The following is a 61,630-nucleotide window of genomic DNA, read 5'->3' as shown; positions in this document are numbered from 1 at the left end:
GCTAGCCTTGACAACAGGAGTTGAGGCGACCTCTAGGGTCTTGACAACAGGAGCGGAGGCGACCTCTGGGGTCTTGACAATAGGAGCGGAGGCAACTTCTGGGGTCTTGACAACAGGAGCTAAGGTGACCTCTGGGGTCTTGATAACAAGAGCGGAGGCGACCTCTGGGTCTTGACACTAGGAGCTGTGGCGACCTCTGGGGTCTTGATAACAGGAGCCGAGGAGACCTCTGGGGTCTTGACAATAGGAGTGGAAGCGACCTCTGGGGTCTTGTCAACAGGAGTTGGGGCGACCTCTGGGATCTTGACAACATGAGCTGAAGCGGTGACGCTATGTAGCATTTATACTCAGTTGGGTGTCGTGACCCGAGTGAGTCTGTGGGCATCCTGATTTGGAGATCGCCATCAATAGCTAGCCCCAGTTTATTTTTGAAGTTTTAATTGACCTGTACAAAATGCGAACTAACACCAAAGAGTTAGTACGAACTAACAGTAGTAATTCTGGAGATGTATAGAGCATAATAACTGAATTGAGCCTATTGAGATGGCAATGACTAGCCCCAGTTCGGAGATGGCTGTGGCTATCCCCTAGTTTGGAGCTTGATGAACCTATACAAAATGCAAGCTAGCACCAAAGAGTTAGTACGAACTAACAGTAGTAATTCTGGAGCTTGATTAACTGCGCTTTGATCGATTCGTTGCGACAGCTCGTTAATTTGCTGATTAATTTCATGGATACTGTCCTCTGTTATTGCACTAGTTTGGTTTTGCATGACCACTTGTGCTCGTAATGCAACATTCTCCTGCCTGAGCAAGGTGATGTGCTCGTTCATAGTACCTAACTGACCTACCAAACTCTGGATTTGAGCTTCAAGGCTTGCCATGCTTCGTGGATTTGAGGATTTTGTTTTTGGTTTTAGGATTTGTGAAATGGTTTCTCAAGAAATCGAGACCACAGACGGCGCTAATTTAAAGGTGCGTTTTAGTTATCCCTTACAAATAAGAAGAAGGAGGAGAAGGGGTTTAGAAATGGGAAAGACCGAGTTCGTTGTTGAGCGAACTACCTACGTATCTATCTCTCGATTCTGGGGGGAGAGAAGAATAAGGTCTGGTGTAGTTCATAGGGGAGGTATTTATAGCTGGTGAAAGTGGAGATCCCTCTGACACGTGTGCTGATTTACACAAATGTGGCTGAGATTGAGAAGGAGTGTTGGAATGGTGTTGGTAGGAAGTTTGTAATGATGGGGAGCAGTTATAGTGGTTCATAACTTGCGGTAAGTGATTGAGTAAGTAAGGCTTTGGTAATGATTGCTTCTAGAAGATAGGCTGAGTCATGAGGTAGAACGTTCTATATGAAGATGTGCGAGTCGATCTGTTATAGAACAATGTAGCAGCTCGTGGATGTAACTTGATGATGTAGGTCGTTCCAGACGTAGTTCGGGGAACTAGGCCAGAGGTCGGTGTGATATTACTGCTATGCTGAACACGTGCTTGATATTCATCAGATGTGAATATTACTCCCTCACACGGACGAATTATGTCACCCTAGAGCGAGCTCGTAGGACGAACATTTTAGATCGGGCGATGGTGTCATTGCTTGTAGTATGAGCTGAAGTAGATCACCTATATGAAGCGAGTTCGGATGACGAAGACATGAGGTCGGTAGGATATTTCTGTTTATGATGGACACGCGCCTGATATTCATTAGATGTGAATATTACTGCCTCACAGATCTTACCTCAAATAAATTTTTTTGAAGATGGATCATCCTTTCTAAATGGGATGGTGTATTTCTTTGGGGATTGGGGAAGTAACAACAGTTCATGTACGTGAGTGTTTCATTCCCCGGTTTCTTTATATAAGTGGTTACATCTAGGGTTGTTCACCCAAAACCCAAAACCGACAAACCGGGCCAAACTGGCTAACTTTTTTTTTTTTTTTTCTGTTTTTACAACTTTCGGTTCGGTTCATGGTTCTTAAATTTCAAAACCGGTACCATTGGTTTGGGTTTGGGTTTTAGGCTCCGGTTAACCGATAACAACCAAACCGAATCGTTTTATTAATATTATATATATTTAAAACTGTTAGAATCAAATAGACTTAGAGAGAACACCACACTAACTTAAGTAGATTGAATCACGGAGAGAAATCTTATTCATTGAGGTAAGTCTGAATGGGAGGAGGTTACATTTATATATAACTAGGTAACCTCCTTTCCAAGATACAAGGATTACCAAGATAAACACCAAGATAGAAGATTACCAGGATAAACACCAAGATAAAGGATTACCAGGATAAACACATATGAGGAGGTGTCCCATATGGGCTCAATAGTAGGCATCTATATAGGCCCACGGATTTCATAACACTCCCCCTTGGATGTCCACCACTCTTGTGGAAATTCTGGTGGATGCATCTTTTGTAGTATTTTTTTGGATGTTCTATACTATCCAATGACAGTTGCCTCATTAAAACCTTGCTAAGAAAAAACCAATGGGAAAAACCAAAGTGAAGGAAAAAGAGTATAACGACATTACTCAGAATCATTGTGAATTGCTTAATACTGCCTCATTAAAACCTTTACTAGGAAAACCCAGTAGGATAAAACCTAGAGAAGGGAAAATAGTACAGTGAATATGTCATGGGACACATTCTTTAGGATGCTTCCCCTATTATATTACTCCCCCTGATAAAGACAAGTCTTTATATGGCTTGGTGGTGAACTCTGCGCATGCCGATCCCATACACAAGCTTTTGAAATTTATGCTTCGGTAGTGATTTAGTGAAGAGATCAGCAAGGTTGTCACTAGAGCGAACTTGCTAGATTTTAATCTGCTTCTTCTTCTGAAGCTGGAGAGTGTAAAAGAATTTTGGCGCAATGTGTTTTATCATGTCTCCTTTTATAAATCCTTCTTGAATTTATGCTATACAAGATGCATTATCCCCATAAATAATGCTAAGAACACCTGTTATAGAAGGTAATTGACACAAACCATGAATATGCCCAATTAATAACCTTAGCCATACACATTCATGACTAGCTTCATGAAGAGCTAAAATTTCAGAGTGGTTAGAAGAAGTTTCCACTAAAGTTTGTTTAGTGGAACACGCCAACAAATGGCAACATTATCACTAAGAAATACATAACCTATTTGGGAGTGAGCAACACTTGTGAGGATTTGACAGAAATCCTGAATCTGCATATCCCACAAACTTGGAACCTTTAGAATCATTAAAACATGTTTTACGCCATTCCAGTGTCTTTTAGTAGGCGCTGAGCTGTACCTGGCTAACAAATTTACAGAAAAAGAAATGTCTGGTCTAGTACATTGTGCTAGATATATTAATGTACCAATTGCACTCAAGTATGGTACTTCAGGACCTAATACTTCTTCATTTTCTTCTTTGGGGTGATATTCACTAAGACGATTGTACCACAATCTTCCGGATTCTTTCAAACCTTACAGTGAACATCTTAGTTTAATTGAGTACGTACTCCTTGATTTTGCTTCAGGCAAACCAAATCCTTCAGGGATTTTCATGTAAATATCTTTGTCTAGCGATGTCCCTATACAAATAGGCAGTCACTACATCCATGAGTATCATATCTAAGCTTTCGGAAACTGCTAAACTTATTAGATATATGAAAGTTGTAGTATCCATAACAGGAGAGTATGTCTCTTCATAATCAATCCCAGGTTTCTGCATAAAACCTTGTGCCACAAGACGTGCCTTATATCGAGAAATTTCATTTTTCTCGTTTCGTTTTCGAACAAACACCCATTTGTAACCTACAAGGTTAATACCTACTAGGGTTTGCACTATAAGTCCAAATACACCACGTTTATTGAGAGACTCTAATTCTTCCTTGATGGCAGCTTCCCATTTTTAGGCAATCAGATCTTTGTCGACATTCTTTAATACTATGTGGTTCAGTTTCGTCCTTGCCCTTGGATATTTCAATAGCTACCGTATATTCAAATACATCATCGATGGTCATATCCTTTCTATCCCACACTTCTCCATAATAAGCATAGAATATTGAGATCTTATCATTTTTTGGTACTGGTTTCTCTTCAGGGGTTTCCATAGTTAATTCGTTCATAACCTCTACCGGGGTTTAAGAGGAAATGGGTGTTCCGTGCATAACCTCTTCTTGAGTGTTTTGCACAACTTCTTCTAGAGTATTATTGGGGCATAATTTTTTAGTGGACCTCCTTTTCCGGGGAGTCGAGTCTTTGAAGCCTATAGGTATGGCACGCTTCTGGCGTGCAACAGATTCATTTGCAGCTATATTCAAATTTTGTTCAACGGGGACATTAATCTTAGCAGGTGTATTCATAGCTGGAACATGTGACCTAGTCACTTTTTCTGCACCATTGAATGCATCAGGCAATTTATTTGCAATTTCTCGTAGATGCAAAATTCTCCCAACCTCATATTCACACTGAGGAGTTCTGGGATCTAAATGAGACAAAGTGGGAGTATTCCACTTCAATTCTCGTCGTTAAGTTCTTCAGGAACGGGCTGGGTTGTCCTGCTAGGACAAGACATTCTTTAAGAACTTTCTTATCTCCCCCCTAATGGCGAGAATACTGTTCTCATCAAAATACGATCCATATATTTTTAGAAAAAAACATAGAAAAATAAATTAATGTAACCTAGACAATCACAGAATAATAACTAATTCATTCTAATTCCAAATTCAAAATAATATCGAAAAAACAATATTTATTATCACCTAATGAGGAAAAATCAAACTTAAGAACAAAAAAATAACTAAATTGTCTACCAATCAGTCAAGTAATAGTAAAATTTAGATATTCTGGATCTAGTTTGGTAATGGTTCAAATATAGTATCAAATGCTTCATTACTGAGAGGTAAGCCATCAGCATCCTCGAAGAAATCATTACAATACAAAGGTGTAATAATGTCCAATGGTATTCTAAGCTAGTATCAAATCCTTCCACCACATTTGTCTCCGTCTCCATGGCATTAATAGAGGCCCTGTATCTTTCTACCAGATGTGCCGATGTACGACAAGTACGTGACCAATGCCCAAGTTCTCCACATCTATAGCAGGTGCTCTCTGAATTTTGATTTTGATCTTTCTTAGTAGGGGGTGCAAACCACCTCTTTTGCTTTTTGAATTTCGTACTATTATTTAGGTGTATATAACTATCTCTTCTGGAGTAGTTATTATATCCACCTCTGTTAGATTTTCCTCTTCTGGAGAATTTGTCTTGCCCACGTCCTATTTTTCCTCTGTCTTGACCAAGGTTGGCATTTGCTTCAGGAATTGCCATCACTCCAGTTGGTCTAGAGTTATGGTTCTTGATTAAAATGTTACTATTTTGCTCTGCAACAAGGAGACATGTTATAAGATCATAATATTTGGAGAATCGTCTCTCTCGATACTGCTGCTGCAGGAGCACATTCGAGGCATGAAAGGTAGAAAGAGTTTTCTCAAACATCTGCTCATCAGTTACATTTTCCCCACACAATTTCAACCGAGAAACTATATTAAACAAAGAAGAGTTGTATTCAGAAACTGTCTTATAGTCTTGGAACGTTAGGTTGAGCCATTCACTTTGAGCATTTGGTAGTATAACCATCTACTGGTGATCATACCTATCATTCAGGGATTTCCAAAGACCAACTGGGTCTTCCTCTGTTAGGTACTTATTCTTTAAGTCGTCATGAATATGATGACGTAGGAATATGAGAGTTGTGGCCTTTTCCTCTGGACTCATTTTGTTTCCTTCTTTAATAGCATCACCAAGCTTTTTAGATTGTAAATGGATCTTGGCATCTAACTGCCATGATAAATAATTGTCGCCTCTAATTGAAAGAGCTTGAAAATCAAGTTTAGTAAGGTTTGACATTCTTTCAAGTAACTGTAACAGATTAAACATACATGGAGTTAAAAAAATGTATTAAAAAAAATTGATGACACCAAATATTCACGTTCATCTACCATTTCATAGCAGTATGTTACTAGACTACCAGATTTTGTACATTAAATTACCAATCCAAGTTATGTAGATGGAATACTTCCGTTTAGTTAATAGAAGACATCATGAAGTGTAGTGAGTTGTGATAGTGATGCCACATCGTCATGTCCATTTTCCTTGCACAAATCAGTGCGCAAACGTATCTCTGACCAAGTTATACCGAATGTAAGCCGGTGGTATGGCGGTGCCCTATGGCTAAACATGATTCATTCTTCTATGTTGGGTTATTCATCGATTTCAAAACCTTAATTAATAGACTTCCCACATGTCACCTTTTAGATGTTAAGTTATAATCATTATTGAAATAATAATATCATGCATGAACCTATATTTGTCATTTTATTTTTTAAATTTTCTTATTCGAGTGATTAACAGTACATACAATCTTTACAAGATGTCAAGAACTGATTATAGTACTATATATGTTATAGTAAATAGAGAAAATGAACCTGTCCTTCTTTCCAAACACCTTGTATTGACAACTTGCGATGATGAGCAGAAGAATATGGTACTGAGAAGTTGATAGCTCATAGAGTCTTCGTGCTAATAATGTGTTAGAATCAAATAGACTTAGAGAGAACACCACACTAACTTAAGTAGATTAAATCATGGAGAGAAATCTTATTCATTGAGGTAAGTCTGAATGGGAGGAGGTTACATTTATATATAACTAGGTAACCTCCTTTCAAAGATACAAGGATTAATTACCAAGATATATAAGCACATATGAGGAGGTGTTCCATATGGGCTCAATGGTGGGCACCCATATAGGCCCACAGATTTCATAACAAAAACTTTATTATTTGTTATTTACTTGTTAAAGAAATAGCTAATTAATTTATGTGATACAACTTGAAATGGACGGGTCCACATGGTAAAACCCAACCACTTAAGTACTAGCCTAGATCACTTGTGAACTCCTTTATATAATAAGAGTTCACCAAGTGTTGTTCTCATTTTAGTGGATGTGGGACTAAATGATCAGCTTCCAAATGTGTGTGTTTTATTACATTTACATTACTGCATTACAACCATTCTTATACATAATAAACAGACAACTCATAGTTTTTACTGTCTTTTGTAGGTTACAGGCCATTTCAGACCACTTATCATAAAAGATGCATTTTAGCGCCAAAATGAGCTTTATTAACGCTTCTTATGAAGACTCAAGCTTCTATGAAAAAGTGCTGAAAAAGTCAAAGTCAAATGTCAAGGACTCAAACCCAGAAAACTTAAATTTATGTCCTTAACTCAGAAGACTGGAGATGGATGACCTTGTCTCAAAAGTAGCCTTGCTCAAAAAGAAAGAGAAAAAGGAAAAGCATAAAAGAAAAAGGAAAATTAAAAAGCAAATGTGTGAGGTCTCTCAATTGTAGAGGGAGAGGGCAAATCAGTTATTATAAAAGTAGAAATATAAAAGCAAAAAGTAGGGAGAGAAAACATTATCCAATTTTTAGTTTGACAATCCAAAAATTGAGATCAATTTTATAATGCGTTATTAGGTAGATTTACATTGTTGCAATTTATATATTTTTTTGTCTTGTTATTTCTTTATTTCAATCTATTTGTTTTTCTTGTTTTCATATTTTTCATTGCATTCAATACTTGCTTTCAAATACTTGTTTTCAATACTTGTTATTTCATCTTGTCATACCAATCAACTTAGTTCTAAACTTCCTTGTCATTTAATCTCAATAGCACTAGTTACACTCATTTGAAGACATCGAATGAGTGTGACTTGGTGATAAAATTATCTCCTTTCCTCTCATTTTCTTTCATGTTTTAATTCTACACAACTTCATTGTTTTCAATGTTTTCTCTCTCTTAACAAGTAGCCTTTTAATACTCTTTTAGATCTAAGAAAAGTGAATTAGAAAATATGACAAGTTTTTGTTTCCATTCATCCCATCTTAAGAGTTAGGATGAACTTCAAACTCTTTACCCCTACCACTCACCACTATCTAATTTAACTAGTCAAATGGCATCGTCGTCATGGATCTAAGCTTCGAAAGAAGATGAACACAAACAACCATTTCTAAACTCTTCTTCGATCTATATTCTTTTTCATTTCATTTCAAGTTTTATGTTTTAGCATTTACTTATTAGTGTTTTTTTTTGTTTTACTACAGGTTCAATCAAACAGAACCCACAATTGGGACATGGCGGAGATCCGGGAGAAGTTGTCAAAAGCTCGGAACAAAAGGTGAACAAGGACCTGCGACCGCGCCCCACTTTGAACGGAACAAGATTCCGTAGGTACAAGTTCTTTTTCGTGTTTATTAGATTAATTTCGTAGGGTTTGTTTAATCAAATTGTTAGCCATTTGAAACTAGTTAGATTTTGAATGTTTAATGTTTTGAAAAACTAGAAAAATATATTTAAAAATACAAAAAAAAATTATTTTCAGTGTTAGATAAATAATAGTTTTAGGATAATATCATAATTTTACTTTACCATTATTAATTTTCAAAAATATATAAAAAAAAAAATAGTATAATATCAACTAGGATAAGGTTTAGGATAATACCAACCTTTGTCCTAAAGTGAAAAGTTACTTGTCTTTTAGTTGAAGTTAATAACTTACAAGTGTTAGAAGTTTGATCAAGATGGACCATTTGGATGCGTGAGGCGAGTAGTGCAACAATACGCTCACGCATCTCAAATCAACTTGAAGATTAATTTTCTAATCATTGACATTGTCCTTTTCATTAATCTTGTTAAGTAGTTATATAGTTAAATAGCTATATAGTTAAGTAGTTAGTCTTTTATTTACATTGTTCAAGTTAAGAGCCCATGAAGGCAAAGTTGTAAATTAATGGTTGTGCCACATTTTCAACCCGACTTGTGGGTTTAGTTAGTCAAAATTTGTAACCAAACAAAACGCTCAAACGGTTGGGTTTGATTATCAGATCACGTGTCAACTAACGTCAACTACGCCTCAAGCAGCGTGTACAGTAAGCACAACTTGAGAGGTAAAACTCTTAACTTCCTCACAACTCCCAGTCAGAGGATACTTGGTGTTTACAAAAGCATGCTTGTGTGACTTCGTGTTTAACTTCCGCACTGTATTTACTTTAATGTAGATAAGGCTAAACCCAAACCAAATAACAACCATTGGGAAGTCATTACCCAATGTAGATAAACCGGACGATGTTTGTTACTTGAGACCCAACCAAACAATAATTAAAATCAATCAACTAAAGCCAAAAGCAATGTTCTAAAAAATGATAGGCGGTAGTCGGGCGGTGGGAGAGCGCCTAGGCCTTCTAGGCAACGCCTAAACGGGCTAGGCACTAGGCGGTTTATTTTTCAAATATATCTTATAATATATATATTAATACACACCTATATTCACTACTAAAAAAAGGCCTTTTTATGACAATTTTTAGCTGTCATGAAATACATATCATGACAATTTCTGATTGAAAAACTAGCCGTCATTACTGAGGGTGTCATAAAAAGTCAACCAAAACCGTCATTAAATTTATGACGGTTCATAGAAGGACGTCTTAAAAGGTCCTCCCATTATGACATATATTAGTCTTTAAAACGTCATAGTAGGTATATTTTATTATGACACCTCATATGTAACCGTTAATAAATTAACAATACCCATTGACTATTGTGGAACCGACATGAAATACCCATTGACTACTGTAGAACCGTCATTTTATGGGGAAAAAAATACGTCAACAAATAGTTTACACTGTGACAGTTCTTCTAAAACCGTCATCCTTTTTTTTTTTTTTGTTTATATTATATATATTATTATTATATTTTTCCAGTAAAAAAATACTCCATGATAACCTGTATTTCAATTCCTAACCTATAAACTTATTTCACCAATAAAACAGCTATAAAATTCTCAAAAATAAAATTAGAACATCTACTGTAACTTCAACCCATATATTTTCAAACCATTCGAAAATACTTATTCCTTACATCAATTTATCATTTATCCAACATCACTGAAAAATGCTAAATAATACATTTATTTGATAGCACATTTAACCAAACTAAAAATCATTCTAATCAACTCCATCATCAACAAATTAAGCATTATCCATCGATCGATCGAATGTTGTCAAACCTAAGAAACAAATAAAGTAAAGAAACATTATTAGTATATTTGCTACCAAAAGCTCAAGCCACTGACCAAAAACATATTATTTTATATAGGCATGAAGATAACAATGCGATGGGACCTAGTTCTCACAACGGAAGAAAAAATAAATAAAAATACCTACAATGCAAATGGGCTGTGGTTCAAGATATACACTACTACATTTAAAGTCATCCCATATCTCAAAGCAGCAAACAAAATAAAAACAAAATACTATTATTGCAATACATACACATACCTTTGACTTGGCGAGATAAATCGTTCGATGAAGTCAATAAACTTCATACGAATTTCAATAAGCTCAGCAGTGGTATAGGTGATAGTGTTAGCCAACTCCATTAGCTACACGAGTACGTAAAGTCAACACAGAATTTAGTATATATGATATGATATACGTTTACAAGAAATAATTACATAGATATTTTAGAATAAATTAACAAGAAAGATTTGCTAACCTTTGTCTTAATTGATTGACTAGGATCCATCATAAAATGTCTCATGAAATGCAAGACATAATATCCACACTCAGTATCCTCCCCGGGTTGAATTGGGCACTACACTAAAACATAAACAAATTGTCAAAACACATTCAATACACTAAGTAAATCTTTCACATTCAAGTACTGTATATTTACCTTGACATAGTCCCACTCTGGTTCCACTCTTTTTCCTTCACTTAATGCTAATGTTTTCATCCCACTAAAAAAACGAACTTTACAATTAAGTTACAAGTTGTTTGCATATATGACATACAAAATAAAAATAAGATTCATCAACTCACGTGTTCACCATGCATCTTAGCTTTATATCGGGGACACCTCGGTTGAATCAAAGAAAATATACTTTTTTTGCACTTACGTCAATAATTACCAAAACCCAATGAATCCTATACAACCATATATAGGAGTTAAGAAAGTACAAAAAATAAAAATAAAATGAGAATGCATATATGTTAAAGAACATGACCAACAAGCATACCCCGAATTGTACGGAAGAAAAATAACTTGGTCTCTTTGTCTTGCCATTAATCTATTTGAGACCAGACGATTCATCTCTTTTTTGTCTGCATATAAGTTGAAATCACCAGGATAACAGAATCCAAACCTCTGTCGAGAACTTTTCATTATTTCTCATACAAATATCTAAAAGAAAATCATACTACCATTAGTACGACATGTACGCATAAATTAAACAACTCATCTCTTAAAAAATAAATCCAAGATTCCACTCACCTGATATATACTACAATGCAATTGGCATTTAACATTTGCTTATGACAAATATCCATTATTTCATCTTTTGCAATATAAAAGTGTAGTTCACGCTAAAAAATCCTCGTGTCCATTTCACTTATATGATTTCCCTTCATTATATTGCCCACAAAAACCGCAAATTCTTCAAATATAATTTCGTCATGCTCATCACATTGAACCTCATTTTTCTATAAAATAAAAATAAATAAACAATGAATAATAAATACAAATAGGTGCTAATTTATATAAATATTGGTAGAAAAATATAATAGAATACATTTTACCTTATTATCAAGTATGACAAAGTCACGAGGCCAAGCCACGTGGTAACCGACTGCACCACCTACCCTGGTAATGTCATCATCAGGAATTGGTCTTGGTAGAAGGGCAATCGCTGAAATTGCACGTATTATTTGTACACGCACATAGCCTTCACCCATTCTATCATTATGGATCTTGTCATCCGGTCCAAACCCCTCAATTATACAAGCATCAGCAACAACATTGCTTTTGGACCCCAAAACAAGTTTACACTTTAAAACAACCACAAACATTAAAATAATTGTAAATTTAAAATTTTAGTGAGTACCATGATTAATTATTTTAGAAATTAGAGATTTTACCTTCTCATTTCCTGATTTAGGTTTAGAGATTGGCATAACACTTTTGGCTTTATTATTACCATTATCATTGCCTTTTGATCCGGCTTTAGCACCATTATCATTGTCTTTTGATCCTACAGCCTAACAAACATTATAAGGACACTTTCAATAGATATTTGTAAACTATAACTATTACTTTTAGTTAATATCAAAATGACAAATACCTGCTTGTTTCCTAACATAGGTTTTGAGATAGCCAAATTGTCAAATACCACAAAGCCACTTGGCCAAGCCACGTGGTAGCCAACTGCACCTCCTACGGTGGTAATATCATCATCTGGAATCGGTCTTGGCAGAAGAGAATTTGCCAAAATTGCACGTATGATTTGTACACGTACATAGCCTTCTCCCATTTTAACATTATGGACATTGTCATCCGGTCCCAACCCCTCAATTAGAATAGCATCCACAACAATATTGCTTTTGGACCCCAAAGCCAGCTTACACTTTTGAAACAACAGAACAATTGAGCATAACATTATTGGTAGGTTTAAAAGTTTCAAAAATTAAAAAACATTTACCTTCTTATTTCCTGATGGCGGAATAGATATTGGCATATCACTTTTGAGTTTATCACCGTTGTAAAAACATTTACCTTCCTATGCCTCTCTAACTCATTAGTAAAAAAAAACTATTACCTGCTTGCTGCCCGACTTATGTTGAAAGGCTGCCACTTTGCTATTAAGCTTAGCAACACTACTGTTCTTCAAGCCTACATCCTAAGAGACATAACAGTGAATTTAAAATCAGCAATCTTTTAAGTAACATTTAAAGATTGCACGTTAAATAACATATACATGCTCATTTCCTAATTTTAGTTTAGAGACTGCCTCGTCGCTTTAGGATTTAGCACCACTAATTGCCTACACACATATTGAACAAGTTAATTCAAAACTGAAAAAGTATTTACATTCTGTAGCCATTTATTTAAAGTAATACCTTTCTCGACTTCTTTCTCGAATTCACACCCAATGCTCTCTCAAGACATTTATTAATTGTCTTGTTGTTAGTGCCGTAAGATAATATATCATCATTTGGACTTTCCATTCTTTTTTACTATTATTCTTAGAACCATTGGAGGCAACTTTTCTATGTGTTTGAGCTAATCACTCCTTGTAAGGTCTCCAACTCTCTCACTCTTTCATTTAATGCCCGGTTTTCTTCCTCTTTCTTACGGATCGTGGACTCCATCTCGCTCTATGTGCTTTTGATCCCCGTTTTAGGAGATTAAAGTAAGTAGTTGGAGTGACATATTTCCCTCCTGCTCTAACCCCGCCACAATGTTTCGGAGTCCCCAATGCCTTCGTAGAAGAACATCATCGCTTCCTTGGGTTACTAACTTCCCTTGACCTCTTCTTTTTTAGTTGGTCCGCGAAAACATTCTCTCTTCTTAAGCAAGATAGATCATACTTTTACTGAGAAAGAAAATATCAACCCATCATTCTCAACGTGTGTTTTCTTAGTGAGTGTAGCTAACTGGTGAACTGCCATGCCTAATTGGGACTGTTGACGGCTTGTCACGGGCTGACTGGTGGACTGCCAGTGCTTTTTGGACCTGTCAAGTATTGCGGGTGGACATGAATGGTATGGACATGGTCTGTTTAAGTTTGATATTGATTTGTAAAGGACTGAACAGGGTCTGACATGGGCTGGAACAGGCCTGTGGGGTGCTGAACATAGCCTGAAAGTGCCTGAAATTGGCATAGAGAGGGAAATAAAGAACACTTATTATTGAGCAGATAGAGGTAATTTCAGTAACGGGATTTTAATCTAGTTGCACAATATCATGAACACTGGATAATGTCATTAACAAGTTTATCTTAACATTGTCTTTCTTTTTCCCCATTCATCTGAAAAGGATAATAAAGAAGTAGTTGCAATGTTGACAAAGGTTTACAAATAAAAGTGAAGAACCAAAAGAAAGAAGTAATGAACCAGCACAAAAAGGACTTGCGTAAAAGTAAAATGAGAGAAAATTAGACTATAATAGTGCACCCTATGTTGTTAATTCTCATCAGAATATGTTGTCGCTAGTATTCTTTAAGAAATAAAGGATCTTTAATTTTGAAAGGAATAGCATTAGATTATACGTAGCAGTAATGGTAGTTAAAGGCTTTTTAAAGTTGGAACCTAAGCAACAAAACTGAATTAGTTCTTCCTTTAGTTCAGGTCTTCAATGATTCAAGTTGCATAGATTAGCAAGCAGCAGGAAGGTTTCAATGGTTCAAATGCACCAAGGACTACATCTGACTGGAATCACGGAAGTTCTCAATTTCATAGTTTATCCTATGAATTGATATATAAGAATTTACGCCTGACATTGTAAGAGCAAGTGATAAACTAGGCATATAACCATTACAAAAGAAAATTACCCGATAACAAAAGCAACACGAAAAACTTATCTGATGATAGTCACCTTTCTATTTTCTTTATCAAAAGGTCCCACTATCATTCACTACCACCCCACCAACCCCATCACCACCATCAATTAACACAATCAAATTTATTGAGGGACTGAGGGTATTATAAAGCAAGATTTCAATCAGACACATGAGAGTAGTAGTTTTCGTCTTTATCGATTGAAACCAACAACACACAGCCATTACTTTTTATGATTGAAAACCCTTTAAGCTTCTAAATTGTGATGATGGAGAGATTTCCGAGACAGACTCTTCGGTTTTCTCATTCTCTTTTTCTTTTTCCATTTTATTCTTTGAACTAAAGGTTAACCAATCCATACATATTGTCTTTCAGGGAATGGGCACCGAACCCATCAAAGAGGCGGGCTCAATAACATGTGGTTACAAAATCTTTCCATACAAAGCATCAAGAGTCATCTATGGAATCTCTATAAATGAAGACAATGAACCACACCCTGACTTGATTTTGGTCCGCTTTCGGACTTCGGTTAAGTAGGCAATTCCTTCCAAGAAGTGCAGCCAATTCTTTCTCAAACTCACATCTAGTTCATATAAAGGGATATGAATCGACTCACACCTCTATAATGGATAACATAATTGAAACTCTTTTAAAGTTCATTTCTACAACATACAATGATTGAAACCTCCAAAATCCCTACATAGCACCAACTGTTTGTACCTCCATAATGATCACAAGAATTGGTAAGTTCAATGCTCTGATCATAAACACAAGGATCTGTTCCTCTAGACATGCTCTAATTCGTCTAAACTTGATAACTAAACTAGGGGTTTGCCTGTTTCATCAAGCTCGATTAACCATTTCTCGTTAGGCCATTTTCAATCAAACAACCTAATGAAAAGGAGCTGTTTAAGGAGATTATACTAATCACCAATCCAAACACAATACATGCTATCTCCAAATCTCACCTAACACGCTTATGCAACCTACACACTAACGACTTGTACTCAGGCGACCTACTGTCCTACACACTAAGGACTTGTTGTTAAGGGACCTAGAAGACGTCCAAAGACACTAGCAATAAATGTAATATTGAATTAAAGCAAAGCTCATAACATTCGAGCATTCCAATATATAGCCAACATGGTCTTCATTATCCCTACAGTTGCACTATCCAATTGATATGGAATAGTACCTTGTCCTACATCAGGAGATGACCTACAACTGACATAATACAAATTGAACAAGGTCTGACATGGCCTGAAATTGGCTTGTGGGATGCTAAACACAGAGCTGGTGATATTTAGACTTCAGGTGGACTGTAACATTAGTACTTTACTCTATTAACCGTGCTAGCATAGCTCAAAACTTACAATTTTTTCTGCCACCTTCCTTGTATCATCGTTAAAGTATTCGCCATTCTTGTTCTGCCGAGCTAAAAGCCACAAGCTAGCTCTATCATCCTCATCAAACGATTCTCCCAACTCTTCTTGCTATAATGAGATATACAAAAAAAAAAATCAATTTAGTTATGAAGTATTTGATATGGCTTACTATGTACATTAAGATTTAAAAAGTTGTACAAGTCCTTACCATCTTATCTATCAAGCCAGCATATCCAAGCCTACTAACTCGGTGATTATACTTACCCTTTGCCCTTCGTGCAGATTGTAACTTACTCTTCTCCTAATGGATAAAAAAAAAAAGTTATTAATTTAAATAGAACAATATACCTATTTAAATGTCTCACACATACCTGGAACTCTTCTGTTAATCTCGACTTCACAAATGCATCCCAGTCAGCTTTTTTAATTAGCTTATACTTTGCAGGTGGTTTTGAAAGTGCCTCGGGATCATCTTTAAATGTCATAATATATTTGACAGTCAACATATTCTTGAAGGTCCTCCATCTAACTCCAAACGATTTCAAAACTGAGTTCCTATACCTTATATCTATATCAAATCTTATCTGGGTCAAGAATAAATAAACCGAATCCAAGTTACAAGCAAGATAAGAAACAACAAGAAAATAAAAATTCAACATTCAAAATAAATTACCAGTATGCCAGCCCATAATAGTTTTAAAAGTTCTGGTGGTGCTTTCGTCCACTTTTGAAAAGCACTTAGGGGAATCAGACTCCTCGCAAGAGCACCTTCCCAACCAGAAAGCTTATTACAAACTTTTCAACCTATAGGCCTACCTTTCCCATCAAAGTGAACTTTTATGATGATACCATCCCAATCACCAAAAAAGCAATTGCACATGATTTAGCCTCTCCTTTTTACTTTGGTACTTATAGGTGTTTCATCTTCAGAATGGACAACCTCATCCTCAGAATGAACAACCTCGCTTCAGAATGGACAACCTCATCCTCAGAATGAACAACCTCGTCTTCAGAATGGACAACCTCTTCCGGATCCATGGCTAGTAGGCTAAGCTTAAAAATATAAGCACAGGGCATTAATTAGTATTATATGAGATGAACAAGAATATGCATGTAGGAAAAAAAATAAATATATATATATATATATATATATATATATATATATATATATATATATATATATATATATATATATAAACACCTAGTAATAGCAATTTGTTTGAATAATACCGCATATATGAAGTCTACTCATGAAATAAGTAAAGCTCCAAATGGAAAAATAGAAAAAGTAACTAATAGAAATAACTAAATACAAGATTCACTAAGGCTTAAAAAATCTTGATCAATTGACAACTTATAGAGAATCTTACAATAAAAAATCGCGAGAAACAAAAGAGAAGAAAATAAAACAAAATGACTAGGTTTTAGATGATTCATTCTCAACCCATATTCCCTCACGGTCTTCACGTGTGTAAACTAACCGAGATTCATCAATCAAATCAAAAGAATCAAAGACTTGGAAATACTTCGGGATGAACCTTGTCTCCTATGTCCCCATCAAACACGCCATTACCAATATCGCCAACATTATAACATCTTTTTAGGAGCTACGAGAGCAGCAACCCGACCACTTAGGATCAAGTTGGTCGGGGAACAAAAAGACTTGTTTGGCTTGAGAAGCTAAGATAAACGAATCAGATTTATGCCCAACTCTACCAAGATCAACTAATGTGAAACCCAAATCATCTTTCTTGATACCATTCCTACTATCAACCCAATCACACCTGAACACTGGAACGTGAAAATTAAAATAATCAAGCAGCCATATTTCAACAATAACTCCATAAAAGGACATATTAGAAAAGGCTAGTTTCTTATCCTTCGCACTTGCAACTTGCATTGCTGCGGCCACCAAGCTCACACCACTGTTTTGAGTGACACGTGAAGCATCCCGATTTTTTGTGGAAAACTGATAACCATTGATGATATAGCTCTCATAATTTAATATATGCATCCGAGGCCCTTGAGATATCCACATTAAGGTATCCGAGACTTTGTTATTGGTGATGCATCGCTCTTGTGAAACCTGTGTTCTTTTAAGGGTTAGTAACAATTAAATAGAGTTTACAGAAGAAATGGTACTTTAGAATTGCTTAATTGTACCCTTTCTTTAAGCTAGTCACTAAAGGTACGATTGTGTTCTTCTTGTAACCATGTTGGTTTCTTTGACTGACGGGGGTGGATTTTCTTCAGGTAGTCCATGTGCTCCCTATTTAGCTATCGAAAGCAATCTCACATTTAGCTATAGAAATTCTAAACCAATGGAAGAATGGATATAAAGTATCAACATATTTTACCCTATGTAAGGCTCAACAACTCCTGTGTTGTGCAACACATAAAGATCGCGCTTGCTCCAAGGCGCATTACTATCAACTTCAAGAGTGAGAACCCCTATGGGGGTAACTCCCTCCACCAAAGATATCATCGGGAGTGATTTTACAATTGGGAGGAACTCCAATTGCATCCAAGTCGATAAGAATTCTTTGCAAAATTCAATTGCTTCCTCGCAATATAATTTTCAGCAATGCAACCAGACGGGACGATTGCGGTTTCAGACATAACCCTTCAACACCACCATGTACCTAAGACATTTTAATGGGAAAATGGTACAATGATGCTTACTATGTCATATAAACCAAGGATAAAGGAAAGCTCAGTAAGTTGGTTTACCTCTCAAATGGGTACATCCATCGGAAGAAAATGGACCACAAAGCTTCACCTCTCTAACAAGATGAATCGTGAGATGAACCATGATGTCAAAGAATGACGGGGAAAGTATTTTTCCAGCATACATACGGTGACAACAACATCTCTTTGAATTTGACTTCGATTCGGTTGCTGCACATCTATTACTTTTGCACAAAGTACAATCGAAGAAGAAGCACAACCCGACAATTGCATATCTCACATGCTTTGGCAAGACGGATCGTGATAGCCACAGGGAAGCAATGGCTGCATCAAAACGCGTGGCAATCGTATGCGACTTCAGCCCTTGTAATTTTAGATCATCCATTGAAACACGGGGCTTGAAATTAGAAGAGTATCCTTCGGGAACTTTCAACTCATGCAATGTTTGGCAAACTCTTCTTTTTTCATCCCTAGATAATGTAAAACAAGCTAGGGGTAGGAAAGTTTTACTTTTACCTATCTTTGGTGCCAACTGCGCCCTTCCCATCTCCTCAAGATCAAGACGACCGTTAACAGTATCCTTTGTTTTGAAAGGAATGTTAAGCAATGTACCAATAATGCTGTCACAAATATTCTTCTCAATATGCATGACATCCAAATTGTGTCTAATAGGCAAATACTCCCAATAGTCCAGTTCATAAAATATTGACTACTTTTTCCAACATTTCAAAATATCATCGACTCCAGTATCAACCCTTGTTGATGTGGTTGGCGTCTTTGCCTTTTTCTCTGCACCCTGTCGCTTCCTTTTACCTATTGACTTCTTCAATTTTCGTTTCGTAACTTCTTTCCGCCCTTTCGGTTTTGCTAAATTCTTCGCAATTACATTCTTAACTTTTTTCCCCCAAGAAATATTAAGCAGTTTAACCTTTTCTTTTACTTTCTCACCGGTTAATAGTTCTGGTTGTATCGAAACTCTTGTTTACCATTAAACATCTTCTTCTGCTTTCTGTAAGGGTGGTTCTTTGGGAGGAATCTTCTGGTGGACATGTATACAATCTTCTTAGAATGCTTGGTCCGAGCGAAGGTGTATTCTCACCGCATATTGGACAAGCATAATATCCTTTAATGCAACAGCCAGATAGGTTACCAAGTGTGGGAAAATCATTTATTGTCCACATTAGCACAGCTCTCAATGTAAAGGATTCATGTCAATAAGCATCATAAGCATCGACCCCAGTATTCCATAAAATTTTTAAGTTGTCAATCAAGGGCCTCAAGTACACATCAATATCGTTCCCTGGTTGTCGTGGACCTGATATCAACAATGTAAGCATCATAAACTTTCTCTTCACGCACAACCATGGTGGAAGGTTGTAAGTGATCAACATAACTGGCCAACAACTATACCTACTACTCATAGAACCGTGTGGATTGACACCATCTGCGGAGAGTGCGAGACGCAGATTTCGTGAATCTGTTGCAAACTCTAACCACATGCAATCTACAGTCTTCCATGCTGGGGAATCTGCTGGGTGACGCAATTTGTCATCAACTTCTCTTGCATCAGCATGCCATGTCAAATCCTTTGCTATTTGAACAGACTAAAACATCTTTTTGAACCTTGGGATGGGTACTCATAGAACCGTGTGGATTGACACCATCTGCGGAGAGTGCGAGACGCAGATTTCGTGAATCTGCTGCAAACTCTAGCCACATGCAATCTGATCTTCCATCTTTGGGGAATCTGTTTGGGTGACGAATTTGTCATCAACTTCTCTTGCATCAAAGCATGCCATGTCAAATCCTTTTTGTTTTGCACGCGGACTAAAACATCTTTTTGAACCTTGGGATGGGTGGAAAATACCACAAAACTTTTGCAGGCACACCTTTACTTGTCTCGGTCATATTTTTATTCTCCTTATATCTTGACGCTCCACAAGTAGGACACACGGTAAGATCCTTATACGTGTCACCTCTGTACAGGATGCAGTCGTTAGGACAGGCATGTATCTTTTCATACTTCATTCCATAGACGGACAATATCTTCTTGACCTTATTCAGTGAGGACGGTAGTAAATGACCTTCCGGAAGCACCTCTCCAAACAATTTCAGTAACTCTGAAAAAGTCTTGTCTGACCACCCACCTTCGGCTTTTAGATTGAATAGTTTAACCACCATTGATAACTTGGTAAACTTTGTACACCCTTCATATAATGGTTTCTCAGTATCTTGGAGCAATTGTTAAAACTCTACAGGATCACCGGTGAATTGGTCACGTCCAGCATCTAGCAAGTTTTTTGTACTTGCTACATCTTTTGGAGTTTCCATATTATGATAATCTTGATGGTCTCCATTTCCATCGACACTAGAAGGGGCTGCATTATGACTTTTCTCCCCGTGATATATCCAGCTAGTATAGTGTTGGTCGATACCAGATTCAAAAAGGTGGTTTCTAACCTCCTTTTGAGTAAACTCACAAAGATTCACACAGTGTTTGCATGGACATCTTATGAGAATGGTCTCACTCTCTGTTGGATTTGCAAACAGAAGAAAATTCTTAACCCCTACAATATATTCATCTGTTAGCCTATCCTTGGACATCCACAATTTGTCCATTTCGAATAAAGTATAACACAAAAATCCTGAAAACACCCAAATTTTGCACTCTTTTAGTTAAGAAAATAAAAATAAAAATAATCGCTTCAAGATCATTAAATCTATTAGTGTTTTTTTCTTCTCTATTACTATGTATTCTCATAGGCACCATAAAAGTGCTCTAATTTTTGTATCACTACTACTTTCCAGTAGGCATTTGCAGTGGAGCAAATTAATTTACTTACTAACAATCTCAATTTGATTACTAGTTCCTTTGTAAGTCCAGAATAACAATCGTTCACACTTCTTCTATATATAAAAGGAGACACTGCTCTATGACTCTCTCTCTCTCTCATTTTTCACGCAATGAACGTACTCCACTCTAAATGGATTGTTTGACTGCTAAACAAATTATCATTCCAACATATTATTATAATCATTATCTCTAAATGGCGTTTCAGCTTAATAGACTCTTTGTATTCGGTTCTTTACCCGTCAAGTTTTCTACTTCATCTCGTTTACCAAACATGGTAATAATTATTTCTTCTAACTTTTCACACTCTAATTCTATTCATTTTATTATTATTATTATTATTTACACTTAGAGAATTGCTAGCGTCCTCACCCCTTTAAGGGGTAGGACCATCCTACCTCTATATCTGACAGAACTTACTTGTTGACCATTTCTAGAGGTTCCTCTTTTATTAAAACTAAATGAAGTAAAGACCAAAAATCAAGAAGTGAGTTGACTCACTACCTTCTCCTCCAAACTAAAAACAGACCGACCCTCATTTGAAAGTCCCACGAACCGGGTCTAGTGATGAACATATCATACCCCTGAATTCCGTCATAACGTTCTCTTATATTTTGTACGGGATCTGGTCTGGAGCACTCACTTTCTTTGTTCCATCCCATCATGGTTCCACACTTCCACTATGACCACAATACAAGATATAACTACTTATGTGATTTGTTCAAATTTCAAATGCTTTAGTGGATTGCTTATGTTGTAAAGAACCTTTCTTGGAAGATTTATAAATTTAAAGAGGAACAGATTTGGAAAGCAACTTTGCCACAAGATATGTTGATAATTGTTCATAACTAACCAAGAGAAAATGACTTAATCAATTTGAAGAAGACCAGCTCAAACATCAAAAGAAATTACATCGCCTGTGTCTCTAGAACTCTCTTCTATTTCCCTTTTTCTTGTTTCTTGTTTTTAATTGGACTCAACCCACTTTAAAAGAATGATTTTAAAGAAAGCAGCTCAAAACATTTACTGGTCACCTTTTCTTGTTTTAATTAGAGGTAGGATGGTCCTACCCCTTAAAGGGGTGAGGACGCTAGCAATTCTCTTACACTTATTTGTGGTTTTGCTCGACAGTCACAATGCAGGACACTGCATAATTATTCAGGGAGTTGTTTACAATATTCTCCATTTAGTAATAGTGACGTGTTAACTATAGTAAATGTAGTTCGCACCTTAAGTTTAGAAAAGAAGGGGGCACTTGTATGATCACAACATATACTCGTCTAGATAGTACCGTGAGATTCAATTTTGGTTTGCAAGAATGTATCGGTAGGAGGTTCTTTTCAGTTAAACCGACCAAGTTAAATGATAGTAATGGAGTGAAGAGTGCTACTGCTAACCTGGTTGGTATATTTCGTAAGCCGGCAAAGGCATTTATTGTTCGTAGCAGCAATTTCTAATGGGCACGTTGCAGGGTCTGTCAAAAAAAGTGCTTCAGATGCTACTACCAAATCAGTGCAGAAAAAAATTAATGTGCAAAGCCCAAAGATGGAGAGAAGGAGGCGAACCAGCTAAGGGTAGTGGCAATATAAAAAAGACCCAAGCTTAGGGGAAAAAGAAGCAGGTGGCAAATAAGAATAAACTAAAAGAACTTTCTGGTACTACTGTTCCTTCTGGTGATGCTAAGATTAGTGGTTCTAAACAAGCGAAGAAGCCCAACCTGACCAAACTTGCTACCCCCACAGGTGATGCAAAGGCTAATGGTTCTAAACAAGCTTTTAACTTAGAGAAGGCTAGTGTGACCAAAATTGATGGCCAATCTGTTCAGGCTTTCGTAGTAAGTATGAGTGTTAACAGTGTATTTTTTGACGACACATTTCTTACTACTTGATCTGATATATATATATATATATATATATATATATATATATATATATATATACACACACACACACACACACACACAAATGCGGAAGAATATAAGTTCAAATCAAACTCAATAAGGAGAACTAAGTTCACTTAAAAATATAATGTTAAAACATCCCTCGGAAACTATGGCATGGTTCAGAAGAGTTTTACAAACAAACCAACAGAAAAAAAAACATCAGCAATAAGCATCCAGTTGAGTACCCAAAAAGAATCACTAAAGCAATTCAGATACGTGTTAAACAAGATTGCAGCCAAAACAGGTTATGTATAGATAATACCTTTAAAAAAATTCCAAACACCCTATTTAATGAAATTTTAAATCAAAACAGCATTATAAAACCTTTATAGAATGCTTAACAGATAACAAAAAAACGGAAGTAAAATCTTACTTGCTAATAAGAAATCACTTCCTTGGCAAAAGCAACGCACTCCACTCCAAGTTCGACTCTAAGAGAACACTGCTACGATTTTGAAATGCAAGATGAGTTAAAAGATGCAGACATTTAAATTTATATATAATTGAGATACTATGCTAGGGTTTCCAAAGCAAATCCCTATGAATCAAAGTGAAGGGGAATATTTACCTCTTTCACGCAGCAACCAATCTCCAATCCCAATTTGACAACTTACGATAATAAACTATTAGGGTTTAGGAGAATCCGGGAATTAGATTAGAAAGCGCGTGTTGTATATTTGTTGAGCGGGGAAATTCTTTCTCCATATCGATTTTATTACCTTCGGTATTAGATAGGGATTCACAGTTTTGGTTATTTGGGAAGTTTGCTTATTGAGTTACCAAAAAAATAATAATAAATAAGTTTGGTTATTAAGAATTGGGTATACTCATAGTTCGGAATTTCGGAATTTTCAGAATTCCGACAAATCCAAAATCCGAAATTCATTAAATTTCGACCCCTATCACATTCAAAATTTCGGAATTTCGGATATTTCGACTCTTTATTTGGAATTCCATTTTTTTGAAAAACCGAAATTCCAAGCGGAATTCCGAAGTTTCGTTCGGAATCACGAACTATGGGTATACTATTACTGACCCGAGACTTAACCCAATTATTCATATTCACAGTTCACTCGACCAGTCGGTTACAATGGTTTCGTTTTTAATTGTTCCCAAATGGTTAGACAATTAATTAAACACCGGTTAGTGCCAGAAGGAAAAAGTTAGACAATTTTTTACTTGACGTTTGTGAGAATGAACTCATAAATTAGACACCAAACTTAACACATTAATAAAAAACGTCAAAGATATTTATGACGGCTAGCGTATAACAGTCAACATTAACATCATGCGTCATAAAATGAACGGTAAGTATACAATAATTGTTAGTCACTAACTTGACACATTGATAAAAAAAAACGTCACATATATTTATGACGCATGACCTATAACCATCAACATTTGACATCATGCGTCATAAAATTAATGGTGAGTTAGAAATAATGACGGGTTATACGGAAGTCGTCAAGGTAGAAAAAAAATAGCCGTCATAAAAAGCCTTTTTTTTAGTAGTGATTACAAGAAATGAAGAAAATCATTTACCATAACTCAAAAAATAAACATAAACAAATATATTTATTACAAAAATGCGTAATAGTTTAAGAAAATCAACTCCATATAAAGACATACTCTTTCTTATTATACTGACATATAATTTACATTGAACTTTAGTCTTTTAAACTCATTCAAATCTTAAGCCTACATGGGTCTTTAATTTTTAACATTTAATCAAAAAAAAAACTTGACTAGACCGCCTAGACCTGCCTAATCAGTCCACCGATTTTTTAAACGACTTGGGCCTAGGCGAGTCGGTTGGGGACCGACTAGCGCCTAGAGACCGCCTAGGCGGCCGCATAGACCGATTTTTAGAACAATGGCCAAAAGTATTCACGCTCCTATAGAAAATGACAAAAATATAGCCACGAGGATTCAGAATAATTAATTACCATATTCCAGTTGACCAACTACCTTCCTCACTCCCCTCCCCCAGATTCACTGTAAGTGAGTTTCTTGGTAGCACACCACTTGGTGAAGTGATTGATTACTCTTCTGAGCTGTGTAATAGATCTCACCTAGTTTCGTGCCCAACTGTTCGTTTGAATAGGGCATAATAATCTATAGACCAAACAACATTTTCAAAACTCCAAATTGCAAAAACGAATTTTGATTGTTTGAGCATCCACTATATTGTTTGCGCATTTTTAAGTAGTTTTGATAGTCTTGCTAAAAGTGCATGATACTGTGTTCAGGCACTACAAGGTTTAACGAGCATAAAACTTACTCACATAGGAGAGCACGTCGTCCTAGACAACCTCTTATCTCTCGTCCTCCACCTTCTAAGATGGCTGACGAAGTCGTACAATCTAAAAAGCCTCTCTCCAACATCTACACACCGTTACACGATGGACTTCCATCTTGTATACGACTCACACCGCTCACGAGCGATTTTTGCATTCCACCGAACGTATTCAATCTCTTACCCATCTTCCACGAGTTTGAACACGCGCGAGTTACCGTATGAACATCTATGCCGGATACATGAATTATACAATACTTTCCACCATCCTGGCGTCACCGCTGATCAAGCGAAGCTACGAGTGTTTCCTTTCACTCTAGTTGGTAAAAGTCATACATGACTTCTCGCTCAGAAGCCCGATTCTTTCTATGCATGGGAAAATGTTGTGTTTCCTTTATGAAGAAGTACTTTTTAATTTTTCCTTTATTAGATTCACCACAATCTAACGGTGGTCGTCCCCTATGCGGATATCCCTGGGATAGCCGGGCTCCTAAATCAAATCCCAAAAATATTACCTTGTTTTTTTTCTTATATTGTAAGATGTCTAGTTGAGGTGGAGTTCTTATATTGTAAGATATTACCTATCAACGTTCGAACTTCGGACACACATTATTATATTGTAAGATGTCTAGTTCCCAAAGAAGCAGTAACCTTGTTCTTCATGTTGCTATGTTCCCATTTTTGGCTGCTGGTCACCAAATACCATTCCTACAACTCTCGAACAAGTTAGCACAGAGAGGTCACAGAGTTTCTTTTCTCTTGACCAACAAAACCAAGCTCAAATTTGAACCATATAACCTCTACCCAAATCTCATCACTTTGATTCCCCTTAGTGTTCCTCATATAGATGGAGTTCCACTAGGGACTGAGACTCTAGCTGACGTATCGCGTTCCATGGCTCCTTTGTTTCTTAAAGTGATAGACAAAATGTCAGACCAGGTCGAAGCTGTTTTACGCGACCTTAAGCCTAATATTGTCTTCTACGACTTGTTTCATTGGATTCCATCGTTAGCGCGCCCCGTTGGTGTTAAATCCATTTTCTATTCCATTCTCGATCTATTAGCACTTGCTTACCTTTTTCTTCCAGTACGGGAGCTTCAGCTCCCGAAAGGCAAAAATTTAGATGAGGCTCTTTTATTGCAACCACCACCTGGTTTTCCAGACTCTTCGATATACCTCCATCTTCATGAAGCTCGTTGTTCGTTGGAATATTACAAGGAATTCATAAGCGGCATGACGACTCTTGAGCTTCTAAGGAAGCGTGTGAAAGAGTCTGATGCTTGGTGTTTAAGGACTTGTCGAGAGATTGATGGAGCCTTCTCTGACTGCCTTGAGACCCATTATGAGAAACAAATTGTACTAGCCGGCCCAGTTATAGACTTTCCGCCGGCCTCTTCTACTTTGGAGGAGAGATGGACTAATTGGTTAGATGGTTTCAAGACTGGTTCTGTTGTGTATTGTGCATTCGGAAGTGAATGCGTCTTAGAGAAGGACAAGTTCCAGGAATTGTTGTTGGGTTTTGAGATGACAGGTTTGCCATTCTTGGTGGCTTTGAAACCTCCATTTGGAGCTGAAACTGTAGAGGAAACCCTGCCAGAAGGTTTTCAAGAGAGGGTGGAGGGAAGAGGGGTGGTTTATGGTGGTTGGGTGCAGCAACAACTGATTTTAAGACACCCTTCAGTTGGATGTTTTATTAGCCACTGTGGGTCTTCATCTATATGGGAGGCCTTGGCTAGCGAGTGTCAGCTTGTGCTATTACCACAAGGGTCAGAACTCTTTGTGTGCAAGAAGGATTAGTATATATTTGAAGGCTGGTGTAGAAATAGAGAGGAGGGAAGAGGATGGGTGGTTCAATAGGGAAAGTGTGTTCAAGGCAATTAAGATGGTGATGGATGAAGATAGCAAGGTCGGAACTGAAATAAGAACTAATAAAATCAAGTGGAAGGACTTCTTGTCGCAAGAAAGCTTGGATTCCTCTTGTATTGACAATTTGGTCCTGAAACTGCAAGATCTTGTCGATTAGGCCGGGGTGTTTATAAACTCATCTTTTGTTAGTAGCGCAGTGTGAGTGCTAGACGGAGCATTGGTATTGAATAATGTTCTAATAAAATGAAAACGTACGGTTCAATTATGTGCTTCCTAGAACTCTGTTTGCATGTACGCGTGAGATTTATCCAAAGGGGTGCATCAGCTCTTGATAGTAATGTATAACAAGTTTTTATATGGTGTAGATAAAGCTTTGAATAATGTATGTCTATGCTTATGATATTATGCATTTACTATAAGTTATTTTCATGTGTCATATAGCTTTTGGCGAGTTGATTTTGAGGAGATGAATGCAGGAAACTGCTGCCAATTGAATAACGATCTTACCTCAAATAATTTTTTTTTGAAGATGGATATATAATCTTTTCTAAACGGGTACGCGGTGATGTATTTCCTAGGGGATTGGGGAAGTAACAACAGTTCATGGTACATGAGTGTTTTCTTGTTTTTTTCGATAATCATCTTTTCTGTATATAAGTGGTTACATCTGATAATAGGCGATTTTGCAGAATGCTGCTGTACGTAGATGCTCACTCTTGAATCTTGATTAAAGAAAAAGAGATTGAAAATGTCTACTGCCACACTGCTATATAGTATATATATTAGTTACGCATCAATAGCAAACCAAATAAATGAGATTTGTGACCTCAACTTTTGAAGAAAGAAAAGAGAAATAAGTAAAATACATTTGATAATATGTAAGCCTCATCATCATGCAACAGGAGAAACTGTTCCGTTTGAGGTGAAAGCGCCGATCTATTAAAAATTTAAAATTTTATTTATTGAATAAATAAAGTCCTATTCCTCTACAGCTGAAAACTGTGGTTAACAAAAAAATAACAGCCATGGTCCACACACCGACCACCATCACCTACGCCCTAAAAAAACGTCACCACTCATGGCTCACTAGGCACAATTCACCATGGGCCATAGCCTCAACGGTTGAGCCCTTGGCTTGTCTCCACCCATTCCGATCTCCCACATATGTAACCTGTCCACATTCCATGTATACATATATATGCACATGAAGGTACACTCAGCAAATTTACTATATGACAAAAGATCTAGACCTCGATCTTTCAAGTTTCAACTAAAGTGCTACTGGTTACCAAAAAAACCACTGAAGTGCTACTGTTGACTTTTTCTTTTTCACTTAAGAAATGTATATGATTTTTTTTATTATTATTATTTTTTTGCACTTCAGTACACTGTACAATTAATTTTTTTTTTAGCACTTTGAGATTATAACTTAATTCTAGTGGGTCAATGCTAATGTGGCTACCGAAATACATAACATGTCCAGTTATTTTATTAAACTAGCTATTTGGCTATGGCCGGACTTGCTACATAGATAGCTAATGACTGAAAAACCTAAAGTCCACTTGAATAAATAATATATGTATATTGATAGCTAATAATTTATTAGGCTTACTTTGTTTGAAGGGTTTATATTTTTCTAATTTTTTTTAAAGGGATTGTTAACCAAGCTCTCAAACCTTGGTCTAGTAAATGTAATGCATACAACTTTTTTGGCTGATGCATCAGCAGTAGCGAAAGACAAATCGATATCAATTTCAAATCTAGATGAGAGTTCTACCTTAGCTTTCTTAGCTGTTTGACGAAGCATTTGGACAACTAACTTGCCGATTGTAGCATCAATCCCATGAATGCATTTGATCTCACTCACCAAATACTCCACTACGACATTGTCAAAGTCCTCCCCACTCAAGAAAGGATCATGCTTTCCTACAATATTGAGATAATTACCATCAGAACTTTGTAGTATGGAGACATCAAAGTTCCTACTACCAAGATCATAGATTGCTATTAGACCCTCCTTGTTAATCAACCCATAAGATATTGCAGAAGCAATAGGCTCATTAATAAGTATCAGTAGATCTAGCCCTACCATTAACCCAGCATTCATTATTTCCTTATATTGAACATCAGTAGTCTCTCATGGAAAAACAATGATGGCATTAGATACTGACTTTCCGTAGTACTTCTCCGTAGTCTATTTTATGCCTTTCAGAATCATGGCTGCAGTATTTGTTGGATAATAATGTTTTCCATAGGCAACACACACATCTCCATTAGGAGCCTTGACTATCTTATAGGAAACCATTTCCATTTCTTTCGATCTGGACCAGTGGGTCATCATATTTTCTGCCTAAAAGACGTTGAATCCTAGTAATCGTGTTTGTTGGATCGATCCCGCCAAACTCTTTGCCTGCGGTCCAATAATAAATTAAGTTCCCCTCACAGTTAAAGGCAGCCACTATGGAAAAGTTGGCAATAAACTTAGTGCTTTCTCCTTCCATAATGACTACACGTGTATTGCTAGTTCCAAAATTGATACCGAAATGATCATTGGCCCCTATTGTAGTCTCTGGTTTCATATTTGCTCTATATGACACATATCCGCCAAACGGGTTCTATGAGCTGAATGTTCCTTGTCAATGTGGTAGTGAGACATTTCTGAGATGGGCGCCTCAAGGATTTTGAAAGAATCCCCGAAGTCATCATGACCAATCTGTCCAAGAGAGATTAAAGCATTGTGTTATTTTCTTGTGGCTGTCGAGTAATTTTACATTTTGCACTGCAAGAACTATATACTATTATTGGTGAAATGCTACATATGCACACCAAATAGAATGGGATACACTATAGGAATTAGTTCTTTCGATAATCCTACCCGTTATATGAACTCCACTTATACAAACTCCAAAAAAACTCCACCATAAAAAACAATGAATTAGAATGTGATTTTTGGTGGAGATGTTCTTCTCATAATATAGATCATCCTTAGAAAAAATCAGCACATTTGAAGATGTCTAGAAGTATCAAAATTTATTTACAATGTTATAAATTATCTAACGGTTCAGATTTTTCAAATTTTAAAACAACTTTTAATAAGGTTAAACATTTTCGTTTGGGCTGATTTTTTATAGGAAAATTCTCCATGAGAAGAAGACTATCTTCACAAAAAATCAGCCCTAAATTCATCTTATAAATCTAATTTTGGTGGTGGAGTTCATTTGGAGTTTATATAAGGTGGAGTTCATATAACGGGCTCGTTCAATAATACCAAATAATTTGTCATCTTATTTGCATTTGGCGTGCTATAAAGTAAATCCTTCAATCAAATATACCTGATAAACTTAAAGCTAAGCTACTGGAAAAATGTTATCACCAACAGTATGGCTTTGATTATCTTGACACTTTCAGCCCAGTAGCCAAGTCTGCCACAATCAGACTCATTCTCTCAATTGCCTTAAATAATGATTGATCAATCAAACAATTGGATGTAAGTAATACTTTTCTTCATGACTCTTTAAAATAGCAAGTTTATATGATTCAACCCCCAGGTTTTGTTGATCCTCAAAAACCTTCCTATGTCTGTAAACTACAAAAATTCTTGTATGGCTTAAAACAGGCTCCTCGAGCCTGGTACCAAGAACTTTTCCCTGCATTACTGGAACTTGGATTCATTGCTTCTCAAGCTGACACCTCATTGTTCACAAGGAAGGATTCCAAGAGTACTACTTATGTCCTCATCTATGTAGTTGACATATTAATAACTGGCAGCTCTTCTTTAGTAATCTCTTAAATATATAATTCAACAGTTAAGTTTGAAATTCCCAATGAAAGATCTAGGACAGCTACATTACTTCTTGGGCTTGGAAGTAAATAGAACCTCTCAAGCAATGTTTCTTACTCAGTCAAAGTATATCCTTGACTTGTTGAAGAAAGCAAACATGGAGGGAGCTAAACCATACTCTACACTAGTCTCTGCAGGCCAAAATTAAAGCTCAATATATAATTCTGATGGCGATCCATTACAAAATGTAACTGAATATAGGTCATTAATTGGTCGGTGCTTTTTGTTGGGGAATAATGATACCAATCGATCCCCACTGCACAGATAACTTACACTTTAACCAACTACAATCTCCAGACAAAAAAATATAAACTTTTACTACAACCAACCTAGCATGCCCAACTCTCTAAACAACTATTACAAATAAATAATAATGCAAAGAAAAGTAAAACATACCACAACACAAGATGTAATATGGTTCGACCAATGATGCCTACTTCTATAAGAGCTAATTCTTTTATAAGTGTGGGAAGAAATATTACAATCACTCCTCTCAAGTCTCTCCACCTTACTAGATCACTCCTCTATCTTTATAGGCTTTTCTCTCTGCAAATATTATCTCTTAATTTTGATAGCTCTCAAAATTGGGTTTCAATTCGTGACTTATTGACTTTTTGTGTTGTCTCTCTCTCTTTTTCCAAAACCTTGTTTTTGGTTTTTATCCCAAAAAACTGATTTGCGGTTACTTTAGATAGAAACTGTAAAAATAGACATGAGCGCGGGTGCGTTCTCGGCCAGGCCAATTCGAGCGCGCACGCGCCCTCTTCGAAAATCTCAGGAAAATCCAGTACCGATGTTTCTGAAAAAGTGAGAAAAAAAGTTATATTCTCTCTCTAAGGCTCCCTTGGGCAAGACTATTTCCGAGCTTTCGCTCGCTCAAACTTCTTCACGCAAACACCTCCGAATTCTCTACTTCTTCTTCATGTAAGGGAGAACTCCAACACTCTCCAGTATCTCTGTTGGACAAGACCTGACATCACTTTTTGTGTAAATAAAGTTTGGCAATTTCTTCACAATCCAAGAACTGTTCATCTTGCTGCAGTGAAGAGAATCATAAGATATTTGAAAAGGACTATTGATCATGGTCTCAAATTTACAAAAGGATCTCCTGCTATCGATCACTGCATTATGTGATGCAGACTGGGTAGGCTGGTCTACTAATGGCTTTATCATTTTCTCTGGTGCAAAACCTATCAGTTGGAGTGCTAAAAAGCAAAATACTGTTTCAAGATCTTTTAGTGAGTCAGAGTAGAGAGCCTTAGCTGACACTGCTGCTGAGTTGTATTGACTTTGTAAAATCTTGCAGGATCTTGGTATTCAATTATATACTGCACCTATTCTATGGTGTGATAATATTGGGGCAGTTGCTTTGGCTTCCAATCCTGTGTTCCATGCGCACACAAAACACGTTGAAGTTGACTACCATTACACAAGGGAATTGGTAACTAGTGGCACTCTTCAACTCAAGTACATCTGCACTCAAGACCAAGTGGCAGATGTCTTCACCAACGGTCTTTCCAGTACAAGGTTTAATTTCCTAAAGTCCAAGCTTTCTGTTGGCTACTCAACCAAAAGCTTGAGGGGGTGGAATAGAGTATTAACTCTGTTGGTTTACATATTAAGGTGGCCAGGGTAGTTATGACTGTCAAACTAATAGACAGCTGTCGAAGTATCCTATAAATAATGAGACAGAAGAAACTAATGAAAAATTTTCTATTTCCTCATTTATTGTTTTCATTCTATTAAAGTTTAGAGGTATATATGAAAAGGGTAAAACAATTATTAGCAATTAATACAAAAAATCCAACGAATGTCTAAAATTAGCACATAACAAACTTTAATATTTGGCCCCCCACCTTTAATATTGTCTCTCTCTCTCTCGTCTGAGATCATCAAATTAAAGGGATGGGCATAGGGCTAGTTAGCTCCGTTTTGAGTAAATCAAGTTCCTTATCTACAGCAGATTATGCTAGTGTGGTTTCTATCAACTTATTCGTCACGCTTCTCTGTGCTTGTATTGTCATTGGTCATTTATTGGAGGAGAATCGCTGGATGAATGAGTCTATTACTGCAATTGCTATTGTAAGTTTTATTGTTAATAGTTTTTTTTTGTGAAATAGTTTATTTATGTGTTGATTTGTGGCAGGGTTTGTGTACTGGGACAGTTATTTTACTTACCACTGGAGGAAAGAGTTCGCGTCTTTTAGTTTTCAGTGAAGATCTTTTCTTTATATATATGCTTCCACCGATTATCTTTAATGCCGGGTATCACGATTCCTCCTTTTCTTTATTGTTTTTATGTCTTTCATTGTATTTATGACCAAAGAGTTTGTTCCATTTCCTTGTTCTAGATTCCAAGTGAAAAAGAAGCAGTTTTTTCGCAACTTTGTGACGATTATGGTGTTTGGCGCTGTTGGTACATTGATATCTTTTATCATCATAACATTAGGTATGTGCTTGCTTTTATTCTGCACCTGTCAAAAATGAAATTAAAGATAATAACAAATTGAAATAGAAAGGAAGAAGATGTTGAGACAAAGGAAGACGTCATCATAATTTGCCTACAACATAGTTGTCACATTCTCATTCAGATGTGTGATTTTCACATGTCCATTTTGCCAACAATGCTCCAATACCACATTAGCAACCCTGGTCATGACATCTGCCAACTGTTAATATATTGACATGTATGTTGTCATTAGAAACAGGTTTTCTTGTGGGAAATGCAATTAAATTTGATTTTCTTTCTCTCGTATTATTGAAATGGATTGTCCACGATTTGTTGTGTTACTAGTTATTGTCACAACACGCTGGTTTGCAGCTTAGGCCGTAAGTTGATAACTTAACATTTCACCGTGCTTCACAGCTGGCGCAACTCGTAGATAATTATGCAAGTGATATTTTGAAGGAGTATATAAATGCTTCAGTAGACCAATATCTCCTTCAATATAACTTTATTCTTTCTGGGAATAGAGATGAACTGACTTCAGTAGTGTTGCACAATATAATCAATTTCCGGGTAAAATTTTTATTAGAGATAAACTTCCTAGCATCAAGGCACTGGGTTTGGACCGATCTTTTCTATTCCTAGTTTCAATTGAGGGAGCCTGCTTGGAAACATTGGAAGTATCTTTTCTTACTTCTCAGTTGTGTATATATTTTTCTTTATAGGTTATTTTGTTGTCACTGAGGACCAGTTGCTCTGAAATCCTAAACTTGTAGATGGTGTTGTGTATTTCAAAGGGATCATAGTTCACAAGCGGTAGGCACATACCTAAGCACCTAACCACAGACAAGGGCGTGGCCACACATTTAAATATGCACGTGGTCAACTAGATTGCTGGCCACAAACATGGCGATGACAGACCCAACTACACAAGGGGGAGGGTCACATTTTTGGCTGTTATTTTCTTATATATATTGAAGTGATACAAAGCCGAAAATAATTAAGGCTGTATCCTCTTTTTCTCTCTTTTCTCTCCAAACCTTCTTCCCCATTAACTATAATAAAATTTTACTCATATAGTACACTTTGTTTCCAATTATTAGTAAATTTGGCTCTGCTGGTTAAGAAAAAAAAGAAAGTGAGATGAACCTATTTTTTGTTTTATTTCCTCAAAACTCAAATATCACAATCAGTATCTATGGTGAATGGGTCTTTATTACATCATGTGTTTGTATTACTTGTTCATCAGAAGCTTCAAAAATTTGGGAACTTTGTTTCTGTATAAATTCTTGACTCCCTCCGATCCTTAATACAGGTGCCTCACAGTTGCTACAGAAGATGGGTATAGGTCACCTGGGTATAGGAGATTGCCTCGGTACTCTCACCCTCTTCCCATTTCTTCAGTATTTTGTAATTTTATTCATTGGAATAGTTCGCCTTTTTGGCTTAATTAGTTCATTTTTTCGGCTTAATTAGTTCATTTCCAATTGCAGCTATTGGAGCTATTTTTTCGGCAACAGATTCAGTTTGCACCTTGCAGGTGAGGAAAAGCTATACATTATTGTGCCACTGTTTGATTACAAAGACAACATATGCAGTGGTATTTTAATTCACGGCGGAATCAATTTGAAAAAGACCTAAAGTTATAGATCTATTAGTGGGTGATGTTGCTCCAATACGCAACCAAAGGGTTACTGTGGTACCATAAAATAACGGTTCTAGCTAGGTTCCATTACTAACAATGTTTATTTCCACTGTGGGTAATGTTTTTGAGTTAAAAGTGCTACACACTCACACTTAACTGCGCTAACTGCTGGTATAGGTTCTTGATCAGGATGAGACACCTTTTCTTTACAGCGTGGTCTTTGGCGAAGGCGTTGTTAATGATGCCACATCAGTAGTGCTTTTCAATGCGATCCAGAATTTCGATCTGGCAAACATCAACTACAACACCGTTTTAAAGCTTATTCTGAACTTTTTCTATTTATTTACTGTGAGCACACTGCTGGGAGTATTTGTAAGTCCCTCTCTCTCTCTCTCACACACACACACACACAAACTTTTATCTCTTTCTTCCTGGAGGCTGGCCTACTTAGTGTGCACACAAACACACACATTCTCTAATATTTATCTCTTTCTTCCCTGTAGGCTGGCCTACTTAGTGCATACATTATCAAAACGTTATATTTTGGCAGGTGAGTTGATGATCTCCTATCACTTTCTCTATGTTTGTTTCGGTGTAATACTCTCATATCACTATATAACAAACTACGGTGGAATTATTAGTTGTTACTTGCATTCTCTAAGATAAGCTAGTAAACTTGAACTTATTGTTTAGAACAAAACAGAGGATATACCTTTGATACAAAAGATTGTTTACCAGCCTTAATTTGGCAGATGTGGCGCGTCTGCAGGGGTGTAGAATACGTTTTCGATAATCACTTAGGCGTAAAGCAAGGTGTTTCACGAACCAAAGCCTTCAATATCACATCAAAGCATTAGCATAAGCCTCACAATTCATGAGTGTGTACATTTGTTTGATTACTCCTTTAATGCCTGAGCGGATAAGTAAATGCAAAACTTATATAGACAACAATAACTGTGCAACTCCATTTTCTAAAAATCAATATCTTCATCTTTTAAAATTTTACTTCATATTAAACGCATTTTATTTCTCAACTTTTCATGTTCAGCCTTTTTAACAAGCATGGCTTTTAGATCCTAGATTATTCCCTTCCGAAGTTTGGTTCTTTTTCCGGTGCTATATAGCAAAAGAATAAAACGAATTGAGGAGTATTATCAAGTCATGAAGAGAGGTCATTATTAACCTTCTATTGGTGTAAACCAAGCTGGGATCTGATACAAAGGATTAAGAGGTTAGTTTAGGCATTGTGAATGCTTAAATCTAGTGGATAAGGACATAGAAGTTGAGATTGATGAACAATCACCAAGGTGAAGTAGGGAATGGGAAAGACTGGAGAAGAGGGTAGGGAGGACCGGAGGAGAGAACGTTTAAAAAGCAAAAGAATGAATGGGAAGCTTGATCTGAGTCCTTAGGCCACAAAGTTAACTCTTCATTTATTACCATTGATTGGTAAGGATTTCCAAAAGCCCCTTTAGAGTTTTGTTGTCTGCATTAAGCCATTCTTCTTTTGTGTCTATAGGGGAGGGGGGATATATATTCGTTATTGTTGTATACCCCAACAACACATTGTTAATACCTTGCAGTATGACCCTCCTCCACTTCAGGTCTTCCTGTCCGCACGTGAACTCTACACGGGCGGATCTAGGTGGGAGCCAGGAGGGCATGCCAACTCCACTTGGGTGGATCTCTATTTGGGCCAGGAGGGCCAAGTCCGCCTTGTAAATTGTGTTTGTCTCCATAGCAAAGCCAAGCATCACGAAATCACCTAGTGCTTCCAAATTTGCTATCCTGAAAATTTCTTTTTCAAGTGGTCAACCACATCTTGCCTCTTTTACACATTGATGCAGATACACAACAACTTTATGCGATGATAACTCCATTTATCTCATCGAACATTGAAAATTATTATATTATTTGAGGTGAGAAATGCAATTTCTCCTGTGTTTATATTATTTGTTTATTACTAAAATTTCTGAAAACATTTTCATTGATCGGGTTATCTTTTCTAAAAAAGTAATAGTCATATATTTGGTTTACTGTCCTTTTTCTATTAAAATGGTTGTTCCGTTAAGTTATATAGATAACTTGGCATGGTGCCCCCCCTGGAAGAATCTCCTGGCTCTGCCACTTACTCCACATGCTAGTCATTTTTTTTTTGCTCCACATGCTAGTCTTTTCCTCCTCTACATGGTTAATCCCCAGTCATCCATGTGGAAGATCACAATTATGGCCTGAATAAGGATGCCAACTGAACTCAAGGGTCTGAAGCATGCATGGTCTTTACCAGTTATGCCTGGAGTAAAGTGGTGAGCTGTAGTTGATATCAATGTCATCACACTTGCATTCATTATTTCACAATCCCTTGAGTCAAGTGAGCAACAGCTGGTCTGTCAGTCATTCCCTCCTAAAATGTTATGAATATGTCTGTCCACATGAAGCTTAGCATTTTTTTCCGTCTGGATAGCAGTAATTTGTACGCTAAGCTCATCTTTCAGTTGATCTAATACGCTAGCTCATTTGTCTTTCAAAGTAATGGTACTTGATAATATGTATTAACTAGATCCATTGCTAAATACTTACTTTCTTGTAAATATTTATATAATAACCTCTTTATAATAGAGGCTGATGCTTACAACCCATGCAACTCTAATCTTAGAGTGTTTCCATGAATCGGTCGTATCGCTTTATTCTCCACACAGTACAGACTGTTTTAAAACCCATTCTGTTGGCACTGTTAATTGCTTGCTTTACATTTGGTGTTAGTTCTTTGGTAGACCGTCCTGAGAATACTATGTCCGAGCTCACTGAATGTCAAATTTAATGTCCTGAAAATGATTTTTTGGAAAAGGGTGTTATTTTAATAGAGCATGTTAGGTTAGGTCCTACAGAACTTCTGATGATTATATTATCATTATACTGTAGGCACTCCACTGATCGTGAGGTTGCAGTTATGATACTTATGGCTTACCTTTCCTATATGCTGGCCGAGGTAATGATTCTATTCTAATTGGAACAGTGCCTGAATCTGCCTCGTAAATAATTTTTCATTAACTTAATTTAGAACGCTTTAGATATTGGTGACAGTTAGATACATTAATTCCATTTTTGTCATTAAAAGGAGAAAAAAGAAAGAATAAAATATGGAAAAGAGAGAAAAGAGAATACGACCTTAATTGGTTTCGTCTTTCTCCCACACATTCAAAATTCAGTCAAGAGCAATGCCCTGAACCCCCAATAGACCGTCTGCAAGAAGCAGTGACTTTTGGGTGGGTATCCGGCCTTTGGATGCCCTCGAGGATGTTCCGTAAATAAAAGAACTCTAACAATGGTTTTTTTTCTGCAGTTATTTGATTTAAGCGCTATTCTGACGGTGTTCTTTTGTGGGATTGTCATGTCACATTACACCTGGCATAATGTGACAGAGAGTTCCAGAGTCACTACCAAGTAGGTTGAATATATACATACACTTTGATTCAAACTTAAATTAGTATGAAAATCTCTTAATAAATTTAATTTTCATTTGCAGGCACGTATTTGCGACTATGTCATTTATATCTGAGATATTTATCTTCCTTTATGTCGGTATGGATGCACTGGATATTGAGAAATGGAATGCTGTCAAGTCGACGTAATGTTTAATATCTATATGTATATATTGGCTCATTACGTCAGACGATTTGTTTTTCCTAAATTTTTGGTGATTCATCCCTCATTTTGCAGTCCTGGAAAGTCAGTTGGGGTGAGCTCAATATTGTTAGGCCTGGTTCTAGTCGGGCGAGCAGCCTTTGTTTTCCCCTTGTCCTTTTTATCCAACTTCTTTAAGAAAACTGCAAACGAAAAAATCAACTTGAAACAGCAAGTAAGTGATATGGATGTTGTGATTTTAGGTTTTCCATCCTCCTAAGCCAAATTAAAGTTCTTAATGACAAACAAGTTTGGTCCTGCAGGTTACTATATGGTGGGCTGGTCTCATGCGAGGTGCAGTATCTGTAGCGCTTGCTTATAAGCGGGTAAAGTTCGAACACTCTTTTTACAGGAGTGTGGTCAATTCTTTTTTTTTTCGATAATTAGTGTGGCCAAATCTTAGCAACCTAAAGCGTCAAACAAGTACAATGCGCCCACACGGCCACCCTGCCGCATGTAAATGAGAAGTGTGGCAAAAGCTTTAAGGTTCAATAATAAGGGCGTTATTGACAACTAGGAAAGCGTGTGTCTGAGTATTTAATTTTGGCGGTCATGTGAAAAATAACTCTGTTGTTTCGTACAGAAGCAGCATCTTACCCTAAGCAATAAAATTATAGAATAATAGTTGAATAGCTACTAATTCATGCCTTCCATTATATAGGTTAGACGTTTTTATTCCATCTTATTATATAAAATATTTATGCTATCTTACTATATATAATTTCTTAAAAAGATTGACAGTTAATTTCTTGATGTTATGATTTGTAAATCTTTAATCCCGAACGAAGTGAGTTTTTGGGTGAGGGACGCTTAAACTCACTTTCCATCTGTCCGATTTTTTTTTGTCTTTGTGTTCCAAAAAAAATAAAAATATCAAGCTCAAAACACCCTCCTCCATCCTTCTTCCTCAAGAGTCAAGACCTCAACACTTCTTCCGACTCCGTGCCTTTCAGGTAACCCCTCATCTTCTTCTTCCTTTCTACTTCGTTTGGCCCACCGGATACCGGTATACTAGTACGTGTGTGTGTGTGTGTGCGCGCACTTCTAAGGCGCTTCCAATGTTGAGGACTTTTAAATTAGGCACTTTGTCGCACTCGGTACCACTCTAGCTTTCGTTTGCGCTTTGGGTATTGGGTGCTTAGGGTCAAAATACATGTTCCATATGAATAGTGGTCATTATTTTCATCATCTCAGGAATAAATGAAATTTGGCAAGTGTGGCGATGGAGAAGAAAATGAAATGGACAATATTATTGGATTTTGAAAAGGGAAAGCTTTAAGTTAATGCATCTCCTATATTATGCTTTACTGATCTTATGGCCCTATCTTGTATACCTTAATAAAAAGGTCTGGGTAGAACTTCAAGAAAGATATTTTTTGGTGCTCCTTCATTTTCTCCCTCCATTTGTGCAGATTTTTTCCACTTTGGGTTTTGATTTAAATTGGTCTTTTCAGCTTCAGGGCCTAAGTTTCATGGAGAGTGCACGCCTATTTTGTTATGAGAACATGAATTCATCTAGTTTCTTTTACCGGATTTGACAATTCAAACAATGTAGTGGGAATATCTGTCCGCTTTTGCTCAGCTTATTTTAGATTCTTAAATACTGTATTGTCAATGGAGATACTTGTGATAGATTGTTACTCTATTATGTCTTCCTTGGGTTAATGTACGCCATTTCTCTCTTGCAGTTTACGCTGTCTGGCCATACACAACAGCAGAAGAATGCGATGATGATCACCAGCACCATCACCGTTGTTCTTTTCAGCACAGTGGTAAGATACCGCTAGTCAATTGTACTGATCATTTCCAGTTTCCCACAAACAGTAGCATGCTATTTTCATCTAACATTTATTGATTACATTAATTTCCTTGCTGTTCTATGTTTCAATATCCATTAGAGTATTTGACCACTATCTAATATTATCTTGAAAGACAATATTGATCAACTCCATACCCATAAGTTCCTTCCAAAAAAAAAAAAAAAAACAGACATGGGGAAGTATTCTCAATACAATTTAGTCTGGAAATTAGAAAGTTTTCTTGGTGCCAAATGAAATAAAACCATGTCTGAGTTCAATTTAGAATTGAAATAGTTAGGATCAGAGTGCATATTGCACTTTTGCATACTACATGCAAGCCAAATAAAGAATTGTTATGATTCTGATCTGGAGTAATCTTTCGTCATGTTCTCAAGTCGTATATTTGTCTGTGCGAAATTCTTCCCCATTGTACTTGAGTTGATGATAAAGCTCAGTAGTATTGCCTTTTTTGTACTCAGGTGTTTGGGTTGTTGACAAAGCCCATTGTGAGGCTCATGCTGCCCTCGCAGCACTTAGGTAGAATGTTGTCGTCAGAGTCAACTCCTAAGTCCTTGCAGACCCCACTTCTAGGAAATGGACTGGACTCAGAAGCTGACTTGGGAAGCCCAGATGTTCCTCGACCGACAAGCCTTCGCATGCTTCTGACCAATTCAACTCACACTGTCCATCATTACTGGCGCAAGTTCGATGATGCATTCATGCGACCAGTATTTGGTGGACGAGGTTTTGTACCTTTTGTTCCTGGCTCACCAACTGAAAGGAGTGGCCATCAATGGCATTGAAACAGAATATTTGTATATGTACTTAAAAAAGGATTGGCCACGATTTTGAGGGGATAGTTTTGAGCTTACTGAGATTTGTTAGCTTCTAGTGTGAATAGTAGAGCAAAAATTTGTGTAGCTACTTCCTGCTTAGGATTGTCGTGAAATTGAATACGTTCCTGTACATGAATATCTGGGACATCGGGTTAGTCCAGTCGACCTCAAACATTGTATGTAAAGAAACAGCTCTTATGTATTGGGAGAAAAAAAAGGGGTGGGGGTGGGGTGGTGGTGGTGGGGTGCACTGTATTTATTTTTGTTTTATCACATTGTTTCAATTGTTGTTATTATTGAAGAACTAGAGCTTGATAATAGTTGTGTCATATCATTTCATGCAAGTGTGCTACCATATTTATGTGTATTCTTCATTGATTAAAATTAGCATGTGTGTACTGTGTGCTCGGTGTATGTCTTTCAGTCTTTTAACTGTCCATTTTCGTAAGTCCAGGGTGGTATATAATATGTAGTCCGATGACCACTCAAAAGACATGCAAACTGGCTTTAAGTTTCTTTCAAGCATGGGGTGCCTGAGGACCTGTCTAAATACAAGAAAGACATTTTCCATTCAGCAGACCCCGTTGCAAGAAAGCAACCATCGATGCTGCAAACCAGTTTAAGATTGATGCTTCTGCTTCAAACTGGCAAAATACCCGCAAAAAAGCTTCACAAGTGGTGGGTGGCCATGCCATTCTTCCTCTTGTAACTCGTTACATGCAAAACTTATGCCAGCTTAGTATCTACTAAACGAACAACAAAATATTTAATAGGCACCTAGCTCACCAACACGAATCTCACCAATTCGAATCTCCGGTTAAGCAGAGGATGCAAGTCATCTAAGGCTCCAAGCAACTTCATCCTAAAACCGATCAGAATATGTATTAGATATTTAGATCTCTCATTTTCATCTGCATGAGGATATTCATGTCAATATTGTTATTCAAAATTCTTTTGAGATTTCTCATGAGACCAAGAGTTTGCAGCAAATTATCCAGTGATATTCCAGCCAGTGGGATCCTAAGAGCTTTTTAATCGTCAAATATCATGGTCTTCAGCTTATTCATGTCAATTTCCTTATCATTTAACTTGGCCGAATGCTACTCAAGATCCAGATCTTTCAGAAATTCATTTAATTCTCCTTCAGGTTCAATTTGATTTATTACCCCATCAGCAGACTCAACAAGTACATCTGTGTCACCACCATCGTCCACTTTAAAATCATGTTTTCCCTCATCATTATTTTGCCAATGCACTCCTGCAAATTGATAAATATGATTGCCATGAACAACGAACTGTGAATTTTTCATCGGAACCTAAAGCAATTCCATTCCCTTTGATGGATCAGGAGATCTTTCAGTTTGAAACTTCTTGTAGTAAACCTTTGTCTTCTTATCTTTAAGGCTAAAATGGGTGTTCCAAATAAGCAAGACACAACACAACACAACTCTTCCTTCCCTGTAACAACCAAAATGGATGAAAGATCCCCGAGTACATGATAATCCAAAGCGAGAGCTGGTTTAGATGCCTGGGAGCTTCTCCAGGTCCATGATGGGTTAGAGCAGCAACTGCTTTCTTTGCTTATTACTCCTACTGCTGTAACTGCTGCAGTCTCTTCCTTTTCGGGAACGTCCCTGAATCGAGCTCAGAACTATATAGTGGAAAAGCAGAGGCTTATTCCTAGCTAAATCAAACCAAATACATCCACGAAACACCAATGTAGAGTATCGTCCACAACCGCGACCCTGGTGGAATAGAGGGGAAAGTCGTCGAGAGGACCATACAGAGACAGCTCGATGTACCGCCAGTCTGCCACTGTTCTTTGTTCAAATCATCATATGAACAAAACTGACACCGACTCCAAACAACAATTCTGCCTGTGCCAAAAAAATGCCCGCCCAAGAGTCTCCTAGTAGATACTTTTAATTCTTTCTCTAATTCTTTAGTGTTTCATCTTACATGAATTGTCTTTTCGGTCTCACCAATATCCACCGCAAGAACATAAGCCTGCCTTGAAATGGTGGAAACGAATGCAGTCTCTCACAGTAATATCTCTCCTTTCAAGTTCAGATACCAACTCCATATGACAATCACCACAGATCCTCAAGTTTTTCACAATCCTGACTGGTGATTCAGGTTCTGAACTAATCAGTGCATATGTTAATGCCAACTTCTCACTGACGGTATAAAGCTTGTTCACTCTCCTCTTCATCCATGTTCCTCAGTGAAACACCTGTGTCTGGTTCATATCCCATGTGCTTCATACGCTTAACAAGCTCATCCCAAGCATTGTAGATCACTTCAATACTCGGATGAGACTTGTCCCCTGATGTGAACTCGTGAACAACACCCTCAATTACAACTGAACTACAGCCTGGTGCCTTCTGCACATGTTGTGCTTTCATGCATGCTCTGACCCTTGCAACATCCCTCCACTTTCCTGCAGATGCATAAACGTTTGATAGGAGCACATAATTTCCATCATGTCGTGGATCCAACTCAACAAGCTTGCAAGCAACTATTTCAGCCAGTTCAACATTTTGATAAAAACGACAAGCACTGAGCAATGCCCCCCAAACAGCCCTGTCAGGCTCAATGGGCATATGTTTTACAAACTCATACGCGTCCGTTAATCGTCCAGCACGACTCAGTAGATCAACAACGCAGCCATAATGTTCAATTTTTGGAACAATTGCATATTCACTTTCCATCGCATCAAACAACTTCAAGCCCTCTGCTGTCAAGCCACCATGGTTACACGCACTAAGCAAGCCTATGAAGGTAATATCGTTTGGTGTCACCCCATTCCTTTTCATCTGGAAAAAAATTTCTAGAGCTTCCTTACCTTGTCCATGTATGGACAGTCCTTTGATCATTGCATTCCATGTTGCTAAGTCCCTTCTAGGCATACCTAGGAAGAGATGCCCTGAACGACCCAGATCTCCACATTTAGCATACATGTCAATAAGAGCAGTTACCAAAAATACATCCAACTCAATTCTATTCTTCTCAATGTAAGCATGTAGCCATTCCCCAAGACCCAATGTGCCCAGCTGGGAGCATGCATCAATCAAACTGACCATGGTAATCCCATCCGGTTTGATCCCAATCTTGCACTTGCACTCTGATTGCATATGTTGAAATAATTCAATGGCTTCGGCTGGTCTTTGGTTCTGGGAATACCCCACAATCATAGAATTCCATGTCGCAAGATCTTTCTCTGGAATCTCATCAAAGAGTTTCCTAGCTTGGTCCACTCTCCCGAGCTTTGAGTACATTTTAAGCATAGCTTTTGAAACAGAAACAGACTCCGCTGATTTTGCAAGAATAATGATATGTTCAATAAAACGTTCCTCTTCTAAGCTGGCTGCACTCACGGATGATACAACTGAGAGTATCGTGGCATTGTCAGGTTTGATTCCAGACGTCAACATTTGTGAGAAAACAGATAAGGCCTCATCATACTGTCCATTTTGAGATAATCCAGCAAGCAAAGCATTCCATGAAACTACATTTCTATTTGGCATCTCCTTGAACAATTTTCTAGCATTTTCTATGTCTCCAGATTTCGCATAAGCACTTACCATTGTATTCCAAGAAACAACATCCCTATGTGGCATTTCATTGAAAAGCTTTCCCGCTGCCTCCAAATTGCCAGCACTCAAAAGTCCAGAAACCATTATATTCCAAGAAGTTGAATCTGGTTCCACCATTTGCTGAAAAACAAGCATCGCTGCTTCATCCCGACGGCATTTGAAATACATGTCCAAGAGCGAATTGAGAACAAACACGTTATCAGAAACACCCTTACTTTTCACCAAAGAGGCATGAATCTGCTGTCCAAGGCCGGTGCTGGTTATCGCTGCACAGGCTTTGAGGATACAGGGGAAAGTGAATTGGTCTGGGAAGAAGCCTTTCTGCAACAACTGAGCATACAAAAAGATAGCTTCCTCAAAGAGATTGTTTCTAGTGTAACCCTTAAGCATGGAGTTCCAAAGGATAAGGTCTGGTTCTTGGACATGGTTGAAGAGACGGGATGCACAGTTCATTATACCTGAAGCAGAGCATATTGAGATCATTCTTGTAATGAGAATGTTGTCTTGGTCAATTGATTTGTGGAAAAGCTGAGCTTGGATTTGCTTGAGCTGGTGTAATTTGAGGATAGGAACTCTTTGCAACAAGAGAGACAAGTACCGTTGGTCTTTAGTTCTTGGAACAAATTGGGGAGAATTTCCAATTGGATCTAAACCCAAATTTCTCATTGAATTCATTGATTTTCTTTTATCCACTTTGGAGGGAAAAGAAGTGCCTTCATTTCACTTGTAACAGATAACAGAAAAGAGTATGAAATGCCAAATATGCCCCTATACCTTTTGGGTATCCAAGAAATTCATTATCAATTTGATTATCATTTACAATATGTACAAAGAATGCTTTCCCCAAAGATGATGCTTAAAGAGGATTGTGTGAAAAATATCAGACAGAGAAACAGCCTTGAGATGACCAAAGTTCTCATTTTGAATACAAACAATGGTCAGAGCCATCAACTAGTTACAGATATGAGTTGTTTCTAGCAGGGTTCTTTCTAAGAGCCTAATAATTGGAATCCAAGTTCCAGACTAATGAGGGCCATCACACAAACAAACAGAAAGAGGAAATCCACTTGAATTTCTTTTTGACCAATCTGTGTTTCCAATATTGCCTGCAATGGGAAAGGCAATACGTAATCACAAAGTATTCCATTTCTACTTGCAGAAAAAAATAAAAATTATATAGATAAAACAAAACACCGGATGCAATAGTTTGATATGAAACATTTCAGACTATTCAGTTTAATATCATTTTTTTTTTCCTCCGATAGAAGAGCATAAGGCCATCAATGAACATGGAAAAGCAATCGTACTTCTAACTCATTTCTTATGAATACCATATTCTACGATATTTAGAAGTTGACTTACTGGTTCTGGTATTAACTTCTGACTTTCTGTAGCAGCTATGTGCCTGTCTTCTCTTAGCCTCGTAATTATACTTTCATCCTGCAAATGTAACCCACGTTCAATAGGGACCAATACTCTGCAACAATATGCGCAACACAGCATATATAGAGATAAAATATGGAGGCGGTTTGCCCATTTAACATATTCCTCACCTTTTAGATGAAAAGGTAGGCCTATCAGAAATAGAAAATACCTTGGAGTAATCACTTTCAACAATCAATCAGAACAGAAAAAGGCATTTAAGATAGTGTCGAGATTCCTATAGGTGATATACTTAATGCATATATTGACTGAGATGGTTTCTCATATTGTAACTGCAAATTTTGAGGGATAAATCCACTTTGTTCTTTGAAACAGAATTGCATGCAAATTTCATATTCAACCTCTCCAACCAATTCAGGCCACCCATTAAGTTTGCTTGGAAATGAGATGTTACTGCAGATGACTGACCAACCTCATTTAGCTTCGCCTCCACTTTTCTTAGCTTAAGCTTTAACTCCTCAATATCCCTGGCAAGCTTGGATTCCCCCTCAGCCTTAGCTACTCTCCCATCACCCACATCCTTAGTTATGTTCAACTCTTCGACATCCTGTTTCAACTCCTGCACATCCTTGAGTACTTTCATGTCCATAGCAACCTACCAAAAGGAAAAATACCAACTTCTATACAACGATTTCCTATATGAGATATAAGTACTCTAAAAATATAAATTACAAAATGAACATGACACGGAATATTAGTTATACTGGAGAATGGGATCGACTGAGGAGAACGACTCTCAATTTGCTCTCTTCGATGTATCTTCCATTATCTTTCGTGAACTGTTAAACAAAATGTGAAAACAGTAAGAGCAACGAAACAAACCAAAACCTGAGAACTTTTCATACTCACCAATCTACTGGTGATTTCCTCCTCTTTTGTCCCGGAGAAGACTATTGTGCTTTGGATTAAGAACTTATCTTTGCATTTCATACCTAGTGGAGATACCCACTGAGCTTCCATAATAACTACATTGACCCCAAGTAGCACAGTGTTAGAATTCTATGAAGAGAATAAACATAAGTACTGAGTAAATGTAGAAAAAAAATAGGTGAGCGTTAAAAAATGACACCCACCATCTCCTATAGCTCTAGGATCTTACACGTCCCCAGCGCAGTGAAGGATTCATCATATGAAAAGGCTAACCAAACTATTTAGGACCTAGTATTCTAGTAATTCAACATACTTAACATTTCTCACCTCAAACGTTAGTGGCATCCACATACATGCATCATAGACCATTCCCACCCAAATTTCTTTATGTTTTATCTTCACTGATCCCTCACCTCTAAACTGAATGCCATTCCAACTAGTCTGAAGTCTCCATAAAAAATGCTATGCTTGAAACACTCATTACTTAAAACGCGCTGGAGTTGGAGCATAAAACTCAAAAAATAAAAGGAGGGGTCATAGTCAACATAGAATGTAGTTCCATTTCAAACCACTTCTCTGACAACTGATTCCAGATCTTTTTCTATTCTAGCTACAGCTCATGTATGCTTTTGTATTAGGGAGATATGGCTAAAATATGTTCCATTAATTGTCCCTCTGAGATATATATTTAAGTGCTAAAAGGCTATGAGGGCTAACAGTTAATCTCTGACGAAAAATTCAGTAATTTACCAATGTCAAACCTACACAAGATGATACAATATATACACAAAGGCAACAGTGACCAAGTGCTCAATCTGTTCATTTAGATCATGAAATTAACACTACAAGTTATCGTTTATGACAAGATGAAGTCAGATGCACACTTGTGAGGTCACACGTGGACTTTGGTCGAACAACGCTGACGTTTGGTCGCACATAATATTTGTTTGGAGAAGTAGTTTTAACCTGCCAAAGTGCCAATACGAGGTTCAGTTCAAACTGCTCACTGTTGTACTGAGATTTGTATCTACAAAACAAAAATGAAGCACATTGCTGATGAGCAAAGTATGTTATATGGTAGAGATGTGTCAAAGGTTTTGTATGTGTAGCCTAGAATTGTTGATCTGGCAAATACATGTTTTCTTTAAAGATTGGGATTCTGGAATAGACCAACGCATAAATGCAAAATCAATGTGTCAAAGTAAAAGAAAGTAAAATAGCTTTTATAAGCATATTTTCAGTTGACAAACTTAAGCAATGGTTAATTGCATAGACTGTTTTCAACCATTACAAAATTAGAGAAACTTAATCCATAAGCCAAACACCACTTCCAAGCAATTGGGATGAAGTAATGAGCAACTAAAGCTTGAAGATCATTAACTGAAGGACAGTCACCTTAACTAAATGAATGAAAATTTAAACCAAAATAATAATACCAATAATAAGGAAAACGATAAAAAAAGAGGAAATAAAACATACAAAAAAAAGCTACTGGCCTGGCAACAAAATAAATGTTAATTAGTTGCACCTTGAAAGCGACATACTGATCAGTGTTGTTGACAAGGCTAACTGTAGACAAAATTCGCTTCTTCAGCTCAACTACAATATCATAAGTAATCAATTGTTAGTTCTATGAGCTCTCTAGATTTTGAAAAAGCATAAAACATAAAACAAAGACAAAAAAGCTTAGAATTGTATTCTTATATTTCACATGTCTTGCTATCTGCAAGAACAACACTGTCACTCAAAAGATCGAGATAGGAAAAACAAAAAAAGGTTTTTGTAACCATTAAACAAGTACAACTTAAAAAATCCCCTAAACAGAGAGTGATCAAATGGAAGAGCTAACCGGCTCTAAAACTAACAAGTACAGGCAGATTATAAAGGTCGGCTCTTATTTTGGACTTTGATTATTAGGACTCACTATAGAGCACTTTGCTATATATAACAGGAAATTAATAAGAAAGCAAAAAAGAGCTTATTATTATGTGGATGACCTCTGTTTCACTTGTGTAATCATGTCATGTTTGTATATGTCAATATGTGCACTGTACACTAGAAAAATAGCCATTGTAGATTTGTAGAGATGCAATGGCTATTTAGCTACTTCCTACTAAATTGGGACACAAATGATCAGTGAGAGCTCAACAACCACTAGATGACTAGACCAAGAAGCTAATCTGACTGATTGACCAAATAGATGACCGTAGTAGTTCAGGTGCAAGTAAATGCAAAAGGTGTAGTGGGACCAATCTGATATCTTTATCGGTAGCCAAATAAACTTAATCACATAATATTCTGATCAAACAGTATTTATCCAATTTAAAAGAAACTACTACGTAAGAAGTTCAATTAATTTGATTATCTAATATTTTGAACAATGGAATGAAACTGCATACATACGAAGTTAAGTTCACTAGGTTGAATTTCCAAAAGAAACTGATTCCAAACTCAACAATCTAACATCAAAGGATCAAAACTAAATCAAATTTCAGCAAATATTATAAAATTCATTAAAAGAAAACGATCATTTAATTCAAGACAGGAAATGATCTTACTAAAGAAGGAATTGAGTTTATATATAGAAAAAAAGGTTTGTTTCTTAAATTGGGTGGGAAGTTGTACCCGATCTTTTTCACGACTCGGCTCGGCTCGGCTTTGAAAAGACGCGAATCAATTATTATTAGGAGATTTTACCAAACTTTGAACTTAAATATATTGGAATGTAAATTGTCTAGTGAGGTCACATGGGACTGCTGGATGAATATCAATTTTGTTAAATCTTTCACAGTTTCACTATATAATTATATGGTTTTATGATTTATTGCCCCTCCCCTTCCTACCTACATTAATATCTCATGATCGGATCATTGAAAATAGCACTGCATAAATGGGAGGTGAGAGCAAGAACAAACACTTGCCACATGGTTAGACGTTTGAATGCAAACTAAGTCAAGAATATCACATGCTACTCCAAATAAATTGTCTTGCTTGAGATTGAGATCAAGGAACAAAATATATCCGATATATCGTTTTTTTTACACCGATATCGATATATCGGATATATATCCACTGAATATTGAATCCTTTTTTTTCCAATATATATCGACCGATATATCCGATATAAATTGTTGACTTTAACTGATATTGTTGATTTTGACCAATATATTGTCGATATTTCCGATATAATCGATAATATTTCTGATATATCGACATACAAAACAAAATTTTGACTAGTCACAAAAAAACTGGATATATCAGATATATATCGGTTTTTTGGTACACCGATATATTCACCGAATTCGATATTTTGATCCTTAATTGAGATGCCAGTAGAATTGTGCGTTTTTGTTTGGATTTTTCAAAAACTATGCATTCAAGAATAGGAACTTGACTTTAATACTTGGACCTTTTGGGTGCATCGAAGAAGTGTTTTTCCGATGGTAAATCTATCTTCTTATTAAAACTTCAAATTCAATCTCATTCAACTTCGGCATGGAGTTGTTGACGAAGAGTTTTCATAGCTATGATAAAAGCGAGTTACTTTTTGGAAGAAGAAGAAAGGTATGATTTTATATCTCTGAGTTGTTTATCATTTATGACTTAGTTGTAATTCGGTATTTATTTGTAATCACATTAATTTTTATTAGTGTTTTATAATGGTTTCGATTGGATGTTCAATTTACATCTCGAGTTGCTTAATGAATTTCTCTAAATGAAAAAAAAAAATAATAAAAAAAAAAAAAAAAAAAAAAAAAAAATATATATATATATATATATATATATATATATATAGGGTTAGGATACTGACCACAGTATCTTTGTAGCCACATTGTGGACACAAACCGATCCACACCTTTCATCTCCCCATCAACCCAAGTGATCCTACGCCAACGAAATTCGAAATTTTGAAAAACGAAATTCCAGAAAAACCAAAATTTCCGGAATTTTGAAAACAAAAATTTTGAAACCAAAATTTTGAAATGTTTACCTTCTTCTCCAAAAAAACACGAAATCAGACATAAACACGAATTTTGAACCAAAACACGAAACCAAAACACGAATTTTGAAAACAAAAAACACGAAATCAGACATAAACACGAAATGTTTACCTTCTTCTCCAATTAGTTCATCGTTGTGAAAAACAAAATCTCCTCCAATTTCACCGATCTCTCTCCAAAATCTATAAAGGAGAAAGTGAAAACAAATCTATCAAGAGATTCATTTGAAGAAGAAATTAGGTATAACTATTCTCTCAACTTAATCTTATTTGGTATTAAGTTTAAAATATCCTGTTTAAGTTTGTTTGCTTATATAATACCTGTACCATTTGGATATCTTTTCTTTGCGGATCCTGCAAGTTTCTCTGTTGAACATATATTGTGGAATTATCGGACTACTGCAGCAACAAAAAGTTATTGTTAGGTGGATTGTTAAGTTCTCTGTTGTGGTTTTCTCATCTGTAGTTTGTGATGGATAACCAACTGGATTAAGGCATATAATGAACCACTTGTAATACTCACTAATGTTTCATATATTAAAATGGTTTCTTATGTGTGATGGCACCGATGGGAGTCAATCCATATTTCAATGTTTCTTGTTAGAAATGGACTTTTCCTAACTGATCTTCCAACCTAGAGGGGAAGCAGATTACTTCACTACTTTAGTGTCTTAATGGAATTTCAGGTTCAATTCCTACAAAATTACCCTTTTTTGAAGTGTCTATTTGTTTTTCCGGATACTCGGGTACATATGCACACAGTTTTACATCTAACATTTCTTTGCTTGATATGTGCTTTAGGTTTTAGAATAGGTGATGTAGAGCTTGTTTTGTGGTTTATAGAATTGGACCGTTCGGTTTGAACTCTGAACTAACATAGTACATCGGAAGAGTTGGTAGGTTTTTGGCGCATGTCAAACTCGTGGTGTTTTCCGCTTGTATTTCAATTCCTTACGGAACCAGGCCTTAACTTCAATTTTCTTTTCTTCGGGTCAGAAGAAGTTTAATGCAGTCTTGTTCCTTCATTAAACCTGAGTATCTTCAGAGCTTCTTTTACCAACTGAGCCCATTTCATCTTTTTTCTACCTCTTACTCTTGTAGACTCTTCAACCTATACACTAACTGGAGCTGTTACTAATTTTCTCTAAGTGTCACATCACCATATCATCTCGATCATTTTCCTTTCGTTGATACTATTGGAACTACTACTCATCTTTCAGATAAGTTATGTGTTATTCTCTTTTGTTACGTACTTATGTCATACGAGTTTAGAGCAGAGCACACACATGGATTTTAAAGTTCTTTGTTGTGGTTATCTCATCTGTAGTTTGTGGTGAATAACCTGACTGGATTTAGGCATTTAATAGATCACTTCTAGGGCTCACCACTATTTCAAATATTAAATTGTTTTCCTGTTTGTGATAACACTAATGGAAGTCACTCCATATATATGAAAGAAGACCTAAAGGGGAAGCAGATTACTTTCATTGAGTAATCTCAAATTTTAAAGTTCTTGACTGATTATGTATTTATGTGTAGTGATGATTAACCTGTGTGTATTCTCCACAAATTCGTATTAATGGTTCTTGACTGACAGTTCACAAATTCGTATTAATCTTATTTGGTATTAATGGTTCTTGACTGACAAAGTTCACAAATTTCTTCTTCACGAATTTATGTGTGACTGATTATGATTATGTATTCTTTTCCTTGCAATGAGATAAGCTAGTGTGTAGTGATGATTAACCTTTATGTTTCTTATGTCATCTCATGGAGCATTCTTCATGACTTTAAACAGCCTACCCCAACTACACAAGCAGCTGCTCCACCTACCTCTGCACCCAGTCCAGCACCCGTAGCTGTTCCTCTTCCGTGAGTTGCCATGTGGTTCTAACTTATTATTGTACACTTAGTTTGTTGATCTCAAGTACTATACTCTTACGGTTTCGTAATTGAATTTAATTTGCGGGGGCCCCAATAAGCACTTGATCCGATTAGCCACCACGAGGAAGCGAGTAAGAATTTTTTTTTTTCTTTTAATAATTTGTTTCTAATTTTGATAATTTTTTTTTGTGTACTTTCATGTTAAACACAATCTTTCATGTGATACATGAAGTTTTTGGTTCATCGATGAATCAGACTTTATGATGTCAATCGACACTTTGAAATTACTACCGAGACAAGTAAAATGTTGGTTGTTAAAACTTATATGTGATGGTTTTGGTTCATCGATGAATCGGACTTTATGATGTCAATCGACACGAAATTACTACCGGAGACAAGTAAAATGTTGGTTGTTAAAACTTATATGTGATGGTCATTGGCTCGACCTTGCAAGTAAATGTTTTGATATCTTGATATGAAAAATGCATCCGCTTTGACTTGACCGTGTATATTGAGCAAGTATTGCCTTTGAATTATTATGGAAGTCTTCTTTTTGTAGGACAAGCTTTAGTTAGTCTCATTGATGTTGTGTAAAAATTTAGAAACCACAACCTCTACTTACTCATTAGTGAGTATTATCTAGATCTCTAAATTGTTGAATGAAAGGGAACTATTAATTGAGCTGACAACCCAGCTTGTACTCATACAATCCAATAAATATGTCACCAATTGGATTAATATTATTTAAAGCCGGTAAAGTTACATCATATATGATTAGAAACCACAACCTCTACTTACTCATTAGTAATACATCAGATATGATTAAACTTTAAATATTAATCCAATTGGTTTTGAACTCTATCAGAGTTTTGAACTCTGTCAGAGTTTTGAACTCTGTCAGAGTTCAGAGTTTTGAACTCTGTCAGAGTTCGGTGAACTCTTTCAGAGTTCAGAGTTCAGAACTCTGTTAGAGTTCGGTGAACTCTTTCAGAGTTTTGAACTCTGTCGAGTTCGTGAACTCTTTCGAGTTTTTGAACTCAGAAAAAGAAGAGTTCGTGAACTCTATCGAGTTTTGAACTCTGTCGAGTTCAGAGTTTTGAACTCGTCGAGGAGTTCGGTGAACTCTTTTCGAGTTGAGTTTTGAACTCTGTCGAGTTTTGAACTCTGTTAGAGTTGGTGAACTCTTTCGAGTTTTTGAACTCGCCGTCGAGTTCGGTGAACTATGTAAGAGTTTTGAACTCTTTCAGAGTTTTGAACTCTGTCAGAGTTCGGTGAACTATGTAAGAGTTTTGAACTCTTTCAGAGTTTTGAACTCTGTAAGAGTTCGGTGAACTCTATCAGAGTTTTGAACTCTGTCAGAGTTCAGAGTTTTGAACTCTGTCAGAGTTCGGTGAACTCTTTTAGAGTTCAGAGTTTTGAACTCTTTCAGAGTTCAGAGTTTTGAACTCTGTCAGAGTTCAGAGTTTTGAACTCTGTCAGAGTTCGGTGAACTATGTAAGAGTTTTGAACTCTTTCAGAGTTCGGTGAACTCTGTCAGAGTTTTGAACTTAGATATAGATTGGCATGCACACCGCCTTATTTATTTTCTTTGTTTTTTCACGTTGGTATTGCAACAATTTGAATTAGTTGAATGTCTTATTTTTAACTCCTATTTATTTTGTAGCAATGCCTCGAACAAAGAATCTGAATGTGAAGAATGCAGCAAAAAGTGTTTTCACGGGTGCTAAGAAGTTGTTAGGTGGGGGGAGTAGTAGTTCGGGTCGCGATGAGGAGCCTGAGAAAAAGAGAGGAAGGAGAACAACCACTTCGGCATCGGTTAAGTAGAGGGATCGGAAAGCGGATGATCCGGTAATGTTGTAAGTGGTGTAGAGTTAGGAAATCAAAAGAGAAGAAAGGGGCAGTTCTTCTTAGTGATGTAGATGTAGATGTAGATGTAGATTTAGATTTAGATGTAGATGTAGATGTAGATGTAGATGTAGATGGCGATGGCGATGGCGATGACGATGGAGATGGCGATGGCGTAAATATGGATCATGGGGGAAGAGTGTAGTTCTAAGTCATGCCGATAGTGAAGAAGAGGGTGTTGATGATGCAGAAGAAGAGACTGACGAGGAGGAAGAGGACGCGGAGGAGGAGGAGGAGGATGACGAGGAAGTCCATGTACTGCACCTCCGTGAATATTGTGAGAAAGTCTAACAATGACTTGGAGTTCAAGAGAGGTGTTTATGGAGGTGGCCCTTGTGTGTCACATCCGTTGTATGACTATCACGGCACGCATTGGCTCGCGATGTTTGGGAGGGGCAGGTAATATTATCATTGAGTGTCTATTAGTATTTAAATTTTGTATTACGAAACTTGTGCATACATTAATACTAAGTTTTTGTTGTTTTAGGCGGAGCGAGGGGTGTTGAAGTGCCATGGGCACCTAAACAAGTTGGTACAATGGGATATCCTCGGAGAGTGTTCAAACTGTTCTACTTTTCACGTGGAGCTTCAAAGAACCGGCTTATGTGCTCTGGTCTTAGGTGTATCTGAGGCATCGAGGATCTGTGTTGGTCTGCGTTTGTGGAGAGGTGGCATCCAGAGACCAACACGTTTCATATGCCATGGGGCGAGATGACAATCACGTTGGACGATGTTTCCCAACTCTTAGGAGTTCCGATCAGAGGCAAAGCAGTGACTGGGGACACTGATTTGACCTTGGAACAGACAAAAAGACTCCTCCACAAAGATCTTGGCATACCCATGGATAAGATAGATGCGGAGATGAAATCCAATAAGTTCACTTCCAAAGTTAGGATGGATTTCTTGATGAAGCAGTTTGCTGGGAAGGTAACCGATGAAGATTTACGTGATGAAAATGGGGTTGTTGTGAAGAAGCGTCAACCCAAAAAGAGGTGCAGTTTTTGTGAGAGCTTATCATTATTTTTCTTTGGATGTACCGCCTTCACCGACATCGGCTGCGCAGTTCCGTTTGTTATCCGAGAGGCGCTTTGAAATTTGCGAGATCGAGACTACTGGCGTGGGGTGCGACCTTACCGGGCTTACTTGTACGTGGTCTTGGGACTGCCACAAGTGCCAAGGTGAAGGGTGTTTCGGGCTATTTCACTCTCCTACGGTATTAGTTTTTTTTTGTTTTTCTTTTCAATGTCAATTTTATCTATCTATTACAATATTAACTGGGTGTCTATATTAATGTAGGCATGGATTTATGAGTACTTCCCGGTGTTCAGGCCATACCCAAATGAGGACTATCAGTTGAGCATGTGCCGTGCTCGTAGGTACTCGATTACTCGATCTTTTATGCTAGCACAACAAAATTTTGCATTGAAGCATACCCGAGCCACCATTGATAATATGACTTGTACCGATGTAAGCATTTTTGTATGTAAATAGTTTTATTTATTAATTGATATTATTAGTATGTGGTTAATGATTAATTTCCTCGATCATATGCTATTTGACAGGTTGAATGGTATCCCTATGTGCAAGTCCGAGCTATCACGGCGGTGGATGAAATAGCATTTTTCGAGGGATTTATATGCTTTCTTGATAATGTCGAAAGCGATACAATGTTTGAGGGTTGTCGTCGGTTGGGTCATATGCAGTTTGTACCCTCGGATCCCCAAGACCAAAGACCTCGACGCGAACTACTTCCGGACGCGGGTATGATGTGAAATTTAATATTGCATCTTCATACTGGAGTAAATGGCAGAATCACTTGATTCAACTTGAACAACGAGGACCCATTCCGTCTTATCCATGGGAGTGTGTTAGTAGATACATGAGTTGGTACGAAAACAATAGTCATATGAGAATGATAAACCCTGATCATCTTAGTCACTACTCCCTACAGAGTCTTCCATATCATAATCTGGTGAGTTAATATCTTACAACGTTAATTTTTGTTTTGTTTTGTTTTGGTATTTTATAAATGTAAATGTATAAATGTAAATGTAGTTTTTCGTTTTAATTTTGACAGCACCCCGTCGTCGATGAAATTTCTCGCTTGCTCAATCAAGGCCTGCAATTGGGTGGGACTGCGATTCCAGACGATGCACAGAACGAGTTCATGGAGGCATACAATTTGACCCGGTGCAAGTTCATTGGCGGACGATATCGTGAATGAGCATCTTATACTAGGTATGTTGAGTTTGGTTAGTTTAGGGTTTAGTGGTTAGCATAGGATTTAGGTATGTTAAACTCAACATAGGGTTTAGTTTACCTCCTTTTATCTTGTGTTGGGATGAGTGTTGGAAATGGAAATGGTGAACATGAGGAAGCAAGTGGAGAGGTTAGTTTTGCAGGAATAAAGCACACACACATGTTGACTTTGAAACTGGAAAGCTTTAAGGATTGTGCTAGTGTATAACAGATTAGGACAACAAGGCAAGTTTAGATATACCTTCATGATCCACCAGCACGGGATAGTCCCTAACATGGGGTTTAGGAAGTCCCTAAGGATACTTACACAAAGTATGATTCCCAATTCACTAATACAAGTATCCAGTTATCTAAAGGTAAATTGCTCTGGACTATCAGTCCAAGCGATGGATTTCACCTTCTACCCACTGAACGACAACAAAAGCCCCACTGCCACGCATTTAAGCCTTAGTTTGTCTACTCTAAACTGTTATGCAAATGGCATGTTTACTCAATTTTCTTCGAGAATTGAAGTTGCTTCTTTCCCATTACTCTTTGATTAAAGAGTGGATGCTACTAAAAATTTCAAATATTACCCACATAATTCACCTTCTCATGTAAACTTGATATCTGTTGTACTGTATCCCTGGAATCATTGATCAGCCCATGAAACTAAAAGTTTGTCTCTTTCAAACTGTTATACTAATGGCAATGTGCTTGTGGTGATATCAAGGTTCAGTTGGAGGAAGACAATGTGCTTGTGGTCACTGGTGAGCGAAAGAGGGAAGAAGAGAAACAAGGGACTAAGTATCTGAGGATGGAAAGGAGGATTGGGAAGTTTATGAGGAAGTTTGCATTGCCAGATAATGCGGATACGGAGAAGATTTCTGCTGTTTGTCGAGATGGTGTGCTTAATGTGACTGTTGAGAAGGTTCCACCACCTCAGCCAAAGAAGCCCAAGACTATTGAAGTGAAGATTGCTTAGATCTTAGAATATTATGGTTCATGAGTGATATGTGCTTAGATCTTCTGTGTCTTTGTTCCAGTTCGTTTGTTTAGGAATGTTGTTTATGTGCTTTTAAGGCTTGGAATTAACTTGTGTGCGGTTTGAACTTTGAACTATTAAGAATATGAGTTTGCGCCTTTTGTTTTTCTGTTTGTTTAGAATAATCTTTGTTCAAACTTGGAAGTCAATCAGTCTTTCTCTGATCTTTTACACAGTTAAGCAGGTCCATACAAGCAATATGCTTTTCTCTGTTTTGACTTGTCTCATTGTAAACTGTAGTTACGCTTCGCTATAGGTATTGTGAAGCATAAAAGATCAACTATTTTGATAACATATTAGTACTTTCAGAGGGTGTATGGTTATTATTCAGGTGGTCAGGATTGATTACACAAACAAACACTATTCTTTTGCCTGACCTGATTGATTACACTTTTATTTTTTTGTTTGTGTTCTGTGCAAAATGTTGTGTTGTGTATTATTGCCTCTATAAGTCTATGGATTCATCATAGCACAAAAGTATATGGATTTGCAAAGGGGCCTGAAACTTGACCCGAGCCTGATCTAATAATTTTTTTCATTTCATTTTGTTGGTCTCCTCAGATAAACGCGCATTGCTTCATTTGAATTTATTGCTTAGCCCACGACAATATCCCGCTTCATTCGTTTGCTAAAAGTGGCGGACTATAACCCCATGGTTTTTCACAAAAAGTAATAAAACTCGAGATGATTCCTAAAAACTGAAACGAAATGCTCGACGACTTAAAATTCCAGACACTTGTAGCGTTTCTGATTCTTCTAACTATTTCTTCATTCCCTCTTTCAAACACCGAATCATCAAAACAGACAACACCATTTTTTACTCAGTCTGTTTGGGACTAAGGATAAACGGTGTGGCCACATCGTTTTGTACTAAGGCCAAACGGTGTGGCCACACCGTTTGGGACTAAGGATAAACGGTGTGGCCACATCGTTTTGTACTAAGGCCAAACGGTGTGGCCACACCGTTTGGGACTAAGGACAACCAGACAACACCATTTTTTAACCCAGTTCAAATCCCAAACGGTGTGGCCACACCGTTTGGTACTAAGGACAAACGGTGTGGCCACACCGTTTTGGTTTAGGACAAACGGTGTGGCCACATCGTTTTGTACTAAGGCCAAACGGTGTGACCACACCGTTTGGGACTAAGGACAACCAGACAACACCATTTTTTAACCCAGTTCAAATCCCAAACGGTGTGGCCACACCGTTTGGGACTAAGACAAAGCGGTGTGGCCACACCGTTTTGGTACTAAGGACAAACGGTGTGGCCACATCGTTTTGTAGTTTAAAGGCCAAACGGTGTGACCACACCGTTTGGGACTAAGGACAACCAGACAACACCATTTTTTAACCCAGTTCAAATCCCAAACGGTGTGGCCACATCGTTTTGTACTAAGGCCAAACGGTGTGGCCACACCGTTTGGGACTAAGGACAACCAGACAACACCATTTTTAACCCGGTTTAAATCCCCAAAGCGGTGTGGCCACACCGTTTTGGGACTAAGGACAAGCGGTGTGGCCACACCGTTTGGTACTAAGGACAAACGGTGTGGCCACATTTTTTTGGTTTAAAGGCAAACGGTGTGACCACACCGCGTTTTGGGACTAAGGACAACGGTGACAACACCATTTTTTAACCCGGTTCAAATCCCAAACGGTGTGGCCACATCGTTTTGTACTAAGGCCAAACGGTGTGGCCACACCGTTTGGGACTAAGGACAAACGGTGTGGCCACATCGTTTTGTACTAAGGCCAAACGGTGTGGCCACACCGTTTGGGACTAAGGACAACCACACAACACCATTTTTTACCCAGTTCAAATCCCAAACGGTGGAGTAAGTCCAAACGGTGTGGTCACACCATTCAAGAGGCAAAAAACACAGACACCACCATTTTATCCAAGTTCAAATCCCAAACGGCATGGCCACACCGTTTGGGACCTAGTCAAATGGTGTGGCCACACCGTTTGGTGTGCAATCTGAACTACCTAGCCAGTCGTTTTAGCCTCAAATTTTGTCTCTCGGTCCAATCAATCATCGTACACATCAATAATTACTACATGCATAATTACGTTTAAAATTTGTTATACTAAAACTCAAGTTCATATAATTTACACAAACCGACATGTAAAACTTCCGAAAGGTAATCAAGTTCGACATATAATCAAGTTCATATAATTTACTAAACTTCTGATTGGTTCCAAAATGAATAAATAGTTTACTAAAACTATGATAACTAAAACTCTGACAATTCACCCAAATAACTAAAACCCAAATAAAACTCAAATCACTAAAACTTCTTCACAATTCCAGAACTCTGACAGCCCCACCAAATAAAGTTGGTGACATGAATGGCGTAGATATTCGTGTCCTCAAACAGCCCCACCACCGCTCCTTGCTAGGTTCCATACGAGCAGGATAAAACTGGATAAAGGGAAATGTTATCATTTGTGCCCTCGTCTTCGTTCTCCTCCCCATCCTCGTCTTCGTTCTCCTCATCGTCGTCGTCTCTGTCCTCTAACTCTACATCCAATACTGTAAATAAAAAAGAATGGAAAACGTTAAGTTTTAAAGGCAATTGTGTAAGATAGGATACTACGAATTAAGCTTAAGGAAACAATATTATACTTACTTGGGCCCTTCTTTTTGTTTGGATTTTCAGGACAATTTCGTCTGTCATGGTTAACACCAACTTTGTTACAACATGTACATCTCCTCTCTGTCTTTGCTTTGGCTTTTGCGCATGCTTGTTCAAGACCCCCTTTTATTCTACCACTGTCCTTAGTTTTCTTATAAATCTTCACGACTTTTTTTCTTCCTTTTGTTTGAGAGATGTTAGGATTCAAAAGTAAAACTTGGGATAGGTCAAGTGGCGGTGCTGAACTATCAGCAATAGTGCATGAATTAACAACTGAAACACCAGGGTCAACTTCCTTC

General features: G+C 37.2%; 4 protein-coding genes and 4 pseudogenes across 5 annotated transcripts; 3 read left to right on the top strand and 5 right to left on the bottom strand.

Moving 5' to 3' along the window:
- Positions 1-4,787: 4,787 nt before the first annotated feature.
- Positions 4,788-5,885, bottom strand: LOC147517546 (uncharacterized; annotated as a pseudogene).
- Positions 5,886-15,783: 9,898 nt separating this feature from the next.
- Positions 15,784-16,659, bottom strand: LOC147517545 (uncharacterized). Its single transcript, XM_086594686.1, has 3 exons — positions 16,188-16,659; positions 16,025-16,117; positions 15,784-15,924 (listed from the first exon to the last, which is right to left on the bottom strand). Exons 1-3 carry the CDS (start codon positions 16,473-16,475, stop codon positions 15,784-15,786), a joined length of 522 nt encoding a protein of 173 aa, XP_086450812.1. The 5' UTR covers positions 16,476-16,659.
- A 9,443-nt stretch (positions 16,660-26,102) lies between these two features.
- On the top strand, positions 26,103-27,886 carry LOC147517544 (cyanidin 3-O-galactoside 2''-O-xylosyltransferase FGGT1-like). Its single transcript, XM_086589703.1, has one exon. It carries the CDS (start codon positions 26,218-26,220, stop codon positions 27,388-27,390), a length of 1,173 nt encoding a protein of 390 aa, XP_086445829.1. The 5' UTR covers positions 26,103-26,217; the 3' UTR covers positions 27,391-27,886.
- Positions 27,887-29,095: 1,209 nt separating this feature from the next.
- Positions 29,096-29,566, bottom strand: LOC147517543 (heat shock 70 kDa protein, mitochondrial pseudogene; annotated as a pseudogene).
- Positions 29,567-33,064: 3,498 nt separating this feature from the next.
- On the top strand, positions 33,065-42,149 carry LOC147517542 (sodium/hydrogen exchanger 1-like). The gene is made up of 14 exons (XM_086589702.1): positions 33,065-33,382; positions 33,447-33,565; positions 33,652-33,749; positions 35,062-35,121; positions 35,240-35,286; positions 35,569-35,763; positions 35,895-35,941; positions 38,314-38,380; positions 38,735-38,835; positions 38,918-39,019; positions 39,112-39,250; positions 39,339-39,401; positions 40,764-40,847; positions 41,354-42,149. Exons 1-14 carry the CDS (start codon positions 33,206-33,208, stop codon positions 41,675-41,677), a joined length of 1,623 nt encoding a protein of 540 aa, XP_086445828.1. The 5' UTR covers positions 33,065-33,205; the 3' UTR covers positions 41,678-42,149.
- Positions 42,150-43,651: 1,502 nt separating this feature from the next.
- Positions 43,652-46,077, bottom strand: LOC147517541 (pentatricopeptide repeat-containing protein At1g08070, chloroplastic pseudogene; annotated as a pseudogene). Its single transcript, XR_015211466.1, has one exon. The product of XR_015211466.1 is annotated as a pentatricopeptide repeat-containing protein At1g08070, chloroplastic pseudogene (transcript).
- Positions 46,078-46,081: 4 nt separating this feature from the next.
- Positions 46,082-49,506, bottom strand: LOC147517540 (vesicle-associated protein 1-3-like). The gene is made up of 8 exons (XM_086589705.1): positions 49,469-49,506; positions 49,164-49,218; positions 48,504-48,646; positions 47,599-47,714; positions 47,454-47,528; positions 47,162-47,344; positions 46,669-46,746; positions 46,082-46,412 (listed from the first exon to the last, which is right to left on the bottom strand). Exons 4-8 carry the CDS (start codon positions 47,707-47,709, stop codon positions 46,296-46,298), a joined length of 564 nt encoding a protein of 187 aa, XP_086445831.1. The 5' UTR covers positions 47,710-47,714; positions 48,504-48,646; positions 49,164-49,218; positions 49,469-49,506; the 3' UTR covers positions 46,082-46,295.
- Positions 49,507-58,358: 8,852 nt separating this feature from the next.
- On the top strand, positions 58,359-58,793 carry LOC147517539 (17.3 kDa class II heat shock protein pseudogene; annotated as a pseudogene).
- The last annotated feature ends 2,837 nt before the right edge of the window (positions 58,794-61,630 follow it).

This window comes from Coptis chinensis, chromosome 2 (assembly GCF_015680905.1).
Source record: "Coptis chinensis isolate HL-2020 chromosome 2, ASM1568090v1, whole genome shotgun sequence".
NCBI classification, from domain to species: Eukaryota; Viridiplantae; Streptophyta; class Magnoliopsida; order Ranunculales; family Ranunculaceae; genus Coptis; species Coptis chinensis.
This window is presented reverse-complemented; position numbering and strand designations above follow the sequence as displayed.

Excerpts from the sequence above, each read along its gene's own strand:
- LOC147517545 (XM_086594686.1), bottom strand. The coding sequence starts at position 16,475 with ATGTTGAATTTTTATTTTCTTGTTGTTTCTTATCTTGCTTGTAACTTG. Across the intron at positions 16,118-16,187 it reads GATTAACAGAAGAGTTCCAG|GAGAAGAGTAAGTTACAATC; the intron begins GTATGTGTGAGA and ends TTTATCCATTAG. Across the intron at positions 15,925-16,024 it reads CTGGCTTGATAGATAAGATG|CAAGAAGAGTTGGGAGAATC; the intron begins GTAAGGACTTGT and ends ATCTCATTATAG.
- LOC147517544 (XM_086589703.1), top strand. The coding sequence starts at position 26,218 with ATGTCTAGTTCCCAAAGAAGCAGTAACCTTGTTCTTCATGTTGCTATG.
- LOC147517542 (XM_086589702.1), top strand. The coding sequence starts at position 33,206 with ATGGGCATAGGGCTAGTTAGCTCCGTTTTGAGTAAATCAAGTTCCTTA. Across the intron at positions 35,287-35,568 it reads ATTCAGTTTGCACCTTGCAG|GTTCTTGATCAGGATGAGAC; the intron begins GTGAGGAAAAGC and ends CTGCTGGTATAG. Across the intron at positions 35,764-35,894 it reads GCACACTGCTGGGAGTATTT|GCTGGCCTACTTAGTGCATA; the intron begins GTAAGTCCCTCT and ends TCTTCCCTGTAG.
- LOC147517540 (XM_086589705.1), bottom strand. The coding sequence starts at position 47,709 with ATGGAAGCTCAGTGGGTATCTCCACTAGGTATGAAATGCAAAGATAAG. Across the intron at positions 47,345-47,453 it reads TCAGTCGATCCCATTCTCCA|GTTGCTATGGACATGAAAGT; the intron begins GTATAACTAATA and ends TCCTTTTGGTAG. Across the intron at positions 46,413-46,668 it reads AGAAGTTAATACCAGAACCA|GCAATATTGGAAACACAGAT; the intron begins GTAAGTCAACTT and ends TTCCCATTGCAG.